We start from the raw sequence: 72,089 nt of genomic DNA on the forward strand, positions 1-72,089 counted from the left end.
GCCTGCAATTCTGATGACAGGGAAATGCTCCCTGATTAGACCCAACCCTGCTCTCTGGGAGCTGCTCCCTGACTCATTGTTCTCCAGCTTTTTGTCCCACTATGAGATGCCCTCCTTTTCCCATCACCCTCCTTTATTCTTTGTGAAGAAATGATCCTTGTTAGCAGCTGAATAACTTTCTCAGGATGCTTCCTACCCAGAAAGTCAAGAGCCCAGAGGCCTTTGTATAGCTTGACCCCTCTTTTAGTCCAGGCAGTTGGTGTTTTCGCTAGTAGTACTCTCTTGAAAACTTCTGAGCTTTCTGTAACTGTCTGGTTATGGTCCATTACATATTCAAAAGCCACACCCCTGTAACTGGTATCAGCATATAATTCTCTAGATTCTCCTATTTCTAATTTTGGATCTGACTTCTGTGCAACCACACCCTTAGGCTTTTGTCCACTTCAGAAGATCTCAGCACCACCTTAACTCTCTCAGAAGTCTTATCAAAATATCTGATAGTCACAATCTTGATTTGATGTTTGACACATGCTCACATCTCACTTCGAGACTTTGCTAACTGGGATGGCTGGAGCTAAGATGACAGGTTTTCTAATTTAGTAGTTCTGGCTCTCTATATTACCTTTAACTTCTGCTTGCAACCTAACCATCTTTTTTTTTTTTTTAAAGTTCAACCCTTTCTTGTACGTAGTATACTCCATGTAGCTAAAAGCCACCAGGTGGCGGTTTCTACATTTTGCCTGGAGATAACCTTGCCCAAACCCAAAAGTTAATTAGGTGTATTTTCTGTTTTCCAAGGTACCATAGGCAGCTGTTTTATCAAATGTTTCATAAAAGCTGTTCAATAAAGCAGTTTCCTCATCATTATTTCAGCCTCTGCTAACAGTTTTCTCAACTCCCTACTGAAGCCAATACCATATTTTCAGGGTTTTGTTGAACAGCTCCCCACTTCTATGTATTAACTTTTGCAGTAGTTATCTATTAATGAAATAATGCCACAAAACAACCACAGATTTTTTGTTGACTCAAAAAGGATATGTGTTCACCATAAAGTTATCAAGTATTTTGTACTCTCTCAACATTCGTATTAACTGTCAATCTCTTTCCCTACTCAATAACTGAAAATTGTTCATTGTTTTCAATATAAAATTAATAGCTTTCATAATTATTGATTACTGCAACATTTTACTTTGCAATAATAATTACAAATGTATACTTTGCCTAATGGAACTTGGTTACGTCTAGAAAGCTTACCTATATTTGAAAGTGAATACTCAGATGCTCATAATAAATGTAAGTGTGATAACAAATGATCAGTGGATTAACACTGATTAGATATGATGGTAGCCTACATACTCACATGAGAATTTCACGCACAATTTCGGTGACGCCACAAATGATGCTGAAGTACTTGATTATTCAGCCACCCAAAAGCCAAATAACTCAATTTGGCTGAACACTATACCAAGGCTAGAGCTGAATTCTGGTGAATCCCTAGTCCAATATCCAGATATTGGGAATATGTGCCTCCACATTCTTTTCACTGCTATGACATTACATCAAAAAATTTGATGACTCTGAACTAGAATAAGTCCAAGTCTAAAGATGAAATATTTTATCAACATCTCAAATTTTTCTCTCTCAATATATGTCCATCCACATGTTTGGTTTAGATAAATCACATACACACATATATTTGACAGATTCTGTGCATTGGCTTACCTCCATTCTACCTTGCTTCTAGTTGGAGAGGTTGGGAAACAAAACAAAAAACAAAACAAGACAAAAAACACATCCTAGGGGTTGCTTGTATTTAGTCTTCTGGCTGAAAATTAGGCTACACCCATTGTATGAAGTCTTGTGAGAGCTGTGAGTGAGGCAGAGGCCAGTTTTCCTATTTTGTTGTTGTTTCTGCTGGCCAGCAAGAACAAGGAATGGTGAGAATTTTCTTCTGTGTTCCGATGTCCACAATTCAATAATTTATTTACAAGTGACAAAACAAATGTGGTAAATAAGAAAACAAATAATTAAATCTAAGTTTGCAGACAGAAGACAAAACCTTGGGCCCTACAAGGCAGGTAATGGGATGAGACCGCTCAGGAACCTCACAGGACTATCTTCTCAGTAAAATGGTGAACTAATAAAAATAATCCAACCACAAAATAAACGATGACTGAATGGAGAAGGGGGGAGGGGGGAGGAGTATCCTCTGAGAATCCATGCCTACAGTGAGACCAGATCTAGGGTTTAATTTTCAAGATGAGAAATTAAAATGATCCAAACTTGTGATTGCCCAAAGTGCTGGCAGAAGCAAGTGCAATTATCTTCTGGAGGGGCACATCCATATCCAAACCTTACAGGAGTTCCATAGATAAAGCCCAGCAAATGTGAGCCCATACTCCAACATCACAGAATACATGAGAGAAAAAGCCAGCGTGAGTAAAATTGTCAGTAGAAATAATAAGACAAAGAATTAAAGTCTTCCACCAAAGAATTCAAACATTTGTATTGCCTAATACAGAATAAAAATGACTATGTTTAAAATAAATAAAATAAAGACAACACTAATAAACTGGGTTTAATACAGACTATAAGAAAAAGTTCAAGATGATTTTTAAGAAAAGGAAATAGAACTTCATACCATTCTAGGAACAGTACAGAACAGAAACAATCTAGGTATTTTAAGCAGAAAGGGATGGATTTAATACAGCTAATTAGGCACCTAGAACATTGTTGGAAGAGTGGGAAGGGCAGGTTCTAGGCCCTGAGGAATGTCTCCCAGAATACTATGGAGGCAACCTGCCAGGAGAGCAACTACCTCTAAGTCTATGTTAGAACATTTAAATGCAAGAACATATATTACAGCTGTAATTCAAATGGCAGAAATCATTACTTATACTTCCACAAATAGGTCTTGACATCCATGATCTGGTGACCAGGCACTGGAACAAGGAGTCTAGTCACCATCCCCATAACAATTCTATCTCCAGAAAACGGGAGAATAGACTAAGGAATGTTATTGCAAAGATGACTCATGCCTGCACAACCTCGACAGCAGAAAATAGCCAAAAGGGGCAGGAAGATAGATTCCATTTCACCTTCACCATGTAACTTTCATTGCACTTTCACCTTTCAAAAATTGTGGGAGTGTATCTAACTGGTAAAACCTAATTTTCCCCACAGGACTCATGCTACATTAGTGAGGTGATGCTAACATGACTTGCTAAAGATGAGTGGGTAAAAACTAATTGAGAATTATATCCCCAGATTCTCTCAAATCCAACAGAAGACTGGAGGTTTACTCTGCAGAGAAGAGCAAAACAGATGGACTCTGAATGGGACAATGCCAGGTACATTGGTTGACAACCTAGCAAGTGCACTAAAAACAGAATTAAATGACTTTATGTACATTGAATGCTGAAACTTCTAGTCCCCTTCCCCCAGTTTGTTCCTATAACACAGGTAGCCAGATAATCATAATCCAAGCAGGATAATTTAAGCATCATATTTGAGAAACATAACCAGCCTCAAAGGAAAGACCTAAAGATGCTGATATCAGGAGTGCTCCACAAAATGGCCCAGACAGATCATCCTTCATGGAATTTAAAGTTGACAAGTGCTACCAAGCTACCAGAGCTTCCAGATTTTTAGTCCCACACTCTTAAACAAATAAAAGCAATTTCAAGAGAAATTATGCAGTAGGGGAAATCTTTGGAAGTTCTATCAGTAACATCTTTGAAGAGATAAGAACATAATGTATCCAAGAAACAAGAACATGAATAGAAAAGAACATTTAGAGAACTAGAAATTACTCTTAAAAAATAAAATAGCAGAAATGAAAACTCTGCAAATGAGGCCCAACAATTGCCCTAGATTACTTCTGTGAAGTGAGTTTCCATGGTGCAGTACTGGATGGGGAAGTGAGAGAATCTAGCAGTCTCTGTGAATTAAGGAGACACAGCTAGGAGTCTGAAGACACCAGGATGACTAGAGTTGACAAGGCAAAGTACTGGACAGGAGAGAGCTGCACAGATAACTCTAGAAAATACCTCTCAAGTCTCCAGCTGAATACTGATTAGTATATGCATGTGAAGAAATTATCCAAGGCTTAGGGAAGAACCAGTGAAAGCAGCAGAGGGAGCTATCTTCTAAGACCACATAGGACCAGAAATATTTCATGTTATAACCAGCCAGAGTAGAAAACCTCACAAATCACAAGGCATATAATAGAGTCCTCAAAAGGATTTTGCCTCAGTAGTGGGGTAACATTGTCCCTAGATTAAAGGCTGCTCTGGTTGTACCTAATAAAGTAACTAATTAAAGTGGCCAAGAACCGAACTCATAAATATTTATGGAAAAACAGAAACATCTATTACTCAACAAGGCAAAATTCACAATGTCTGCAATACAATTTAAAAAACTGCGAAGCATGCAAAGAGTAGAAAAATATGGCTCATAATAAGGAGAAAAACAAATCAATAGAAATAGATGCAGAAATTACACAGATAACAGAATTAGTAGAAAAAGACCTTAGAACAATTATTAATATTCCATATGTTGAAGAGGGTAGAGGAAAAATTGAGCAATTAATTAGAGATATGGAAGATACAAAAATAACCCAAATCACATATCTAGAGAAATAAAATGTCTGATATAAAAACTACACTGATCAGAAATAAGATTAGAAACTATGGAAGAAAAAATTAGTGAACTTGAAGACAGAGCAATAAAAACCATCCAAAAGGAAACACAGAAAAAAAGACTGAAAAGAAATGAACACAGTATCAATGAGCTATGGAACAACTTCAAGCAGCCTAACACGTCTTATTCAAGTCCCCAAAGAAGAGAGTAGGGGACATAAAAAATATTTGAAGAAACAATGGTTAAAATTTTTCCAAATTTGATGAAAACTATAAACTAATAGATTCAAAAGCTTGACAAATCCCAAGCACAACAAACATGAATAAAACAATACTAAGGAATATCCCAAACAAATTTCTTAAAACTAGTAATAAGGAGAAAATCTTAGAGGCAAAGAGACCCCTGCACCCCTCCCCCCCAAAAAACATATTATTTAGAGAAAAAACAAACAAACAAACAAAAAAATCAGTAGACTTCATTTTGGAAAAAATGCAAACCAAAATACCAATATTTTTAAAGAAGAAAAAGAGAGAAAGAAAAAAATGTCTGTCAACTTAGAATTCTATACCCAGTAAAAAGATCTTTAAAAAATAAGGGTAGGGCTTCCCTGGTGGCATAGTGGTTAAGAATCCGCCTGCCAAAGCAGGGGACACAGGTTCAAGCCCTAGTCTGGGAAGATCCCACATGCCACAGAGCAACTAAGCCCATGGGCCACAACTACTAGGCCTGTGCTCTAGAGCCTGTGAGCCACAACTACTGAGCCCGTGCGCCTAGAGCCCATGCTCCGCAACAAGAGAAGTCACCGTAATGAGAAGCCCATGCACCGCAACAAAGAGTAGCCCCTGCTCACCTCAACTACAGAAAAGCCCGCATGCAGCAACAAAGACCTAGTGCAGCCAAAAAAAAATAACAATAGGGTAAAATTAAAAACACAAGAAAGACATAAGCCATGAGAAAGTTGAAAGAATTCATGCCCAGCAGAACTGTACTACAAAGAAAAATGTTAAAGATAATCCAACAGGCAGAAAGAAATGGTAACAGATGGAAATATGGATATAAACAAAGAAAGGAGGCATACAAGAAAGTGGCTATGTTTAACAGCTTTTTCCATTATTTTAAAATCTCCTCTTAAAAGTTGATTGTATAAAGCAGAAATAAAAATAAAAAATATATTGTGGGGTTATAAAATACACAGGAGTAAAGTGAATGGTAATAATATCACAAGGCCAGTTGGGGAGAAATGGAAGTATACTGTTGTAAGGCCCTGAAACATGAATTACTAGTTTATAGTTTGAAGGCTGACTGTGATAAGTTAGAGATGTATAATAGCAATCCTAGAGCAACCACTAAAATAGCAAAACAAAGGGTTATGGTTAATAAACTAATAAAAGAGATAAAACAAAGAATGATTTTTAAAAACGCTCAATGCCAAGAAAGGTGAAGAGAGAAAAAAGGGAACAAAGAACACATGGGGGAGGGAATAGAAAATAAATAGGAGATTGGTAGATTGAAACAAAACCATATCATTAATCATGTTAAATATAAATGGTCTAGAAACCTCATTTAAAAGGAAGATATATCAGATTGAATGAAAAAGCAAGACCCAACTATCTCTTTTGTACCATAAAAACACCCTCAATTTATATATAAAGACACAAATAGGTAGGATGCAAAAAGACACTAGCCTAGGGACTTCCCTGGTGGTGCAGTGGTTAAGAATCCACCTCCAAGGCAGGGGACATGGGTTCGAGCCCCTGGTCAGGGAACTAGATCCCACATGCATGCTGCAACTAAGAGTTCACATGCCACAACAAATACGCAACTATGGAGCCTGCGAGCCACAACAAAGGAGTCTGCTGGCTGCAACTAAGGGGCACATGTGCTGCAACTAAGAAACCAGTGAGCCGCAACTAAGGAGCCTGCCTGCTACAACTAACACCCAGTGCAACCAAAAAAAAAAAAAAAAAAGACACTACTCTAACATTAATCCAAGAAAAGCTATAATGGATATCATCAAGAAACTGGTATTCAGAGCAAAGAATTTATCAGGGATAAAGTTCATTTCAAAGTGATAAAGGGGTCAATTAATCAAAATGTAATAGTCTTGAATATTAATGAATCTTTGAAATACCAATACATGAAGCAAAAATTGATAAAACTTCAAGGAGAAAAGATAAGTCTACAATTTTAGCTGGAGATTTGAATAATCCTCTCAATATACAAAAAAAAAAAAAAAAGTAAGGATACGAAAGACTTGAGGGAGATTGGTTCAAGATGGCGGAGTAGAAGGACATGCTCTCACTCCCTGTTTCGAGAACACTGGAATCATAACTAACAGCTGAACAATCATCAACAGGAAGACACTGGAACTCACCAAAAAAGATACCCCACATGAAAAGAAAGACAAAGGAGAAGCCACAATGAGACGGTAGGAGGGCATTATCACAATAAAATCAAATCGCATAACTGCTGGGTGGGTGACTCACAAACTAGAAACACTTATACCACATAAGTCCACCACTGGAGTGAAGGTTCTGAGCCACACGTCAGGCTTCCCAAACTGTGGGTCTGGCAACGGGAGGAGGAATTCCTAGAGAATCAGACTTTGAAGGCTAGCGGGATTTGATTGCAGGACTTCGGCAAGACTGGAGGAAACAGAGACTCCACTCCTGGAGGGAACACACAGAGTAGTGTGTGCATTGGGACCCAGGGGAAGGAGCAGTGACCCCATAGGAGACTGAACCAGACCTACCTGCTAGTGTTGGAGGGTCTCCTGCAGAGGTGGGGGGCAGCTGTGGCTCACCAAGGGACAAGGACACTGGCAGCAGAAGTTCTGGGAAGTATTCCTTAGTGAGAGCCCTCCCAGAGTCTGCCACTGACCCCATCAAAGAGCACAGGTAGGCTCCAGTGTTGGGTCGCCTCAGGGCAAACCACCAACAGGGAGGGAAACCAGCCCCACCCATCAGCAGACAAGCAGATTAAAGTTTTACTGAGCTCTGCCCACCAGAGCAACAGCCAGCTCCACCCACCACCAGTCCCTCCCATCAGGAAACTTGCACAAGCCTCTTAGATAGCCTCATCCACCAGAGGGCAGACAGCAGAAGCAAGAAGAACTACAATTCTGCAGGCTGTGGAACAAAAACCACATTCACAGAAAGATAGACAAGATGAAAAGGCAGAGGGCTATGTACCAGATGAAGGAACAAGATAAAACCCCAGAAAAACAACTAAATGATGTGGAGATAGGCAATCTTCCAGAAAAAGAATTCAGAATAATGATAGTGAAGATGATCCAGGGCCTCAGAAAAAGAATGGAGGCAAAGACGAAGAAGATGTAAGAAATGTTTAACAAAGATCTGGAAGAATTAAAGAACAAACAAACAAAGAAGAACAATACAATAACTGAGATGAAAAATACACTAGAAGGAATCAATAACAGAATAACTGAGGCAGAAGAACAGATAAGTGACCTGGAAGACAGAATGGTGGAATTCACTGCTGTGGAACAGACTAAAGAAAAAAGAATGAAAAGAAATGAAGACAGCCTAAGAGACCACTGGGACAACATTAAACGCAACAACATTCACATTATAGGGGTCCCAGAAGGAGAAGAGAGAGAGAAAGGACCACAGAAAATATTTGAAGAGATTATAGTCGAAAACTTCCCTAACATGGGGAAGGAAATAGCCACCCAAGTCCAGGAAGTGCAGAGAGTCCCATACAAGATAAACCCAAGGAGAAACAGGCCGAGACACATAGTAATCACATTCGCAAAAATTAAAGACAAAGAAAAATTATTGAAAGCAGCAAGGGAAAAACGACAAATAACATACAAGGGAACTCCCATAAGGTTAACACCTGATTTCTCAGCAGACTCTACAAGCCAGAAGGGAGTGGCATGACATATTTAAAGTGATGGAAGGGAAGAACCTGCAACCAAGATTACTCTACCCAGCAAGGATCTCATTCAGATTCCATGGAGAAATCAAAAGCTTTACAGACAAGCAAAAGCTAAGAGAATTCAGCACCACCAAACCAGCTCTACAACAAATGCTAAAGCAACTTCTCTAAGTGGGAAACACTAGAGAAGGACCTACAAAAAACAAACCCAAAACAATTAAGAAAATCATCATAGGAACATACATATCGATAATTACCTTAAACGTGAATGGATTAAATGCTCCAACCAAAAGACAAAGGCTGGCTGAATGGATACAAAAACAACACCTTTATATATGCCGTCTACAAGAGACCCACATCAGACCTAGGGACACATACAGACTGAAAGTGTGGGGATGGAAAAAAGATATACCATGCAAATGGAAATCAAAAGAAAGCTGGAGTAGCAATACTCATATCAGATAAAATAGACTTTAAAATAAAGAATGTTGCAAGAGACAAGGAAAGGCACTACATAATGATCAAAGGATCAATCCAACAAGAAGATATAACAATTATAAATCTATATGCACCCAACATAGGAGCATCTCAATACATAAGGCAACTGCTAACAGCTCTAAGAGAGGAAAGTGACAGTAACACATTAATAGTGGGGGAATTTAAGACCTCACTTACACCAATGGACAGATACTCCAAACAAAATTCACAAGGAAACACAAGCTTTAACTAACACAATAGACCAGAGAGATTTAATTGATATTTATAGGACATTCCATCCAAAAACAGATTACACTTTCTTCTCAAGTGCGCATGGAACATTCTCCAGGATAGATCACATCTTGGGTCACAAATCAAGCCTCAGGAAATTTAAGAAAATTGAAATCATATCAAGCATCTTTTCTGACCACAATGCTATGAGATTAGAAATCAATTACAGGGAAAAAAACATAAAAAACACAAACACATGGAAGCTAAACAATACATTACTAAATAACCAAGAGATCACTGAAGAAATCAAAGAGGAAATCAAAAAATACCTAGAGACAAATGACAATGAAAACACAACGATCCAAAACCTGTGGGATGCAGCAAAAGCAGTTCTAAGAGAGAAGTTTATAGCTATACAAGCCTACCTCAAGAAACAAGAAAAATCTCAAATAAACAATCTAAACCTACAACTAAAGGAACTAGAGAAAGAAGAAAAAACAAAACCCAAAGTTAGCAGAAGGAAAGAAATCATAAAGATCAGAGCAGAAATAAATGAAATCGAAACAAAGAAAACAATAGCAAAGATCAATAAAAGTAAAAGCTGGTTCTTTGAGAAGATAAACAAAATTGATAAGCCATTAGCCAGACTCATCAAGAAAAAGAGGGAGAGGACTCAAATCAATAAAATTAGAAATGAAAAAGGAGAAGTTACAACAGACACCGCAGAAATACAAAGCATCCTAAGAGACTACTACAAGCAACTCTATGCCAATAAAATGGACAACCTGGAAGAAATGGACAAATTCTTAGAAAGGTATAAACTTCCAAGACTGGGCTTCCCTGGTGGCGCAGTGGTTGAGAATCTGCCTGCCAATGCAGGGGACACGGGTTTGAGCCCTGGTCTGGGAAGATCCCACATGCCGCAGAGCAACTAGGCCCGTGCGCCACAACTACTGAGCCTGCGTGTCTGGAGCCTGTGCTCCGCGACAAGAGAGGCCGCGACAGTAAGAGGCCCGCACACCACGATGAAGAGTGGCCCCCGCTTGCCACAACTAGAGAAAGCCCTCGCACAGAAACGAAGACCCAACACAGCCAAAAATAAATAAAAAAAATAAAAAATAAAAAAAAACTTCCAAGACTGAACCAGGAAGAAATAGAAAATATGAACACACCAATCACAAATAATGAAATTGAAATGGTGATTAAAAATCTTCCAAAAAACGAAAGTCCAGGACCAGATGGCTTCACAGGTGAATTCTATCAATCATTTAGAGAAGAGCTAACACCCATCCTTCTCAAACTCTTCTAAAAAACTGCAAGGAAGGAAAACTCCCAAACTCATTCTATGAGGCCACCATCACCCTGATACCAAAACCAGACAACGATACTACAAAAAAAGAAAATTACAGACCAATATCACTGATGAATATAGATGGAAAAATCCTCAACAAAATACTAGCAAACAGAATCCAGCAACACATTAAAAGGATCATTCACCATGATCAAGTGGGATTTAACCCAAAGATGCAAGGATTCTTCAATATACGCAAATCAATCAGTGTGATACACGATATTAACAAATTAAAGAAGAAAAACCATATGATCATCTGAATATATGCAGAAAAAGCTTTTGACAAAATTCAACACCCATTTATGATAAAAACTCTCCAGAAAGTGGGCATAGAGGGAACCTACCTCAACATAATAAAGGCCATATATGACAAACCCACAGCAAACATCATGCTCAATGGTGAAAAACTGAAAGGATTTCCTCTAAGATCAGGAACAAGACAAGGATGTCTACTCTCACCACTATTATTCAACATAGTTTTGGGAGTCCTAGCCATGGCAATCAGAGAAAAAGAAATAAAAGGAATACAAATTGGAAAAGAAAAAGTAAAACTGTCACTGTTTGCTGATGACTTGACACTATACATAGAGAATCCTAAAGATGCCACCAGAAAACTCCTAAAGCTAATCAATGAATTTGCTAAAGTTGCAAGATACAAAATTAATGCACAGAAATCTCTTGCATTCCTATACACTAATGATGAAAAATCTGAAAGAGAAATTAAGGAAACACTCCCGTTTACCACTGCAACAAAAAGAATAAAATACCTAGGAATAAACCTACCTAGGGAGACAAAAGACCTGTATGCACAAAACTATAAGATGCTGATGAAAGAAATTAAGATGATACCAACAGATGGAGAGATACACCATGTTCTTGGATTGGAAGAATCAATATTGTGAAAATGACTATACTATGCAAAGCAATCTACAGATTCAATGCAATCCCTATCAAATTACCAATGGCATTTTTACAAAACTAGAACAAAAAAATCTTAAAATTTGTATGGAGACACAAAAGACCCTGAATAGCCAAAGCAGTGTTGAGGGAAGAAAATGGAGCTGGAGGAATCAGACTCCCTGACTTCAGACTATATTACAAAGCTACAGTAATCAAGACAATATGGTACTGGCACAAAAACAGAAATATAGATCAATGGAACAGGACAGAAAGCCCAGAGATAAATCCACACACATATGGTCAACTAATCTATGACAAAAGAGGAAAGGATATACAATGGAAAAAAGACAGTGTCTTCAATAAGTGGTGCTGGGAAAACTGGACAGGTACATGTAAAAGAATTAAATTAGAACACTCCCTAACAACATACACAAATATAAACTCAAAATGGATTAGAGACCTAACTGTAAGACCGGACACTATAAAACTTTTAGAGGAAAACATAGGAAGAACACTCTTTGACAGAAATCACAGCAAGATCTTTTTTGATCCACCTCCTAGAGTAATGGAAATAAAAACAAAAATAAACAAATGGGACCTAGTGAAACTTCAAAGCTTTTGCATAGCAAAGGAAACCATAAACAAGACGAAAAGACAACCCTCAGAATGGGAGAAAATATTTGCAAATGAATTATCGGACAAAGGATTAATCTCCAAAATATAATATATAAACAGCTCATGCAGCTCAATAGTAAAAAAACAAACAACCCAATCCTAAAATGGGCAGAAGACCTAAATAGACATTTCTCCAAAGAAGACATACAGATGGCCAAGAAGCACATGAAAAGCTGCTCAACATCACTAATTATTAGAGAAATGCAAATCAAAACTGCAGCGAGGTATCATCTCACACCAATTAGAATGGGCATCATCAGAAAATCTACAAACAACAAATGCTGGAGAGGGTGTGGAGAAAAGGGAACCCTCTTGCACTCTTGGTAGGAATGTAAATTGATACAGCCACTATGGAGAACAGTATGGAGGTTTCTTAAAGAACTCAAAATATAATTACCATATGACCCAGCAATCCCACTACTGGGCATATACCCTGAGAAAACCATAATTCAAAAAGACACATGCACCCCAATGTTCATTGCAGCACTATTTACTATATCCAGGACACAGAAGAAACCTAAATGCCCATCAACAGATGAATGGATACAGAAGATATGGTACATATATACAATGGAATATTACTCGGCCATAAAAAGGAACGAAATTGGGTCATTTGTAGAGATGTGGATGCATCTAGAGACTGTCATACAGAGTGAAGTAAGTCAGAAAGAGAAAAACAAATATCATATATTAATGCATATATGTGGAACCTAGAAAAATAGTACAGATGATCCAGTTTCCAGGGCAGAAACAGAGACACAGATGTAGAGAACAAACGTATGGACACCAAGGGGGGAAAGAGGCGGGGGGTGGGGGTTGGTGGTGTGATGAATTGGGCGACTGGGATTGGCATGTATACACTGATGTGTATAAAATGGATAACTAATAAGGAAAAAAAAAAAAAAGATAGCTAGTGGGAAGCAGCCGCATAGCACAGGGCGATCAGCTTGGTTCTTTGTGTCCACCTAGAGGGGTGGGATAGGTAGGGTAGGAGGGAGATGCAAGAGGGAGGGAATATGGGGATATATGTATCTGTATAGCTGATTCACTTTGTTATAAAGCAGAAACTAACACATCATTGTAAAACAAATATACTCCAATAAAGATGTTAAAATAAATAAATGAATGAATGAATAAGTAAAAAAAAAAAAAAAAAAAGACTTGAACACTAACTAAATTAATTGGCATTTATACAACACTCCACCAACAGCAAAATACATATTCAAGTACACACAGAATATTTACTTAGTTACAGCACATTTGGGGCTAAAAAACATCTCAAAACTTATTTCAAAATGTTCTGCAGTAGAATAAAGAATTTTTCTGCTCTTCGTCCAGAGTTCCTGGCATGGAGCTCCTAAAACCTTTAGAATTTCCCAAATAGGAATGTCTTTGTTATTCATCATGGACACTGACAATGTATGCTAATGAGGTGATTCGTGGTGGGCCCCTAGATAGCTTATATCAACAAGATGACTTAGGATGGAGATAGCCCACATCAGAAAGACCAACCACTTGATTAGAATGTTGAGACTTTGAGCCAGCCTGACATCCAGGGAGGGTAGGACAGGGAAGCTGGAGATGGAGTTCAATCACATGGCCAATAATTTACTAAATCCTCCCCATGTAATGAAACTCCAAGAATAACTCTTGACTTCCTTAGATCTTAAAAGTTCTCATCACAAGGAAAAAAAAATTTTAACTATGTGTGGTGACAGATGTTAACTAGACTTATTATGGTGGTCATTTTGCAATATATACAAATACTGAATCAATATGTTTTACACATGAAACACGTTATATATCAATTACATCTCAATTAAAAAAAGGAAAAAAACCCCAAACTTCCTGATCCCTTGATATATTTTATTTCTTGACCTGGATAGTTACATAGTTTTTACTTATGATTACCCATTAACATGTCCATTCATTTATGTACTTTTCTGTACACATATTTCACAATAGAAATTTTAAAATATTGATATTAATCCAGATTCGAAGAAAGACATAAATCTGCAGATTCAGAAAGCACCCAAATCCCAAGCATGATAAAAATAAATATATATTTTGACATATAGTAAAAACTGCAGAGCTCCAAAGATAAAAGTAAATGTATTTTAAAACAACCCAAGAGAAGTCAATCCTAAACCCACAGTTTTGAAGACGTAATTTCAGAAAGTAAAAATAATTCTACGTTGAAGAAACATCTGCAATACAAGAAAAAAAGGTGAGCCCCCCCCCAAGATAAACATGTGAGCACACCCAAACATTAACTATATAAAATACTAACAATATCCAATTTGGAGGTTATATAAAGAACTAGAGGAATTTGATTAAAATTAATATATTTTAACATCTTTGTGTCGTTTGGAAAGAGGGTACAGATATATACAATTTTTAGATGTTAAGTATGTTAAATTTTTAAGGATAATCAAAAACTTAGAATGTTTAAATTTCAAATCAGTAGAAGGAAAATAGAAAATTCAACCAATCCAAAAGGAAGACAGGAAAGGGATAAGGATGGGAAAGAAGCATAGCATAGAAAAAGAAAAAAATAAAGCACAAAATAAGATGGAAAAAGTAAATCCAAACAGACTTGCACTTCTGCACTATGGTGGGACAGATACTCTTAAGTGTTCTCCCAATACAAAACACTAGCTTCTGAAGAAAACAAACGATTTAATTCATTGCTGGGTTGTGCTATATAAGAGAAATTTCCAGGTTCCATCCCTCTACACTCACACGGGGGAAAAAAATTGAGTTGAAACAAAAGCAGGAAAGGAGCAGGAAGTACCAGGCAAGAAACAAACTTGTCTGGGTGCTGAAAATAAGACAAAGACAAACTGCATTCAGTCAGGAACCTTGCCGGGGCTACAGTGGTGCCAATGGGTTTGGTACTGCCTCACTGGAAGCAAATGCAAAATCACATCTGAAGGGAAGCATACACAATTTAGGTCCTTTGTTTTCCCACAGATTTAGCTTAGTCACACACTAAAGAAAACAAGCCAAAATAGTACACAACAATATTTAGTACACAATGGTACACACAAAAATTTAGACTTATAAGACTTAAAATACTGAAATAATCAGAAATAGAATATGAAATATTTATGAAAATTTTAAAATTAGAAATGGACTTACAAGAGACTATAATGAATAAACAGGAAGATTAGAAAAAGAATAAAATAAAGAATATAATTATTGACATTAATACCATCATTAGTGTTTTTAAATCGATCAGACATTGCTGAAAAATGAATTACTAAATAAGACACAGAGCTGATGCAATTAACCAAAATGCAGCACAGATAAACAAGATGATGAAAAATATGAAAGATTAAAGGACATGATAGAGTAAGAAAGTCCATAATTTGTGCAATCAGAGTCCTAGAAGAATAGAGAAGCAATATTTGAAGAGTGGCTAAAAATTTAACAGAACTAAAATGAATTGAAAGATACAGAAAGCCAGCATACACCAAGAATAAATAAAAAGAAATTCACATCTCCAAACATTACAGTAAACCTGTAGAACACCAAAGAAAAAAGATTATTTTATTAAAAGTAGACAGAGATAAAAAGGTAACCTAAAAAGTCAGATGCTGAGGCACAAAGATGTTGAAAGACCAACTTAAGGCCACAGAATAAATAAATAGCAGAGCGGTGATATACCCCTTGCATTCTCACTTAAGAAAGTGTACTTTTTACTACTTTATTTTCTCTTTTTAAACTGTCCCAAACTGTTTACTTTACTTTTCTTAACCTTTTTTTTTTTTTTTTCTAACTTTCCAGTTGTCCAATGATTTCTGGCTGAAAAAATTACAAGGATTATTAGAAACTTTGTAAAAATGTATTATCTAAAAAAGTAATATACTCCTTCATGAATTTTAACTACCTTACCAGAATACTGCATGTAGAAAATTCTATAGTCTTTGATCCTAAGCACTAAATATTTGCATGGTAAATAATTTCTGACATTCTTGATCCAAGTTATTGTTTTTGATAACCCCAAACTCCCTGTTAAAAATCCTTGATAGTTAGGGAATTTTCAGATGTCAAGAAATCTAAAACTAATTAAAAGTCCTCACCAGGAAGAAAATATTTTTAAACAACTTTTATTCATGTTTGTACATTTTATTTTTATCATCCTTTCTTTCTTATATCTGGAAAGGATATAAACTTGAGAACAGACCTCCTCCAAACCAGTGCTGACCCACACTTTGTTGTCTTCTAGAAACATCCCCTATGTCTTGCAAATTATAAAATGTCCACAAGCTTATATCTGATTCTTAATCTGGAAGGCAAAAGGGGAACGCAACAACAATGGGAGAAATAGGATACCCATCAATTTAGTCACTGTGTATATTTGTTGTGGGTATGATATCCTTAATCTCATCTCCAAATCTTCATCTACAAAATTGTAGAGAAGATTAAAACACACCTAATCCATTGTTTTTAGACCCTACAGACTGGCCAGAGGAAATGGACTTCTTCCATTATCTGACATTCTTAAAGACCTATCACTTTGAATTTCTAGTGTCATCCTTCCCTTAATCAACTTGTATGGAGAGTTCCTTCTAGTTCTTTACAACAAATACACTCCCCAGCCCAATTCCCCGCTGGGCCTCTGCCACACAACTCATTCATTCAATACTTACTGAGCCCCCTCTGTATGCCAGGCATTGTGGTAGGTTCTAGGTATACAAAGAACCATTAATTGAATATACACTGCTTTGGTATTGTTTTTAAATCAACTTATCGAATGGTACATAGTACTTCAGTCAAAGACATATACATTTTTAGCAGGTTAGTTGGCAATAGAATTTCTTATAGCTATTTCCTAATGAGGTGAATTTCTTGAGCAACTCCATAATTCATAGAAAAAACCTGCTTTTTGGTACAGCATACCAATGATTTGGGCACCCTATTTTTTATATACAGTCATATATATCTTCCTCCCAATGTTTCCACAATGAATGGAAAATGTACTAATGCTGACCATGATATTCTTTTTATTGAAAAGCAATATAAAATAGCTTTAGAAATAAGAGGAAGGTAATATGTTACATTATTTCTGTTATGAATATTTTTATGCTTTGTGTCAGAATTTACTTCCCATAACTTTGTTTGCTTTATCTGGAACATTTTATGTTGTGTTTCTACATTATTGAAAGTATTAGTGTTTAATTTAGAAGAGCTTAATAAACTGTTAATCTGAGAACAATGGTCTTTCCCTTTTTTCTGAGCATGCTTATTTATGTACAGTGTGGAAATCTGATCCTGTTCTCTTCCAATCAGCCAACAGTTCTTTTTGTACCTCTTCTGGTAGTTCATAGAAAACTTCAGGATCAATGTCAGAAGGAAAAGTAACTTTCTCTTCGGTAGAATCTTGCTCTCTATTTTCTGTAAGTCCTTCATGAATAAAGACTGTTGCCATCGGTTGTTTATGGCTGTCTGTAGTGCAGGTTTTGGAGAAAAGTTGCTCACTCTGCAAATTTGGAAATGAATGGAAAACAGATACAGCAGGGTCTGTTTTTGAAAAGTGGAATCCTTGAGACTCTTTAGGTCCTTGACTCATTAGTTCATCTTTTAAGCTACTGTCTATATAATGTGAATAATCCTTTTGGTTAGACACATAAGAGGAACTACTGCTATTTAAGCCTGATGTTCCTGGTTCACAGGGAGATACAGAGGATATCTGTTTGGTATTGGATAAATGATCCCTAGGATTTAAGGAACCATCTTGCATTTGTTTTGTAGAAAAGAAAGATAATACTCCTCTAGAAGCATGTAATGGACAACTCAAACTTCCTTTCCCTTGAACTTTTTCTCTAGATTTTCCAGAAAGGATTTCTTCTTGAATATCTACTGGAAGTTGCTTAAAGACCTCTTGGTCAATACCCTCAGGAAGTGAGGAGAGTGGAAATTCGTTACTGTCTTTTTCTTTAGAAAAACTTGTAGTATCTGGTGGAGACTCCCCAGTTCTTGTACTTTCAATTCTTCCAGTTGGTAGAAAATCCCAATTTGTTTCCTTGTCTTTAGAAAAATCCTCCATATGAGTGTCTTTCATTTTCTAGAATACAAGGATAACAGAAAAATTTAGATAACTGATATCTTTTAAACATTCATGCTGCTGAAGTGTGATTGTAGCTATTATCCGACCAACATGTTTCTATCCTACTCCGTAACTTCAATCCTTTTGGCCAGTTCCAAACAACTAGAAATGATCAATCCACCACAATTAGTCACACAACTGTGTGGATCTTTACTCACTATTCCAGGAAGATGGCTTCCTTCCTAGATAGCACTGAGCCAGAAGGTAGGTATGTACTGGAAACCTGGAAAGGACCTAAACAATCATGTATTCAAACTTCCAATTCTGTGAATAAAAAGACTGGTGGCCTATAAAAATAAAATGATACCAAGGGTATCTAAAATATATGTATATGCACAGATAGCATCAAGGGCTGGTTTTCTAAAATTCCCTATTTTGAAGTGTAACATTTAACAGAAAGAAAAAAAATACTTCTATGGTAAAAACCCAGTATCATTATTAAGATGTAGCATTATTCTATATTTACATGAAATAAAAATTTTAAAACACCTTCTATTTTAATTTGCCTAATTTTCCCTCTAGTTCAAGCACCATAAAAATGTACAGATAGTCAAATATAATTCAGGAAACATCAACACATTAGTAACTTCCAAAAAGTAAAAGAAGAGATTTGGGTCATTGTTTTTATTGAGCACGAACTGTGAGCCAGACATGTACAAGGTACTTTCACTTATGTTTGCCTCTCTAATACTACTGTGAATGAAAAACCTTTAATTCTCATTCTACAGACTAATTAAAAAGTAAAAAGTAAACATCTTTTTAAATGTCAGTTAATAAACAGAATAAAAAGGGTCACTGAAAAAAAGTAATTTGAAGGGCACTAATTCAGTATTTCCATAACACTATTCTGTTCTCATTATAAGCTTAAATGTAAATGAAAATATTACTAAAATTATAATGACTGATTAAACAATAAAACTAAAGAAAATAATAAAAACATTTAAAATTAAGAGTTGGACTTCCCTGGTGGCACAGTGGTTAAGAATCTGCCTGCCAGTGCAGGGGACATGGGTTCGATCCCTGGTCCAGGAAGATCCCACTGCAGCGGAGCAACTAAGCCCATGTGCCACAACTACTGAGCCTGCACTCTAGAGCCCATGAGCCACAACTACTGAGCCCATGTGCCACAACTACTGAAGCCCACGCACCTAGAGTCCATGCTCTGCAACAAGAGGAGCCACTGCAATGAGAAGCCCACGCACCGCAACGAAGAGTAGCCCCCGCTTGCTACAACTAGAGAAAGTCCGCACGGAGCAATGAAGACCCAATGCAGCCAAAGATAAATAATAAATAAAATTTATAGATAAATAAATAAAATAAAATTAAGAGTTAATTGTAGGCATAAACAATTTAGTAAAAGATGATTATTTTTTAAAGCATTTGGTAAACAGAAGTTTGCATTTTCTTTTAGTCATGTGAAAATATGACTAGCCTCTGCCTCTCTATTGCCACACTCTTAATTTCTACAATTGTAAAATGAGGAGTCATATTCTATCAATATTGCTAACAGAATTTTATGTAATTTCAAAACCAAGAAAATTTAAATATTTGAACAGAGACATTTGGGGGGGGCTGTCGCTGGTAGCTTATGTATAAATTGACAACAAGATTAGATTTCCAGTATTTGAAAATATTTTCATATGAGCTAATCATCATATTCCTATATACTGTTATAAAATGTTTTAACAGTTCCAAAACAGAGAACCTCTATCAAGGTTTTCTCTTTTATCCAGCGACGTTTATGTTTTATTCTTAGATCACAGTACAATATACTTAAGGCTAGAAACCATAATATGAAAGGCACTATTACAAGTAAGTCATTCAAATCATATCACCCAAAAGAATCTCTAAATTATATCAGTTAAACACAAATTTATATCTCTAATTTAACCATACAAATCCAGTAACAGTGTACTTACAAAACTGTGCTTGCCAGAGCGTGAAGTTGTTGATAATGATGGTGTTAAATAATAATCAATAGTCCCTTTCTTAGCAGTATTTAGGGCTTTAAGGTTGCAGAAGCACACACTTAAAAGGGTAAGATGAAATGGCATCTTCACATTCACCATATTTCGAAAAAGTTTCATAAGTACATCAACCATTGGGGTCATCACATCATAATTTCCTAAATAAAATGTTTAAGAAGACAATATCTAAACACATTATATCATAATGAATATTAAGAGCTTAATCTAATTTATATTGCTTAGATTAAGAAGTTAAAATCCTAAATAGATATCATTGGGACATCTTGACATTATTTACTGAACTGGGACATCTCAACACTAACACCAACTGCCAAATGAGTTAAGGTTTTCAGAAGATTTGAAATATGGAACTTTTAGTTATGGGAGAATGATGAGGTCAGAAAATCTCCCCATAAAATTAAAATAAAACTGAACAAAATGGTCAAAAATAATCATTCTGAGATTCTGGAATGAACCAAAGGCAAATAAAGTGAGAAGCACTGATTTATGAAAAGCTGCTAAATTTAGGTAATAAAGTGGGGACAGCAGCCTTATTGGTTGGAGTTGCTTGTATCCCCATTTACACAGTACAGTTTGTATAGTAGTTTTACCAGGATGAGGCTGGCTGTGAAAGCCGGAAGCTTTGCTGCCAGAAAGGACTGACCTGATTTGAGGTAGAGGGCAAAAGCCCACACCCAGCAGTGTTGCCACAAAAATGAACTAACTTGGTAGGAAACAAAGGAAATCACATAGCTCTTGAGCCTGGGGTTGCAACTGTGGTTGGGATGAGTGAAAGATCAGTGGACCAGCCATAAATTTAACCCGGAGATCTGGAAATGAGAGAACCACAGAGGGACTAGATAAGCTCTCCTCACAACCCCAGCTGACTGAGAGCTGCACACACAGAGAAGAGCCAAGCTTTCCACATGTCTCTCACCAGAATGGCAACAAGCATACCAGGGGAGATGCAAGAGGGACTAGCCGAAGATAAAAGCCAAGGCAGACTTGAAAAAGGCCTAAATTTTGAAAGTGCTCTCCAACCCAAGCACTTGTTTGTTGACAGAAAATGAAAGCCTTCCAGGCTGTAGTATTTGAGCAAACCTTTGACCAATTATTGTCTAACCACCAAACTATGCAGACACAGGGTAACCTCCTAAGAAGACAAAATTAAAAATTTAAATTTAAATTTAAAAAAAGAAAAAAAGTTAAGCAGAGAGATCAGGGGCAACACATCACAGGGGAGGTAGATTTTGCAGCTTAAGTCCAGACAGGTTACAAAGAAAGAAAAGGAAAAAAAAGCCCACAGGGAAAAAAAATCCAAATCCAGAGTTTCTAGAATACATTACCTAGTCCAATTTTCAACAAAATATTACAATACATACAAAGAAAACAGGAATGTGATTCATACTCAGGCGGAAAAAGCAGTCAATAGAAACTGACTTTAAGTTCAATTTAGCAAAGACTTCAAAGTTGTTATTATAGATATTTTCAAAGAATTAAAGAAAATCATTTTAAGGAATTAAAGTAAGATATGATAACCACTACCAAAAAAGAGGGAGTCTCAATAAAGAAACAGAATCAAACATACAAACAAAACAAAACAAATGGAAATTCCAGAGTTATAAAGTATAGTAACCAAAACAACAACAACAAAATCACTAGATGTGTAACAACAGTTTTGAGGTGACAGATGAATCAGAGAACTTGAATACAGCTCAAAAGAAATGATCTAATCTGATAAAGAAGAAAAAAGCCTGAAGAAAAATGAATAGAATTGCACACACCTATAGGACATTATTATCAAGCATACCATCATATGTGCAATGAGAGTCCCAGAAGGAAAGAAAAAGAAGGAAAGAAAGAATATTTGAAGAAATAAGAGCCCCAAACTCCCCATATTTCATTTAAAAATTTAGTCTACAGAATTAAGAATCTCAATAAATCCCAAGTAGGATAAACACACACACACACACACACACACACACACACACACACACACACACCACTTAGATATACCATAGTCAAACTGCTGAAAAAGACAGAGAGGTAAATAACTCATCACATAAAGGAGAACAACAATACAACTGTGCCTGGTAACAATTTATTGCCTCTCAGCTACAAATCACCCTTCAGTAACTGCTGTGTGATAATGCATTGGACTCTAAAATTTTTTTTACATTGAACTCAACTGTTAAGTTTTGTCAGTAGAGAGAACTGGAGGACCATTAAAGGAGACAGGGTGTTTCTCTTCCTGGTTCCGATGTACTGTCATTTACCTTTTCTTGCTCCCGTAACATGGTCTGTGTGCAGTACATATGTGTGGAAATATCCAATAGTGCTCGCCAGACCACATGTGTGTGGAACGCTCAGTCCCTCAGCAACCTCCAGCCCCAGTCCAAGCCTAGTGACCATGTTACCATGGCACTAGCAACTCAAACACTGCACATACCAGGCCTGTGCCATAAACAGCACCCTGACTCTTCCTGCATACCCACCTAATAGGCTTGACTTGCGTATGCCACAGAGGGTTGTTTCCTCCAGCTCTTCCTATGCAGGCACCATACCCTCCACCTTTGCACTAGCAGGAGAATGAAGATTCCTTCAGCACAAACACCTACCAGTCTCAGCTTGCCCACATCCTGGAGGATTGTTAACAGAAGCCCTCCCAACATGGACACCTGCGTACCCCAGCTCGTGCGCTGCCCTGCCAGTGAGCAAACTCCCAACATCCCAACACCCCCTGTGCACCCACCAATCAGCCTCAGCTCATCTGCAGATCAGAGGGTGGTATTCTCTTTGCCCAATAACTATGGACCAGCTCTGGGCCAGGTAACTCAAAGGATTTCTCTACCATTCAGTGTTCTGCAACCATACCTTCTCCTTGAGGGGTAAGAGGACTCTCTTTTCCAAGTTTGCCCTTCCTTGGATACTTTTCCTTAGCCCTCAGGGACCTCTTAGAGTATCTTTATATCTTTATAGTCACTCCCCTATCATAATTTAGTAATTCTTTGAAACTTTCCCTGTTCAAATTTCTGTGTGGTTTTTCTCTCTTGATTGGAACTATTAACAGGAATCTCTCCTGATTAAACTATTAACAGCTGCCTCCTCATCAAAAATAATGAAAACCAGAAAGCAATGGAATACTATATTCAAAGTACAGAAAGAAACCAGTAAAGGATTATATATCCAGACAAACTGTCGTTCAAAAATGCTATTTTGGAGAAGTAGTCCATAAATTTTAGTTAAGCAGAATGGTTTGATAGTGTTGCTCAACTCTTCTTTTCAAATGCAAATGGAACATTCTCCAGGATAGACCATATGCTAGGCAACAAAATAAGGCACAATATATGTAAAAGGACTGAAGTTACTTTAAGTATGTTCTCTGATCAACTAAAATCAAAATGGAAATCAGCAACAAAAAGAAATTTGAAAAATAATCAAATATTTGGAAATTAAACAGCAAATTTCTAAATAAGTTTAAGGGTCAAGGAGGAAATCACAATGGATATTAGAACTATTTTAGCCATAATGAAAAAGAAACACAACAAAATTTATGGAATGCAGCTAAAGCACTGCTTAGAAGGAAATGTATAACTTTAAACTTGAATTACTAGAAAAGAAAGTAAGTATAAAATAAATAATGTAAGCTTCCATCTTAAGAAACCAGGAGTGGAAAGGCAAATTAAACCTAAAGCAAGCAGAAAGAAGGAAATAACAAAGATCAGAGCAGAAATAAATGAAATAGAAAGTAGAAAGACAATTGAGAAATCAATGACACCAAAAGTTGAATCTTGGAAAAGATTAACAAAACTGATAAACCTTTGCTAGAATGACCAAGGGAAAAAAAAGAATACACAAATTACCAAAATCAAGAATGAAAGAGAGGACATCACTATAGACCCTACAAAAATTAGGATTATAAGGGAATATTAACAACTTCATGACAACAAATTAGACAACTTGGATGAAATGCATACATTCCTAGAAGATACAAATGACCAAAACTGACTCAAAATGAACAGAAAATTAGAATAAACTTATAGCAAATAAAGAAATCAAATTCTTATCCATAAAAGAACAAAGCTAGAGAACTTATACTACCTAATTTCAAAACTTACAACAAAGTATCAAGGCAGGGTAGAACTGGTATAAGGATAAACATATAGATCAATGGAATAAGAAGGTCAAAAATAAACCCTTACATTTATGGTCAATTAGTTTTTGACAAAGGTGCTATGGCAATTCAAAGGGGAAAGAACATTCTTTTCAACAAATTCTGTGGAACAACTGGATACCCACAGGGAAAAGAAGGAACTAAGACTCTTACTTTACACAACACATAAAAATTAATTCAAAGTGGATCTAAGTATAAATCTTAAAACTATAAAATTTCTGAAAGAAAACGTAAGAGGAAATATCTATGACCTTTAGGTTAGGCCAGGATATTTTAGATGATATCAAAAGTATTATCCATATAAGAAGAAAAAACCAAAACAATGAAATACCATTACACAGTAATGAGAATGAGTATAATAAAAGAAAATGACAGTACTAAATGTCAATGAGAATATGAAAAAACTGGAACCCTCTATACTTTGTTGGTGAAAATCTACATTGTTATACTCACTTTGGAAAAAAATTTGTCAGTTTAGAGTTCAACTTTACCATACAACCCAGGAATTCCACTCCTTGTAATCTACCCAAGATGAACAAAAGCATATATTTGCCCAATGATTTGCACACAAATGTTCACAGCACCATTTTTTGTAACAGTCAAAAACTGGAAACAATCTAAATGCCCATAAAGAAGTTCTCTCATGCTATGTAATTAATTACCATAGTTTTGTTTTCTCTGGAGTTGGGAAGCATTCCTGAGTCTTTACTTTTAATATCTATTAAAAAACAACAAAGTTTTCTAGTGAAAATTTCATATAGAATAAAAGTATTTAATAGTTCACTAACTCCCTGTGAAGACTACCCATCTTTGGATCATATTTCTAACTCAAAGTTTGTTTTTTTAAGAGTTCGACCTGCCAATTAAATTATCAGAAAATTAGTCCATTACCTATCCCTAACTTCTGAATTATGTGGGATGGAATTGGGCACTGACGACTCTCACGGTTATAGTGCTTCTCAGATGAATACCGACGGATTATTAATCTTATTGTATGTGGCTTCCTTCCATCTTGGCAGACTCTAAAAATAAAGAGAAAGAGGAAGCAAGGAATTAGAAAAAGTATTATCTAAAGTTTTTTTAATGGTCCAATATACCTCATTTACCTAAATGTGCCAGATTTAGTAACTGTTAACAATTATAAATACAGTTGATAATTAGGCAGTAGGCAATAAAGGTCCCTGAATAGTTCAAGCAAACTTCACAAAGTCTACATAATAAAGCTCTGAAACTTAAATAAGGCTCTCAGGTCTCATGCAGAATTGAGTGCTATCAGAAAAAGAACAGAGATAAGATATAATAATAACAAGCCATTTTACAATCCAAATCCAAAACATAACTAAAAGCAACATATTAAAATCAGCAGGAAATTTAAGAAACAGAGAATCATTTACTGACAGAAGCAAATATATAAAAAATGACAATTTTTTTACACGCATAAAAAAAATAAGATTACAAAAAGAAAAAAAATTTTAATGAGATTATTTCTGTCAAAAAGCATTCCTCAAATAGATCCAAGGGAATCAGTAATATCACCGTTATATGGCATTAGAGAAATAATGTGAAAGATTAATTATACACTATATTTAGGAAGGTAAGTACTTGTCCATGCATCTTAAAAAGTGTTCCATACAAATAATCTTGGTTTTAGTGTTGAAAACAAAACTTTTAATGACATGGAAAATCCGCTTATAAAGCAGAAAATCTAATTACTAGAGAAAATAAATGTCATCAAAGAATAACATTTTCCTTTCTATATGCGTCACAAACATAAAATATAAGTATTATTAAACATACTCAAATTGATTTTGAATTAGAAAATTTGGATTTTTGTAGTAAACAATTTTTTTCTTATTGCTTTATCACAAAACTTCTTGATTGCTGCTTTAAGATAATATCTTAAATGGTTCCTGTAAACATGTTACTAGTTTAAATATCTTCCAGTTCTATTAAGTTAATATGCAACTCAAAGAGTGTAATTTGGTTCCTATAACTAATTAAGACATACTAGAAAAAGGTTATACTCTAAGCAATCTTAAGACCAGTGCCTAGAGCATGGATTAATGGACCAGTGCCTAGATGTATGATTTTATACCTCTTACATATCTATAGTATTAATCATCATATGCTTGAGAACATTCACACACACGCAATTATTTTTTTTGCCAGTTACTTAGATGGCATTATACAACTCAGTCACTGATATAAGGGGCTACTATGTAGAAAAGGGAATGCCAAGCAGAGACAAAGAGAAATGGTTAATAGTTATTTCACAGGTTTAGAGCATCTAGACTCATTTCTGGGTTGATGCTTCAAATAAGAGAACCTATAAAACGTATACTTCTTGTGGTTTCTCTATTTGAACAACTTTTTCCACTGACCAGGCATTTCACAGTAGTCTTATACTTAGCTGAAACAAAGCAGATAACCCAGTTTCACTAGCATACTCACAGGCTCAGCCTGAGTCATATCACTGCAGCTGGGTCATATAGCCAGCCAGCTGCATGCAGCAAACGATGAGCGGCACGGCCCTGCTCAAGACATGGGATTTCAATGCATGTGACAGCAAAGTTGAAGGAAATTTCACTTTATCAGTTTTCTGAGAGTTACAGCCATCCAAAAACTATCTTCTCTAGTCACATTAACCATCCTAGCATCATTACAGAAGCACACCTACCCAAAACTGTTAGACCCCTGACACCCCACTTTGAGAAATCAAAGAAATGGGAGGAAAAGAAATGGAGTATTGAGAAATAGATATATGATGGCAAAGAAGCATCAGAAAACTAAATGTCTTGTTCAGTTTATGCAATGCTATTTGTATACTCATAATCCCAACTGACAGTCTTCATGTATTTATAGGCCAGTAACCCTGCACATAACCACAATCACTCTCACTGCTCACACATAATCACATTAAGCTATTCCTTCATCTGACTCCATTTTCTTTCACATGGTCCGAGGCACAGGAGATAAAAGGGTTCTTCTGCTTTCTCCATCAATTTCCTATCCTCAATCATCACAAAGTTTATAGGTGCAGCGATTCTAGAGATACGCATAAAACTCCCTTAGGTTAATGATCAGCAGCTTAAGATCCACAGTAAACCACAATGTTACTAAAATTAAGACCAATGGAAGTACGTAAATTAAATTTAGTTACAAACATGTTACTTTATAATGATCTATCTTTGCATGTTTAGTTTCCAGTTAATTGGTAAGTTCCAAGATAGAACATCAAGTATTCTTTCCATGTACTAGACACAGAATCTATAAGATGATATGGCAAAATGGAAAAATCACCTGTTCAAAAGACTAGCAAGTAGTTCTTCAATCTTATTTTTAGCTTCAACTTCTGATGAACATTTAAATGAATCTTCCTCACTAAAGGACTACCAAAGAAGCACAAATAAGGATTAATATAAACCCAAATAAACATATCCAATTATCAGGGTATATGTCAAATAAATATTCAACACATTCTTTACTAACTTACTTCATGTACTTAGTTTGAGCCATTTAGTTCACTTTTACATTAAATCTTTTTATCTGCAAGTTATTGTACTCCACTAGAAAGTGCACTGGAAGTCAAGAAAATTACAAAGCTCTAGTACCAATGCCAAGCTTTACTGTACGATTACAGTGAGGCTCTTAATCTCCTAGGACTTGAATCTGAGTTTAACCTTGGGCAAGTTATTTAACCTTTCTAAAGTACAGTATCTTCATCTTAAAAAAATAATGGGAGGAAGAGGGAGTAAGGGAGGGGGAAAAGGTATGAACAAACAATAGTACTACCTACCGGGAAGATTCATTGTGAAGATTAAATGGGATAATGTATATATTATTATCCCTCAGGAAAAAAATTAATCAATGTTATCTGGGTGATTATACCTTTCTCCATCTCCTAAACCATTAGACTACTCTGAAAACAAGATTGTTAAAAATTATAATATTTTGCCTCCTGTATACAATATAGGCTATTAAAATTAAGTAGTATTCAATCAAAGTGGCTAACTTGAGACTTAAATACTAATTCTTAGATTCAATTTAAGAATATTTATTAATCTACTATAATAAATAGCCTTCTCATAGGAAAGGGATCATGTACTAACCTAAAACGCAAATTAAAATAGTAAGAACAAAGTAGTAAAACTAGGAATCTTTATCTCAAATAATGTGACAACCAGTATTCAATTAAAATAAACATCATCGTCACGTACCTGAGGTGGTCCTGAGGGTGTCACAGGAGAGTTATCCTCTCCAAAACTGAGCTTCTGGATACGCTGAGCAACTGAAATTCCTAATTCCTTTTCTAATATTTTGGATGAAACGGTTTGAAGATCACGCACACTACTGATACCCAGTGCTTCCAGACGTTTGCTAGTTTTATAGCCAATACCTAAGCAAAAAGAAATGCATACGGTGTTACAATAGTTTTTCTCTTTAAAATTAGCTAATTAAAATATTATAAAGATATCAACCACAAGTTTTGATACCATAATTGGTATTTTGTTAAGCTCAAACTTTATTAAAAATTAGGTTATTGTTCTGCTCAAGGCCTCTGAGTTATGAACCACCTCGAAAACCTAACAACCATAGTATAATATAATGAATAAGGAGACAACCAATAAATGCTGTCTTGATATTGATAAAATGAAATTTTTACCACCTGTTACATAACAATGTGGAAGTACTGAAGAATCATAGTTATTATTCATGTATAGAAAGACTGTCACTACAGCAATTAAAATTCATTACCATTTGCTAATTATTAGCTAACTTGATTTCTATACACAATACCACACATTTATATCTGGAGGTAGTAACCATCCCAAATACAACTTTGAGCCAGAAAGCGAACAAATCTTCTCATTAGCGAAACTCCTATGACAAAGTTCTTGCACCAAAACTCAGTCATACTTTAGCACAGGAAAAAAATTAATGCTGTGATAAAGGACCATACGTTTCCAGGTTATAACTTTCATGATCATATTCAAACTATACAAAAGTAGGTAGAACTAGGAAAATACTTTCATAAATATAGATTCCTAATATAGATTCCCTCCAGAAAACATCAGGTTTTTTGGTTTTCACCAAGAGCCAAGTACACAGGTTCTAAGAATTAATTACCCGTGGCTGTAATTTTTAAACTTAAAGAAATACAATAAAACCAATATATATTTTTCAAATATATTTGTCTTACCAGGCATTTCCTTTATGTGGTTCAAACTATGAATGAGATCTTGAGAACTTTCAGGTAGTAAGAGTGTTTGCTGATTTGGTTTAAAGATGCCAGACACTAATTTTGCCAATAGTTTATTAGAAGCCACTCCAGCACAGCCTGTGAGACCCAACTGATTATACATGGCTTCCCGCATCTCAGCTGCAATCTGAGATCCAATAAGTAGTCTGATGTGCAAGATGTCATGCAGGTTTATAGCTATAAAAACAGCCAATGTTGTTAAAAGTCACCATCACAAATTTTAATTTTCTTTTTAACAAATGAGTTTTAAAAAGATAAAGGGCTTAATCTATATCCAACCCCCTTCCCCACCACCATACTGCTACACACTTAACTAATCTCTCTTGTCCTTCACAGGAATTCTGTAAAGTAACTACCACAAGTGAATTCCAAGGCCTGTGATAGCAAATGCATACTGGGAGTGCTGAATGATTAACAGATTACGAAAACTGATCTCTCATAAAAAATTCCGACAGACATTAGTAGAACTTTTACTCATGTTTATCTGGAAGTAAGCATAGAAGTAAAAGTGTGACATTAATGATAAAGCTAACATTACAGCTTTAAAGATCTGAATCTAAACTTTACACACTAGTGGTATGTGCTATTAAAAACAATTTTGGATTTGTTTATAGTTTAAGAGATCTTTTATTAAAAGTATAGGGAAATTATATAGAAACAAATTTTCTTAGGTGTGAAAATGACATTAGAGTTATATGAGACAGTCCTTAATCTCAGGAGTATTTACATTTCAAATGTTATGATGTCTGTAATAGTGGCTCAACAACCTATCAACCAATCAATAAACAGCAAGATAAAGCAAATGTGGCAAAATGATAACAATGGGAGTATCTACAAGGAAGGGCATAATGACTGTTCTCATTGTATCATTCTGTCAACTTTTCTGTAGGTTTAAAAAAATTTTTTAACACAATCTTACGTGGAGGAGAAAGAAGAATTCATGAAGAATTAGATATTTTAGGATATAAGACCTAGCTCTCTGTAATATGTTCTAACAAATAGAATCTAAGTTTGCTTTAAAAATTACACAGAAACACATTTGGAACCTTCTTGCTACCCAGACCTTGTAAGTGACAAAAGAGCACAGGTACAAAAGACACATGAAAGCTTCATATCTTCTTCTAAGTCAGAATGGCAGCTCTACTTCTTTTCTTCTTTAATATCCGGGAGGTGGATAATGACTGGAGATTGATCCACCAGCTCTCAAAAAAGGGCGATAAGAGAAAGCACATGCTGGCTGAGACCTATGAGCAAGTATGTCAGGACAAGTCTTAGAGAAAAGCAGAGTAGCTTGCCTTCTACGTGGTATGATTTGGAAGTCACCAGCAGTCACAAGATGTTTGAAAACCTAATTAGATATTCAGTAGGGTTGATTGCAGCTTATTTGCAAATGCAAATACCCCTGGAAATACCATCAGTCATTCATACTTTAATACGCGAAGGAGAGGAACCATTCTGTTTTCTTGCTAAGAGTTGGCAAAGATTATTTGAACTGATTAAATATGAGCTTGCAGAAGATGGCAGGTAGGCCTGGACAAGCTTCCACAAGGGCTAACTTGGGAGGGTCTTTGTGCCTTGGGAGAATAGAAGTGAGCAAGCAAAGAGGCAGCAAAGGCAAATTGAGTCTACCTATAAAATTTTGCTTAAAAATGGTTTTAACAAAATCAAAAATTACTCTAAAAAGCCAACTCCTGTAACTTAAGGATGACCTAAAGAGTCATCCTCTTTAAAAACGATAACACAGGGACTTCCCTAGTGGCGCAGTGGTTAAGAATCCGCCTGCCAATGCAGGGAACACGGGTTCGATCCCCGGTCCGGGAAGATCCCACAGGCCACAGAGCAACTAAGCCCGTGCGCCACAACTACTGAGTCTGCACTCTAGAGCCCGCGAGCCACAACTACTGAGCCCGCGTGCCACAACTACTGAAGCCTGTGCACCTAGAGCCCGTGCTCCGCAACAAGAGAAGCCACTGCAATGAGAAGCCCACGCACCGCAACAAAGAGTAGCCCCACTCACCACAACTAGAGAAAGCCTGTGCACAGCAACGAAGATGCAACGTAGCCAAAAAATAAAAAAATAAAATAAAAACTGTAATACAGGACTGTGTCAGAGAAATGAAAAGTGCACAAAGCACTGAGCTACATGTCATCAAAATACCATTTTCTGCCTATTTAATATGGAATAGCAATACCTGATTTTAATCATCTTAGACTGTTGAAATATGGCTAATATATCCAACAAAAGCCAGAATACTTTCAGAAAGACATAATCGGCTCTCTGAACTGACTGAACATTAAGAAATGTAGATACTTTTAGTTACTAAATAGAATGAATAAGAACCCACTTACGCTGATTATCGTATACATGACCCAACACAGTCAGTGCTGAGGGTTCATCACTTTGAAGCTGCTCTAGTCTCTTCTCAACCATTTCTGTTAGATCCACAAAATTTTCATCAAACCCGAGTCTCTCAACAATTGGACTAAATTCTTCCAACAACTCTAAATTAAAATAACATTGGAACACAGATGTAACTGAAGTTATAACTAGAATAGATTTAACTCTTTTATGCTTAAAAAAATAACAAAATATGTTGTTAAAGGTTTTACATATATTCACAGTCCCATAATATCTTTAATAAAGTCCTCAGTTAACTGGGATTTTTTTTTTCTGTACCACATTCTGGGTAAAGGCAATATTTTCCAACAAAATAAGTCTAAAAATAACATTTCCTGGGCAGATACTCATAGCAATAAGTTTCTCAATCTCCTATACCTATAATTTCTCTATCTGCAGTGCATTAATTATCAATGCTTATAGCTAATTATGATCTTGAAGCAGTAGGTCAAAGAATAAATTACAGTCTGCTTAGAGAAGTAAAAACAAGTAATAATATATTCTAGCTATGTTTTTCGTAGGAATTTTTAAAAGGCAAAACAAAATAAAATTTTAAATTTCCAGTTAATACTAATCCACAGAGAAAAGTTACTTAATTTTCAAAATATACTACAATGCAATATTTTTTGATTAGTTACCCTCCAGCACATTCCTTAAGGGCAGAGATGGACCATGACTTACATGTATTTGAATGTCCAGCCTCTAGCACAATGCCTAGTCCATAACTCAAATGTTTACTAAATTGAGCTGAACCAAGATTTGAAATAAGTTCAAAAAGACTTATCGATTCTCATTTTTAGGATTAAAACTAATAATTTGAAATCATTAAGAAGAATTTTCACTTCTCTCTGAATCACCTATGATACCAGCTGGATGGCAGAAAACAAATTATTAGCCTCTTATTATATAAAAATGCATAGGTTCTTAAAGTCCTATAATATGAAAGCTCTGTTTTATTGACGCCAACACTGATAACAGCAGGAGAAAACAATTAATAAAGATAACAGTGTGATCTGGTGACCACCAAAAAGCACTTTCAACCTACCTAGAGAAAACCATATATCTACTCTGAGGAAAAACTGACAATGTGTCTGACCATATAAAAAGATTCTTTTGAATTTCCCTCATCAATTTCTGCTTTTCTTCCCCAAAAGTATATACCTGATATCCAGCAGTAACAGATAGAAAATAAAAGTTTATCAAAACAATACTATAGACAGCAACAGTCAGCTCTACCCACCACCAGAGCCTACCATCAAGCCTCTTAGATAGCCTCAACCACCAGAGGGCAGACAGCAGAAGCAAGAAAAACTACAATCCTGCAGCCTGTGGACCAAAAACCACAGTTACAGAAAGATAGACAAGATGAAAAGGCAGAGGGCTATGTACCAGATGAAGGAACAAGAAAAAACCCCAGAAAAACAACTAAATGAAGTGGAGACAGGCAACCTTCCAGAGAAAGAATTCAGAATAATGATAGTGAAGATGATCCAGGACCTCGGAATAAGAATGGAGGCAAAGATTGAGAAGATGCAAGAAATGATTAACAAAGACCTAGAAGAATTAAAGAACAAACAAACAGAGATGACCAATACAATAACTGAAATGAAAACTACACTAGAAGGAATCAATAGCAGAATAACTGAGGCAGAAGAACGGATAAGTGACCTGGAAGACAGAATGGTGGAATTCACTGCTGTGGAACATACTAAAGAAAAAAGAATTAAAAGAAATGAAGACAGCCTAAGAGACCTCTGGGACAACATTAAACGCAACAACATTCGCATTATAGGGGTCCCAGAAGGAGAAGAGAGAGAGAGAGGACCAGAGAAAATATTTGAAGAGATTATAGTCGAAAACTTCCCTAACATGGGAAAGGAAATAGCCACCCAAGTCCAGGAAGCGCAGAGAGTCCCATACAGAATAAACCCAAGGAGAAACACGCCGAGACACATAGTAATCAAAGTGGCAAAAATTAAAGACAAAGAAAAATTATTGAAAGCAGCAAGGGAAAAACGACAAATAACATACAAGGGAACTCCCATAAGGTTAACAGCTGATTTCTCAGCAGAAACTCTGCAAGCCAGAAGGGAGTGGCATGATATACTTAAAGTGATGAAAGGGAAGAACCTACAACCAAGATTACTCTACCCGGCAAGGATCTCATTTAGATTTGATGGAGAAATCAAAAGCTTTACAGACAAGCAAAAGCTAAGAGAATTCAGCACCACCAAACCAGCTCTACAACAAATGCTAAAGGAACTTCTCTAAGTGGGAAACACAAGAGAAGAAAAGGACCTACAAAAACAAACCCAAAACAATTAAGAAAATGGTCATAGGAACATACATGTCGATAATTACCTTAAACGTGAATGGATTAAACGCCCCAACCAAAAGACATAGACTGGCTGAATGGATACAAAAACAGGACCCATATATATGCTGTCTACAAGAGACCCACTTTAGACCTAGGGACACATACAGACTGAAAGTTAGGGGATGGAAAAAGATATTCCATGCAAATGGAAATCAAAAGAAAGCTGGAGTAGCTATACTCATATCAGATAAAATAGACTTTAAAATAAAGAATGTTACAAGAGACAAGGAAGGACACTACATAATGATCCAGGGATCAATCCAAGAAGAAGATATAACAATTATAAATATATATGCACCCAACATAGGAGCACCTCAATATATAAGGCAACTGCTAACAGCTATAAAAGAGGAAATCGACAGTAACACAATAATAGTGGGGGACTTTAACACTTCACTTACACCAATGGACAGATCATCCAAAATGAAAATAAATAAGGAAACAGAAGCTTTAAATGACACAATAGACCAGATAGATTTAATTGATATATATAGGACATTCCATCCAAAAACAGCAGATTACACGTTCTTCTCAAGTGCGCACGGAACATTCTCCAGGATAGATCACATCTTGGGTCACAAATTAAAAAAAAAAAAAAAAACAAAAAACAATACTATATAAAAAACAAAGAACAAGTTAAGTGCTAAGGAGAAAAGCAAGTTAAGTACAGAATCATGCACAAAGCTGGTGGATCGCTGAATATTGATTGATTGTATTGGTTCTATTACTAGGTCATAGGAATAAATCACTTATCCATTCCTGAAGTTAACCTCGTTTTTGCTGTCAACTTGTCAACTCCATAAACAAGAGGCATTTATTAAACATATGATTACAAAAGGCCAAAGAGAGGAGTTATAATTAGAGAAAAAACTAGACAAAAATGTAATACTGCAGAATAAAAATATGAAATAAACAATAAGGTTATACATCATAAATAGGTCTGAAATAAATTCAGTATAGGACTATTAGGCTATGTTCCTATTTCAACTCAGAAAATACCATGAGAAAAATTAACAAAATAACATTTTATCGATGCATAAATCATGCTTAGAATATTTATTGTTATTATATTAGTGCATTATTAATTCTTTCAAGATACTACTTTATAGGTTAAGAATTAGCATAAAAACTGAGATTTACTCATTGAATTTCCAGTGATATTTTCACTGTGAAGAGTTGCAGTGGCACAGAAATCATAAGAGAAAGACTGATAAGTCTGACACCATAATGTCAGCCAAAACACAAATTGGAAAAGTAAAAAAGATGAAACACAAATTGGAAATATATTTATAACACATGGCCATCAAAGGGTTAATTTCCTTAACTTCCCCAAACAATGACACAAACTAATCAGAAAAGACAGGAGCAATCTAAATAAAAACGGGCCCAAGTGAAAAGGCCATTCACAGAAAACATATATAAATGACCAAAAATACATGAAAAAATGCTCACACTTACTTATACAGAAATGCAAATCAAAACAATGATTTACTATTTTTTCTACCTATAGGCAAAATCTTTATGAATATCTAATACTGTCATACATACTAGCAATATGTTGGGACAACCTCAAGTGCAACATATAGCAGTATTCAAAATTTCTAATGCAAATTATCTTTGATCTAGCAATTAAACTTTAGGAACTTACTTTAAGGATATCTTCATGAAAGTATGTGAAAATTTCTGTATGAAAATGTCTACTGAAGCATATATTTGGAAGAGCAAAAAGTTGGTAACAGAGAAATAATCCCTCACTATCAGGGAAACCACATAATTTACAAGATATCTTTTGAATAAAAGGAGGTGCTATTAATAATTACGTAGGGACAATGGGCATAAAGTGGGACATACTGTCTTCGTGTCAGTAAAGGAATGGTTAAATAAGTTTGGGACAAAATACAACAGAATACTGTGCAGGCATTAAAAAGAATGAGGAAGAGCTATATGAATGAGATGAAATATCACCAAGAACAAAGGCAAGATGCACACTGTCTGTATTATATCATCTCTTCTATGTACAGTAAAAATTAACTTCTGAGTATTCAGATACACACACATAATTGTGCACATTGTCTATTCACACGTAGACATATATACACATGTGGCAGAAGGGGTTTGGGTCATTGTTTTACACATATGGAAAAACCTGATACTGGTTTTTGCATCTTGCCTTTTACTCAACAAGGCATATCTCTATGAGTCAAACAGTACAGCACAAAGCATTCTTTTTAATGGCCATATAATATTCTATAATAGAGAAGTCTTAGTTTATTTAGCCATTCTCATCCTGATGAGCAATTGTTTTCATTCCATATTTTTAGCAATTATGAACCATGCTACAAGAGACATTCTTGTACATATACATTATTTTAGTTCTATTAGATAAATCCCCAGCAGTGATATTATTGGGTTAAAGAACATAATAGGTATCTTTAATTTCAAAAAATGTTTCTAGATTGCTTTCTTGAAAAGGCTGTAATACTTTGTTTCTACTTTTTCTCACATTCTTATTTTTAGTACTAATGAATTTGAGCATTCTTTTTCCACATTGTTGAATTTGCTTTTTGTTAATTGCCTATTCATATCCTTTGTCCATTTTTCTTAAGTTTCTTTTTCTTCGTAAGAGGTCTTGGATATTATATTTAATGCTTTCATCTGAAAACTGCTACAAATAACCAAAGAACAAGTAAACAAAAACAATAGCAAACAAGATAAATAAAAAGCTGATCCTTATACATTTTAAAACTGTATATATTTGCCATATGCCAGTACAACACATGGTTTCATTTTTCCTGTAATTTACTAAAACACTAAGATTCAAACCCAAACCTTAGTAAGGGGGAGTTTATCTACACTGAAATATTTAATATATACATAAAATCAAAGAAAAAAATATACTCATCTTTGCTAATACTTCCTAACAAATTGGTTTTTAATTATGTTAATCAAACATTACAGAAGCCTCTCTCAACTACCATTAGTGCATTAGAGTACAGCATATTTCTTCATAGTTCATTTAAACTTGGCATTTAAATTTATAATTAAAAATATCTGGTTCTTTTTGGTTTATTGTCTCCCATTTTCTCACTTTAAAATTTTTTTTACATTTTCTCATATTTATGTAAACATCAGCATGACAGAGTTCAAATTCCTTCCAACTATACATTTTTGTCACCATTACTCATAATATATTAAGTCATTCTCATATAAATTTTTTTAAAATGGGAAAGCCCCAAAATAAAAGGAAACTGACTTATGCATTTTACATTTATTGAAAGATTCATGTAGTTAACAGGCATCCTATATAAAAATTAATGCTGAAAGTATATTGCCCATAATCTGTACCTGTAACCTTATATGATATCTCTCTGTAACGAGTCAAGTCTTCTCCGTTAACTAATACTAGTTGTGGACACTTTTCTTTTGCATCTCTGACATTCATAAGTTTCTTAACTCCAAGTTTCCTAGCTTCATAGTTGCAGGTAACCACCAAATATTTCTGCTGAACCCCTATAAGAAATAAGTATTTTATGAGAAAATTGAGCAGGATTAAAAATTAAAATTAAAATATATTTTACTTATTCCATATTATAATTGTAAGTTGTAATACCATCTGTTTTGATAAGAATAAAAAGCTCTCAGTTAAAAAATACAGCCTCCATTCATCAAAGTTCTATGAAGTACAATTTAACAAAAATTTCCACAAACCAGCAATTCTATGAAGTCTTCTGCAAAAAGATACAAATAAAATCCTCTGAGGATTTTTTTCAAACAATACAAAACCAAATTAAGTTATATTGAATTAACTCTATATAACTTTATATATAACTCTAGGCCATGTTTTATCAAAAAATAAAGCAGATGAAAATAACTGAGTACAATTAACTACCGGTTGCTGCTAGAAAACCTAACTTGTCTTCTGAGTAACTTTCCAATGAATATAAAGCAATGTTCTGTTACAAGTGCCAACCTACAGCAATTACTAGGGATCTCCCCCAATCAGTGTTCTAATTATTGAACTGTTCTTCATAGTAATCTGCAGAAAAGATTATAGACAGAGAGGTGGCATTATGAGCCCCCTCCTTATCAAAATGATTAAGTTATGATCATCTACAGACTGTTTAGAAATTCTAGTTTTCTGGTAGCTTAAAATTGCTAAAATTATTTGCTTTTCTCTTTACACAAGTTGACTACTTGTTTACCACTATTGAAGTAACGTTCATCTAAAATATGTAAAACACAAATATGTAGATGGGGAAAAAAAGGTTATGTCCATTCCCCTAATGTAAGACATTTTGTTTCTAAAATCTTGATACTATAAACAAGGCAAAGAAACATTATTTCATACATTTTTGATATATCAGATTATGCCCAAAAATAGAATCACTGGGTCAAAAGTAATAATTTATGATTCACCAGTGAACTATGTAAAAAATCAGATTAGTAACTTCCTTAACTAAAAAAGAAGTCTTTTAATGCAGGATTAATGGACTCACCATTATGTCACCAGCCCAAGTTAAGTAGTCATGTATTTGCTGAGTATAAATGAAAGACTATGATGCTTTCTCCTAGAAACTTTCAGCATTATATCCCTCAGTTCCTGGTAATCATTCATTCCTGCATCTTCATTACACAATACCTTTTTACTAATCATTACTTACAGAACATCTTGTTACCATGCTACTAGTTAGAAATGCCTTCAGAAGAAAATTGAGGTCTCCTAATCCTAACTCCTTAACAGACTTAATTTTAAAGATCCTAGACTGACCTTGGCATACCAAAAACTAGTCATCAGTCATCCCTCTGTTCCTTAGTAAATCAACTAGGCTGAGTTGAATTGGGGACTTAGCAAAACCAAAATAGACACCAGAGGGAAGCAGCAGGTGAACCAAAATTGCTCTTTATGATTTTACTAAAAGATAAATCCTTACTACATGCATAAAAGAAATCTTTAGAAATTTAAATTACTTTTCCAATTTAAGATATAATAAAAAAAGAAAGTTTTTTTTTTTAAAGCCAACATAATAGTAAGTAAATCCCCAATGTAAAATTTTTCTTTGCCTTTTATTTTAAAAGATACTTATGATTTTATGGAAAGCTTGTACTGTATGCCTTAACATTTTGGGTTCTGTGCAAAATCCAACTATTTTGTCGAATGTTACACAATTCAAGAGTTAATTTCAAAAGTGGGAGAATAAATGACAACTTCCATTAAAATTAATAAAAGAGATTGTTCTTGAGATAAGATGGTTGTAAAATTTCAAACATTGAGAAAAAGACTAAAAGTTTATCATGGTCTCTCTGTTCATCCGTTTGGTTAACTATTCTACTTGTGTCACATTCACCATTGATTAAACGAGGCTTATAAAGTTTACACCTGTAGTGAAGCAAAGATTACTATCTATAAAGCATCACAGAACTGCTTCCAACATTTATTAATATGGTTAATAAATCATAACATAATAAACACAATAAATAACGAATACTGTGATACAAAGAAAACAGTATCAAACTCCAGAATTACCTAAAGGTTTGCCCTTTAGCTCTGGATTTGAGATCATTTCTACTTGTGCGTAAAAGCAATCCAGATCCACGTGTACTATGACTCTAGAGGAAGAACCTCCTGCTGGCACCACTTGATCATGGACTGCGGCACGATATGCAAAGAAATATAAAAATACATTCAGGCTGCTTATCGTCTCCGAGCAACTGCCAGCCCCTTAAAACATGGCAACTGAGAAAGAAGAATGCAGAGTGATTTTTAAAGTTTTTTTCCTGGATTTATCACGTGTCAAAGCATCTAAAAATTACAAAGACATGAAAGAAGCTCCACCCACAGTAGAGTCTTCAGTCCTGTTTAGTTACTATTTCTTTGTATACTATATTTTTCTCAGGATAGTAATAAATTTAAGGAAAAAAATTTATCAATAATGGAAGATTGCAAGAGGTAATCCTAGGACTTGGAAGTTTATGGGAAAATTTAGAGTAAGTTGCAAGGGGCAGAAAAGTTTAAACACTGACCTTTCAACCAACTTAAAAAGTATTCTAAGTGGCATGTCCTTAAATTAAAAAAATAATCTGAAATACAAAGCAGCACAAGACAGAACCTATGGGTCCCAATGGACCACATTTAGCTCCCATATGAGATCAAGATTAGCTGGTTCAATGCTGAATACCCAATACCTAAAACAGAGCCTGGCATATAACAGACTACCAATAAATACTTGCTAAATTGAAAGACAGAGTAAATATTTCCTGGATTTTAAAAAGTAGTTCATGTCTTGAGGGAAGGGGCAGAGGGATAAGACAGAGGAGATTCCAGCTCTTAACACCAGTTAAAAACAAGGCAGGCTAAATGCAATGTGGTTTTCTGGTTTGGAGCCCGGAACAGAAAAAAATTAAGTGGAAAAAAACTGGCAAAATCTGAATAAAGCCTGTCCTTTCATTAATAGTATGCCAATGTTACTTTCTTAGTTTTGACAAACGTATCATGGTGATGTAAGATATTAAAGTTAGGAAAAGCTATCTGTGCATCTCTGTAAATCTAAAATCATTCCAAAATTTAAGTTTTTAAGAAGGGGGGCGGGGGTCTAGGAGGCAGGGAAGGAGAGCCTTGGCCCCAGGCCCGGGGGGTGGCGCGGTGCAAAGTAGGGTCCAGAGGCTGGAAGTGGGTCACCGGAGAGGCGGCCACTGCAGACGTGCCTCGTCCCCGGTTCCGAGCTGAGCCGTCCCTTCCCGTCTGGGCTGAGCCCGGGCCCCAACCTTTGCCAAACGGGCGACAAGTTCCCCGCTTCTGCAACCTTTAGGCGGCCGAGGACTCTTCCGCTTTCACTGGGCTGTTTGAGGGATTACAAATGCACCCTCGATTAACCAACGGACGCGCCCACCCTACTCCTACTGGGCAAAAAAATCCCTCTCGGGATCTTGGCCTCAAAACACCGGGCAGCGAAGGGCAGCTCTCTCAGCGGAGCCGGGAAGACGAAAGGACCCGAGCCGGGCGGGACGGTCGCACCCCAACGGCCGCCGCCACTGCCCCGGAAGTCCGCCCGCCCCGCGCTGCTCATTTACACCAAGGGAGGCCGCCGGGCTCCTCAGACCCCAGCGCACCCGGCGAGCTGCCGGCTGCCCCCGCCTCGGCCCGCTCCATGACCCGAGCCGCGTCCTCTTCCTCGTCGCGGTCGCCTTCCTCCACGGGCTCCACCCCCTGCTTCTGCGTCCCGCCCCAGCGGCCAACCGCAGGGCAGCTTCCGACCGCTTCCGCCCGGTCTCCAGGGAAGCCGCTCCGGGCTGGCGCCTGCGCGGTCTGCGCCGACCCGCGGGCTGCTCCGAAGGACGCGCCGGCTGGGAATCCTCCAGACCAGCGTGCGGGGGTTCCCTGCCGCCCAGCCGTGAATGAGAGATTGTCGTACCAAACAGCTCATTTTTTTCTTAAGGTCTTCGGGGTGAATCCCACACCACAAATTTTAACTGTTTATCTTTACTTGGAAGCCAGCCTGTTCTCCTGATCAACTGTTAGCAGAATTGCTAACCCTTAGACGCTGAATGATTTATGCTGATGGAGTTGGGGGAAAGGATGGAAATTATGGTGACAGCAAGGCGACCATGTAAACTAATATGATTAGCAAGTATGTTAAAGTTTGCATTTTGTTTGTTTGGTGTTTGATTCAAAGATACTGTGACAGATTGGACCCCTGAATTTTTAATCATTTAAACTGAATAGGATTTTGATACATGAGCTTTGGAGTCGGGTAAAGTTCTCAATCCAGACCCTCCAACTTGCTAACTGTGACTTTGGGCAGGTTAAATAACTGCTCTGGGCCTGTTTCTCCACTGTTTAAAAAAAAAAAAGGTCTTGAGTGTATTGGGATTAAATGAACGAATGAAAACTAACGTACGCTTTAATATTCCAATGAATATAAAACACCTGGGACATGGAAGGTTAGAAGGTGCTCAATAAATGTTCATTCTCTTTGCTTTCTGTTGAGATGCCTTTTGTGCCTCTGTGTGTGTGTGTTTCTTCCAACAGAGAAAATTTGGAAATTACTGTGCGTGTGTGTGTGAATGAATATATATATATATTCACACAATTATTTTGATTTTTTTACAGGATTCTTTCATAAATAGGTTGTGAAAACTTTGAGAAACCCATTAAAGGACATGCTGATGCATCCATAAAGATGGAATGAGAGGCAGAGCTGGGGCTCGGTGGTTTGGAGACCAGGTCTTCCTCTTTGGGTATTTTACACTTAGACATCTGGACCAGTTCCTTCAAAGTCTCCATTATGGGATCTAAGACACCAATTTAAAGCTATCCTGCCTTCTTTGCGATTGCTATTTGATAAGTCTAGATAAAGTACTTTTGAATTAAGTGCCTCTTTGGCTATCATCAAGGGTCCAATTACTTGTAGACAGCTAAGGTATTTTGTTTCAATTCCTCCATGTTGAGAATGATACAAACCAGGGAAGTACTATGGCAGATTAAAACAGTTCCTTTATAAGAGCCCTAGGGTCACTAACATTCAACAGCCTGACTAAAAGTGAACCAGCATTGAAAAACAACACACATAATAAAGCCCTCTTTAGTTGAATTTATTTCCCTGTCAATTGTCAAACTGAAGAGTGACTTTAAATTTAGTAGAAGAATAGACAAATGGAACCTTGCAACCATAGGGGAGCGAGCCAGGCTGGCTTTGTGAGTGTACAACCTATGAAATAACAGAGTTCCGCACTTAGAAGGGCCCCTCACTTGATTTAATGTTCTCCTGTTGCTGTCTTGAATTTCTTAATAATTTTTGAACAAGGGAGCCCTCATTTCCATGTTGCACTGGACCTCACAAATTATTAGCCAGTGCTGGGAACAGAGGAGGGAAGTGGCATAGAAAAGAACACTTACAAAACACCTGTATGTCAGGCACAGCCCTAAGAGCTTAAAACAGATTATGTCATTCAATATGCCTTAGACGGTAGGTATCATCATTCTTATTTTACCAAAGATGAAACAGGCCAGCAGAGACTAAGACGCTTACTCAAGATTATGAATCTAGTAATGGTAAATCTACTTTCCAGAGTTTTCCATAGAGAAGAATTCATTAAGAATGTTTCTTCCACAAGAAAAGGGAACCCTCCTACACTGTTGGTGGGAATGTAAATTGATACAGCCACTACGGAGAACAATATGGAGGTTCCTTAAAAAACTAAAAATGGAACTACCATATGACCCAGCAATCCCACTACTGGGCATATACCCTGAGAAAATCATAACTCAAAAAGTCATGTACCACAATATTCATTGCAGCACTATTTACAATAGCCAGGACATGGAAACAACCTAAGTGTCCATCGACAGATGAATGGATAAAGAAGATGTGGCACATATATACAATGGAATATTACTCAGCCATAAAAAGAAATGAAATTGAGTTACTTGTAGTCAGGTGGATGGACCTAGAGTCTGTCATACAGAGTGAAGTAAGTCAGAAAGAGAAAAACAAATACCGTATGCTAACACATATATATGGAATCTAAAAAAAAAAAGGTTCTGAAGAACCTAGGGGCAGGACAGGAATAAAGACAGAGACATAGAGAATGGACTTAAGGACACGGGGAGGGGGAAGGGTAAGCTGGGACGAAGTGAGAGAGTAGCATTGACATATATACACTACCAAATGTAAAATAGCTAGTGGGAAGCAGCCACATAGCACAGGGAGATGAGCTCAGTGCTTTGTGACCACCTAGAGGGGTGGAATAGGGAGGGTGGGAGGGAGACGCAAGAGGGAGGGGATGTGGGGATATAAGTATACGTATAGCTGATTCACTCTGTTACACAGCAATTAAAAGCAATTATACTCCAATAAAGATGTTAAAAAAAAAGAAAAAAAGAATGTTTCTTCCATGGAGGAAACCACTCCCTCTGCCCATTTTCCTTGGTGCTTCCTTGGCCCGTTTGTATTATCTCTCTTCCAACCCTACCCAACTTGCCATCTTCAGGTAGACATTGTAGTTTGCATTTTCTAGAATTTCATATAAAGGGAATCCTACAGTTACTCTTGTATGGCTGTTTCCACTACGTGCGTAAATATATTTTTAGTGTTATTCATGTATGTGCAAAAGCGTGGCATCCAGTAAGAATAAGCAAGGCCCTGCTATGTATTAGAGCTGCGTTGTTTATAAGCAAAGGGGCTTTTTATGTACTGACAATCACTGAGAAAGAGTTGTTTAAAGTGAGAAGTGAAGTTGCAACTAAGTAAATTGAAATTCAGTTTCATATCAATTCATTATCAGTAAAAGAATTTTGAATCATCTGCCTCATTAAAAAAAAAAAACACGACAACTTGGATATATTAGGAGGCATAAAAATAAAATTTATTTGAGCTAATATGTGTTGCTTTGTAGTGGGATGAATTAGGGAAAGTGTTTTTTTTTAATCTATAAATCCCATCCCCCAGTTTTAATTAATTGGCTCTAAATCTAGGATAATTTCAGGAAATAAATATTTTGAGCCTGCATCATAATTGCGTATTTAAGTGCCAAATGAGAAGAACAATTGCAAGGCAGAATAAACACTTAATTAAAGGAAATTATGGTTGAAACAATCTTCATGGGGGAGCATGGTTTTGCAGTGTAGGTAATGGATAAAGACACTGGGGGCATTCATGAGCTTCAGAAGTCAAGACGTTATGAACTTACATACCTGAAAAGTGACAAACAGGACTTCCCTGGTGGCGCAGTGGTTAAGAATCCACCTGCCAATGCAGGGGACACAGGTTCGAGCCCTGGTCTGGGAAGATTCCCACATGCCGTGGAGCAACTAAGCCCGTGCGCCACAACTACTGAGCCTGCGCTCTAGAGCCCACAAGCCACAACTACTGAGCGTGTGTGCCACAACTACTGAAGCCCATGTGCCTAGAGCCTGTGCTCCCCAACAAGAGGAGCCACCGTGATGAGAAGGCCACGCACTGCAACTAAGAGTAGCCCCTGCTCACCACAACTAGAGAAAGCCCGCCCGCAGCAACGAAGACCCAACACAACCAAAAATAAATAAATTAAAAAAAAAAAATGTGACAAGCATGACCGGCCATGTCAGGGAAGGCTGGGAAAGTTACCAGCATCTGCTTATCTCCTCCTAGACAAATTGGCCACATATTATTCAGCAGAAGAACTCTAGATGGTGTTCTTCAAGGGCTTTGAGATGAAGAGTGTGAGGGCGTTTATGGGTATCTGTATTTTATGTTGGTGGTGGCTAGGTAAATAGAGGTTGGCCATGGGATCAAAGGAACAATTTGTATTGGTGAGAACAGAGGCCCTGTTGTAGTCTTTCTGTAGTCTTTGATCTAGTACAGTGGTTCTCAGTTGCGGACAATGATTTTGTCCCCTAGAAGATATTTGGAAATATTTTGGAGACACTCTTGGTGTTCACATCTGGGGAGTTGCAGCTCTGATTACTGGCATCTATCGGGTAGAGGCCAGGGATATTGTTGAACATGCTACAATACACAGGACAGCCCTTTACAATAAAGAATTATCATTCTAAAGTGTCAGTTGGGCCAAGCTTGAGGAACTCTGGCCTCGTAGTGTTTATATCATCCTGCTCCCAACTCCCTCCTCCGCTTATGGTCCCCAGCTGTAAACTAATAATGTAGAATTGGTCTTTGGTTATGTGCGTTTAATTATAAATAGGACAGTTTTAGAGAAGGGAAGATATAAGAGAGGGAGACAAGTATTATTCAGTTGCTTTTCACCATGGGGATTTACATTCTGAGGCGAAAAAGCAAATGAATGCATTGGCTGGAAAAGAGATTTCAGAAAAATAGTCACACTTTTTATGAAGCTTGTGAGTTGTCCCCAGGGTGAAAGGCTAATGAGTCAGAAATAATTTACACGGCTTAGAAGCTGAAACCAGAAAGCACGGAAAGGCTTCAGGTGGTTGAAAGCAAACTAGAATTATTTTACGCAGTTGTACAATGTGCATGTCGTGCAGTATTTACTAAATAACGCTCATCCAAGGATCTCACACCCTTTGCATAAAATTTTCAATTGTCATGAAAAAACCCTCTTCTCTCTCTCTCTTTTTTTTTTTTTACACATTGCACACCAAAGCTGCAGTTTCAAGCTTTCTCAGTGTAACCTAAAAATATTTGCTGCATACCATGTGATTGTGGCTAAGAGAAGGTGTAAGAGGCTGGAGTTTTTCTAACAGTCAGCTTCTCTTTGCTTTGACCTTTCTTTGTGGTTCTATAGAATTCGATGAAAGGCCTGCATAGTCATTTTAGTAATGACCTTTAAAAAGTTGCTTGTCAGGGTGCGCTCAGTAGATATTGCCTTGTCATTTTGGATAGAGAGAGGTAGGGACCAATGGGATCACGATAAAAGTCATTTGGTCCCAGTTTGTAAATAAAGTCTGCAAACTTCCGTCATTGAGAAAAAGAGAACTACTTGATGCCATATAGAAAGTGCAAGCAGACTGACATTGATCAGATACACTGTGTTACATTTATAGACACCTAACTTTAATGGACCAATTTTTTAAATTGCAAAAGTGATTTGTGATTATTATGGAGAATTTGGAAAATATAGAAAGGAGGTAAAAAGAAAATGGTAGTCATCCATAATAATCCATAATCTGGTGCTCAGAGATAACCAAGCATTAATAGTCTTTTCATAAAGCACAACTTAAAAAGAAAGCTTTCGTTTTATTTCACAAATAAACTTCTGTTTCTCTTTCTTTACTAAACCACAAAAACCATTGCCTAAATAAATGACATAGGAAAATCTTTGTACACTTATTTGTTTTTGATGTTACTTGAAGGAAATGAATAAATATGTTTTCAACATCATTTTGGAAATATTAATAATTTCAACTTAATTAATAATATTCTCCATTTTCCTGGTTTGAGTATAATCCATACTCTTTATAAAGGAAAATTATATTTATAGGACTTATTTCTTAAAGTTGATTCAAAGACTTCATTAAAGTACCTATTAATCCTAAAAGTACTGCTTGTGTCTCTGGTTTAAAAAAATTTTTTTCCCCTTTCCCCTCCAAGAGTGTCTGCATCAGGGATGTGACTTGGTGAGAAGAGGGAAGAGGAAAAACTGAGTTTCTAAACGACCGCCTCTCCTGGGTTAGTGAAATGGCTGCAGAGCAGACACAGGATGATGTTGAACCTTCAGTCTCATTTGTGAAAACTTGTGCAATTTTTTTTTTTTCTGTGCTACACTACATACAAATCACCAAATTACAAATTAACCCTTTGTGATCCTTGGTGTAATGAGCAGTTTCTTTGGGGCTTTTTCTTTCTTTCCGGGAAGTGGGAGGGAAAGGAGCAAGGTATTACCTTGCTCTTCATTTGTATTTTGGTCCCAAAATGTAAACACAATTTTCTATGTTACTTTTTTGTGGTAACTACCAAGATGAATATTTTAATTAGATAAGTTATATGGAAAGGAAGGAAAATTCCACATCTAAATTAAAAAAAAATTTTTTTCTCATCCATTTTTTAAGATATTCTAGTAAGACAGAAAGGTATAAGGCATAATGTAAAAATCCCTCATAATCTCCACTGCACCGTGACGTGACCACTGTCAGCAGAGTTAACCACTGTTAACATATGTTGATACACTTCATCAGACTTTTTCTTATAATATTTAATATAGAGTAGACATAGTGATAACCACTTCTAATTCACATCAGTGGGATTGTATTATGCAGACTCTTCTGTACCATGCTTTTTCACTTAGTATCTCTTGAACATCATTTCTTTTCCATGCACAAAAATCTACTGTGTTCTTTTTTAACGGATGTTCTGTTTTACCAATTCCATACTTATGGACACTTCCTTCTGATTTTTTGCTGCAGTGAACATCCTTGTACGTATATCTTTGTGCTCTCCCTCAGGAATTTGATCCCACCCATCCCTAGGACAAATCTAACCTCCTAAAATTCTGTAAGAATGTTATCTTTATCTTTTTAAAATTAATAAAAACCACTTGAGAGAGCACCATGATACAGGGGACCTGTCAGTTCTACCTCCAAACATTCTCTGGAACCCCTTCAATTCTCTGCATCCAGGCTGACACAGAGCAGGCCACACACAGACATCTCCAGCTCAGCCTACAGCGCTGGCCTCAGAGCGTCTGGTCTTTACCGTCTGTGGGCCCTAGAATAATCTTTAAATAATGTAATATGTAATTTAAGTTTCCTGCTGAGAATCTTTGAAAGGCTTCCCACAACCTTTAGAGCAAAATTCAAACCCCTTCCTCACATGGTTCTCAAGACGGCACTGGGGCAGGCTTCATAGCAGTTTATCATTCTTCCTTCCTGCCCCTGCTTCTTCACATAGCAGTTTATGTTTTTCTCTTGTACTTGGGCCACCCCAGCCTCCCTTCTGTTCTGGGGGCATATGTTAGTCTGAAGTCAGCAAGCTGGAGACCCAGGAGAACTGATGATATGGTTCCAGTCTAAGCCCCAGGGCCCAAGAACCGGGAGAGCCAAGGGTGTAAATTCCAGTTCAAGTCCTCGTCTGAAAACAAGAGAAGACCAATGTCCCAGCTCTAACACAGTCAGACAGAGAGAGCAAATTCTCTCTTATTCAGCCTTTTGCTTCTGTTCAGGCCTTCAACAGATTGGATAAGGCTCATCCACATCTGCTTTACTCAGTCTACCCATTGGAATGTAAATCTCATGCAGACACATCCTCAAAGGCAGACTCAGAATAGTATTTAACCAAATACCCAGGCACCCTGTGGCCCAATCAAGTTGACACGTGACATGAAACGTCATAGGACAATTTCCTGCCTCCAGGCCATCCTATCATTTGAAAGGTTTTGTAGAATTGGCTTGTTCTCTTTCTCCAGTTCTCAATTCAAATGTCAACACCTCTGACTTTTCCAAACGGCACTCTCTCAGGTGACCTACCTCAGAATTACCACATTCTCTTGCGACATACTGAGTATCATTTATAACACTTATCCCGATGTGTAATTTTTTCATTTGCTGTTTACTTGTTTTTAACCTCTCTCTCCTACTAGGATATATTAGGTTAGGGGCCTAGCATGCCTTGTACTTTATTGGTATCTACCCAAAACATGTGTGCAATAAATGAATAGCATTATTTCAACATCAGTTGGATAATTTAGTAACATTAGATTTTAGAAGTCCTGTGTAGACAAATCTTCCTTGTAGAAGAATTCCAAATAATATATGGAGATAAGCCCCCCTCCAGGAGGTGGAGCTTATTCTTCTCCCTCTTGCAGGTGGGCAAGACAGTGACTTGCTTCCAAAGAATAGAAGATGGAAAGGGAGGGATAGTAAACTTACAGTGGAGACACCTGGCAGTCACTACTTAACCAAACTATCATGTGGATATCATACATCCCTGATAGGATGCATTCAGAAAGGCACGGCATCACTTCTGTGGAATTCTTGCCAAAAAATGTGTAACCTCAATGTAATCATAAGGAAACCTCAGACAAACCCAAACTGAGGGGTGTTTTACAGAACAGTTAACCAGTTTCTATCAGAAGTGTCAAGATCACTAAAGACAAGATAAAAGGAAGTGTCACCGGTTGGCAAAGACTAAGAAAACGTGACAACTAAATGCAATGTGGCCCCCTGGATTGGATTCCAGAACAGAAAGAGGATATTAATGAGAAAACTGGGGAAATCTAAATAAAATCTCAAGTTTAAGAAATGTGTCTATGCTGGTTTCTTAGTTTTAACCAAAGTACCATGGTAGTGTTAGATGTTAACAACAGCAGAAACTGGCGAGGGTTATGTAATAAGAACTCTCTTGATTATCTTTGCAATGTTTCTGTAAACAAAAATGTATTCTAGGGCTTCCCTGGTGGCGCAGTGGTTGAGAATCTGCCTGCCAATGCAGGGGACACGGGTTCGAGCCCTGGTCTGGGAAGATCCGACATGCCGCGGAGCAGCTGGGCCCGTGAGCCACAACTACTGAGCCTGCGTGTCTGGAGCCTGTGCTCCACAACAAGAGAGGCCGCGATAATGAGAGGCCCGCGCACCGCGATGAAGAGTGGCCCCCACTTGCTGCAACTAGAGAAAGCCCTCGCACAGAAATGAAGACCCAACACAGCCATAAATAAATAAATAAATAAAATGTTATATAAACAAATAATTTTTAAAAAATGTATTCTAAAATAAAAAGTTTACTTAAAAAAATAGGTAATCACAAACCAGACTCTAAACAAACCACAATATTTTTTCAAATCTTAGACATAAAAGAACAAAAAACTGAAAACAGAAAGTCCTCCAGACTCATCACACACATACACACACACACACATACACAAACTCTGTGAGGTGATAGATGTGTTAATTAACTTGGTTGTGGTAATCATTTTACAATGTGTGTGTTTATTAAATTATCACGTTTTACAACCTAAATATATACAGCTTTTATTTGCAATTATACCTCACTAAGGTTGAGGAAAAAAATCTTATATGTTGCTACTGATATTCAAAAGTGCAATGAAAAATCTATCTTTTTATTAGTTAATATATATATAGATCGATGACTACTATCCTTTGAATTCTGTTTACAAAATTTTTAAACCTCTGAGGTCTCAACCATTATTTTCCATTTCTGTTACCATACTTTAGATTCCCTAAAAGATGCTCTCATGCCCATTTAATGTTTATAATTGAAGGATATTTTTGCATATACTGGCACCAAACAGATAATTACTGCTGTTAAAATGATCACTGCTAAGTAAGTTTCTGCATGAGATGATTCTTACTTATCTATACATTTTATCTCATTTTTCTTTTAAATAAAGCCAGAAAGATTATTTTTTTAATAAATTTATTTATTTTATTTTTATTTAATTTTGGCTGCGTTGGGTCTTCGTTGCTGCGCGTGGTCTTTCTCTAGCTGCAGCCAGCAGGGGCTACTCTTCCTTGCGGTGCACGGGCTTTTCATTGCAGTGGCTTCTCTTGTTGCAGAGCACGGGCTCTAGGCGCACTCACGGGCTCCGTAGTTGTGGCTCGCGGGCTTAGTTGCTCCGCGGCATGTGGGATCTTCCCAGAACAGGGATCGAACCCATGTCCCCTGCATTGGCAGGTGGATTCTTTTCTTTTTTTTTTTTCTTTTCCAGCATTTATTGAAACTTCAAATGGTTAAAATTGTCAGATAAGTGACTCCACAATGATTAAGCAGCTGCGTGTGTGCTTCTTTCTTAACATGTATATTTCTCCATTTAAATGAGCACTTGGCATAAGTGCTTCTTAGGCTATGGCAGGTGGATTCTTAACCACTGTGCCACCAGGGAAGCCCCAGAAAGATTATTGAGAAATCAAGGGTAATGAGCACCTGAAGTCAAGATTGCTGAATCTCCAATCCATCTGAGGGGTTAGAAATGGAGACCCATCAACAGATTCTTCCACCAGTGCCTGAAATGGCTCCGACTCTAAAATAGTCACTATCCAAAAGCAAGAACAGTTTGTTACTTTTGTTGTCACTCAGGTAGTTATATTCATTCCAGTAAATGGCACCTGGTACATTCACTTGTGTAATAACAAACTGATAAATAATCCCCTGTAGAAAATATCCTGGTTTGGGATTTACACGAGATTTTTTAGCTAAGAAATCAATACCTACTTCAGACATTCTTAAAAATGACTTGATTTACTTTTCTTTATCTTCCTGGAGTCAGATGAAAGTCATGAAAGATAAGAAAAATGAGGAATCGTCACAGTTTGGAGGAGACTAAGAAAATGGAACAAATAAATGAAAGGTAGGAGCCTGGATCAGATTCTGGGACAGAAAAGTGACATTGGAGAAAATGTGGCAAAGTTCGAATAAGCTTTGTAGTTTGGTTAAGAGTTTTATACACGTTTATCTCCTGATTTTTTTTTTCCCGCACAAAGTGTAAAGGGTTTTTTTTTTTAAATTATGTGTAACATAGACAAAATTAAGTCAATAAGTTTTTAAGGAATTTCACATGTTCTGATTCTTTCCACTGCCAGTCACCTTAGTTCCTCCAAGCTCATAATCTGCAAGATAAAATAGCCCTTTCAAAGAAGAAGCTGTCATGTGAGTCAGCCCACAATTCTTTTAGTTGGGCTTCTTTGATCTCCAGTGGAATATGGACACACTTCAAAATTACCCACCTGTAATCTTTGGGATCCAATTTCCTCGAGCAATTTACTTTAGGACCCTAGAAGTTAAATATAGCAAGTACATTGCTATTTACTCCTTCATCTTTTCTAGTACTGAAAAGCCTTGTTATATCCAATTTTTACTCATGAGCCTAGCCAAAAAAAAAAAAATGTTGCAGTTCTCATTGTCACCACTGCAATAAAATTACAGTGATGGAAGCAAAACCTGTGTTCTCAATGTAGCCACATTAACAATTTATGGACACCATGAACAACAGTGTCCATTTTCAGTAGTATGAGGCTTTTATCTCCTGCTTTTGATAATTAGACTACGGTGATGAAAGTTGTTAACACAGAGAAACTGGGTGAAGGATAGACAATAACTTTCTGAACTATTTTTGTAACTTCTGTGTCTAAAATTATTTCAAAATAAGAGATTTTTAAACATTGCATTGGAAAGCTCCTCAGGAAGTTGTTACTTCAAAGAGAGACACAGTATTTCTCAATAGTTCCAATACAGCCAGTTTTCCCTCCAGCTTTGAAACAGAGAGCATTCTTTCTTCAGTTAGCAGCAGATAAAGTGCAGTTGCTGGCCTGCACTTTAGGAATATTTTGTACAGAAATGTATATGTCAAGTTCCTAGAGTTATACTTTGGACAGTGAAGTGTTCACGCTTTGAGAGGCATGAACCAATGGAAGCAAGACCAATGGAGAGAGTCACATTTCTCATCTTATATTTACACCAGAATATTTATGCTCATTGAGCAGAATATTGGGTTGAATTGCCTAGACAATTATAAATTGGGGGATTTTTCCCCCCTTTCCATGTTTTCTCTTTCATGTCAAGTGCATGTAGTTGAATTTGAATAAGTAAAATGTAGATATCATGTGACTTCACTGTAATCCAATGGAGGAAGTACATACGCAAGAACTTTGCTAAACCGGTGATGATGGAATTCATTCTCTGAGATTACTATAAAAGTGATAATCAGTAAAAAGAAGTCCTTTCAGCAGTTCAGCAATGATGCCCTGTTTTATTATTACCATTCGTTAATCACCTACCACATGCTTGCCCATTCATCTACCGCTAGTCTAATACATAACTCAGCAAGGAAATGTCCCTATTTTACAGATGAGGAAATGGAGGCTCAGAAAAGCTACTTAACTGGCCCAATCTAGGTTTGAAGTTCAAGTTGAGCATCTCCAAATGACTAATATTTATATGGGTTGAACGTCCCTGCAGCAAATTCCACCCTTAGTGAATTGTGTCATAGTGAGATTTCAGTATACAAGTCTTTTGACATATTTGAAATATCCTGTTAATTTTAAAAGGAAATGTGATATTTCATTTGAAAATTGGTCATATATAATTAGATTTTCTTAAAAATATAGAAATATATAAGAAAATTCAAGGTCTTCCAGTTATTAAGTTATTAGGTTCCATTAATAACAGAATGTATCAAGCTAATAAATTATATTTGTTAAGTACATTAACTTAACTATACCAAGATCCTAAAGTTCCTTTTAAGCACATACAGTATTGCAGTACATTAAGCGTGTTTTTTAAAAGCCAGAAAAAATATCAGTGATCTAAAAGAAGTAACTCAATGTTTACTTTAAAAAGTCTACTTTGGCCCTTCATTTCCTGTTCAGAACTATAGTGAAAAATTTATGGGTAATCTCCTTGGTGCAAAGTAAACTTTTCAAAGCAGAGGTAAATAACCAACCTTACTTTAATCGCATTGAGAGTTTCTACTAAAAAAGTTAATTATGGGGGCTTCCCTGGTGGCGCAGTGGTTGAGAGTCTGCCTGCCAATGCAGGGGACACGGGTTCGAGCCCTGGTCTGGGAGGATCCCACATGCCGCGGAGCGACTGGGCCCGTGAGCCACAACTGCTGAGCCTGAGCGTCTGGAGCCTGTGCTCCGCAACAAGAGAGGCCGCGACAGTGAGAGGCCCGCGCACCGCGATGAGGAGTGGCTCCCGCTCGCCGCAACTGGAGAAAGCCCTCACACAGAAACGAAGACCCAACACAGCCAAAAATAAACATAATAAATAAATAATAAATTAAAAAAAAAAGTTAATTATGTAGTTTGGACATGGGAAAAATTATTCTGATGAGCTTCTCTTCTAGAATACCTATTGTAACTGGATTGGTAGCGAAGATCATTTACCTGATAAAGAGGGAAAGAAAACTTTGTGGCTGTTGTTGTTTTCACCTTACAATTAAGAGTGGCATAATTAGATACTATACTTTAGCACCCTGTTATAAGATACAGGTTTAAACCTATCCCTTACGTCACGAAACTGACAAGTTTCATTCCGGTGCCCCAGCAGCCCTTCTCAGTGAAGTTGAAATGCATTAAAGGTTCCGAGCAGATAATGTTCTGCTCAAACTCTCGAATAAAGCTAGAACACCAAAGTTCCTCACTTCAGTTCCAAAACTACAGTATCACCCAGGTAATCATTGTTTCCTAAACTTTCCTGATCACAAGAATCAGCTAGGTACCTGTTTAAAATACCGTTTCCTAGGCACGCCATCTAGCAACTTCAATTTAATAGATTGGGGTGGGGCCTGAGGATCGGAAATTTAGACAAATGTTACAGGTGACCAGGCATACTTGAGACACAAACTTTTAAAAATAAAATAAAGCATTTGTTGCTCTTACTGGATGCTATTAGAGTACTGGAAGAACAGGAACTTTGCTATACGTCAAATTACAGTTTTTCTCACTTATGAATTTTTTAATCTCTCCTTCAACGTCTGCTTTTTAAAAAATAATAATAGCTATCTCTCAAATTTATTGTATTAAATATGAAGGATCTAGGCTTTTGCTACACAAACTGTGGTCTGGGGACCAGAAGCTAGTAGTCACCGAGAATTTGTTAAAAATGCAGAATCTCAGGCCCTGCCCCAGACCTGCTGAATCTGAATATGTTTGTTAAGAAGATGCCCTGGGTGATTCATACACACATTAAAGTTGGCCAAGCGCTGACCTCGTCACCTAGTAAGGGTTCAGGAAATGCTAGATTCTTTCCTTCTCATTATATTCGTTGTACCAATAATTCAACTCAGCTGGGGTTCAGTGATTGTCACCACCATTGCTTACTGTTGGTTTAAGCCCATCAGGTACACTTTCAGCTCTTACACAGTGGAAAGGCATTCAAAAATAAACAAGTGCATGGGCTGGACATCGGGCTACTGCAAAAGGTAACTGAGGATTTCAGTTTCAGGCCTCTACTCTCACACACTGCTGCACACGAAGCCTACAGCACATTTTCCAGTCTTTTCTAGGGATTATTTCAGAGCTTCTTACGTCTGCTTCACTGATAGTTTCTTACACAGCTTTCACCACTATTTAGCAATTTTTGGTAGCAGGAGAAGTCAACTGGTCATTGTTTGAATAAAAATTGAGGGAAGGTTTCATAAAAAGGATTGGGGGTTTCCTTTTTTTTCCCCTTTTACTTCCAGAGTTTATCTTTGAACTCTGCAGAGTCAGAAGAGGAGAATTAGGTACAACTTGTCTTACTGTATCAAGGACATTTTCAGTAATTGCCGGCAGTTAAGGTGTAGAGCACGTGTTAGTATATGACAAATGAAAATGAGGACTATATTTTAAACTTTGGGGGTGCAGTCAGGGAACAAGGGAAAAGGCTGGCTGCTGCAATGAATATTCTAGATGAAATGCTTTTATTAAAACAGCAAAAAAAAATTAGTTTAATGGTTAAAAATAAATGAATAGGATAATTCTCAGATTTATAGATATTCTGGCCACACACACAAAAAAGGCTTTTTCAATGCCTCACGTGTCTTAAAAAGTGTGCTCTCCGACAGAACGTATTGATATCTGGTATTTGTAAGTGTTCTGTCACTGATGTGTTCATTATAAAAATATTTTTTTGTACATTCTTGCAGAAAGTAGTAAGGTGGGTTCTCACCTATTATTACTAAATTCTTGGGGAAAGATCTGTATACTGAAAGACTGGAACACCCCATTGGCTATTCCTGGAATACCACCTGGTAGGTCTTTGAATTCACTGCCAATCCTTTGCACTATTGTGGAGGGCAAGCCTGTCTCTTCTTCCCCATTTCAATGAGACAGATTCAGCAGTGGAAATGAGACATGCCTTGAAACTAAGAAAGTAAAGAAGGGAGAACCATCTCTCACTAAACGCACTGGATCATCAAAGAATTCGGTCTTTAAGAAAAGGACCTACATTCACAAAAGAAACCATTCTTCATGCTATGGGTTGAATTCTTTTGCCCCAAATTTCATATGTTGAAGTCCAAACCCCCAGTACCTCAGATGTGGCCTTATTTGGAGAGTAGGTCTTTACAGAAGTGATCAAGTTAAAATGAGGTCACTAGAGTGGACCTTAGTCCAATATGACTGGTGTCCTTATAAGAAGAGGGAATTTGGGCACAGACACTTGTAGAAAAATACTAGGTGAAGAGACATAGGAGAAAACAGGCATCCACAAGTCAAGGAGAAAGGCCTAGAACAGATCCTTCCCTCACAGCAGGAACTAACCCTGCTGACACTTTGATTTTGGGCTTCCAACTTTAAGAACTGTGAGACATTACATTTCTATTGTGTAAGCCACCCAGTTTGTGATGCTTTGTTACAGCAACCCTGGCAAACCAATATACTTCATGAGTCATTGGGAAGAGAAAAGAGCAGTGGATTTGTGTCTATCAGATTAGGGCAACTAAATTGTCTATTATGCGTTTATAGTAATAAAAAAACAAGTCTACCAATCTGATGATTTTTTTTCCAATGCTAACCTTGGCTTTCTTTTAGCTTAATAGTAACAACTGTGTATACATTATAGTTATATTGCCACAGTTCAGGAACGCTTTCATTTTTATTATTCCATTGTCATTATCAAGTACTTTCTCCTTCATTAGCTCAGTTGATCTTCAGGGAAACCTTGAGCAAGACAGGAGTTTAGCATATCCCTCTCAAGAATGGGGCCACGTACCAGGACGTAAACATCGCTAATACCTTCCGTCTATAACCTTTGCCTATCTCCCGTATCCTTATGGAACTGGGTGGAGTTTTATTCCACCCACAGGAATAATTGTGTCAGAGAGCAACAGAAAGCAGAAAGTTTTCTGGTTCGATCTACACCCACACATTTTTTTTCTGAACTATTTGGGAGTAGGGTCCATACATCATTCCCTTTACCCCTTAGTTTTTCAGTGCGCATTTCCTAAATCCTATCACATTTTGGCATATGATTTTGCAGTCACAAACATTTTTTTATTGCAATCTAACCATCAAGTTTACATCCTTTCCTAGTCTTAGTTCATTCCAACATGATACATACTTGTGATTTTCGTGTGCCATTGTTTTTCAAATATTTTTAGTCTATGTGTTCTTCTACTTTACCTAGCTAAGTTGTGAGAATTTCCCAGTTCCTTGCGTTTCCTCATGACTTTGCTCCCCTACCACCTGTACCTTATCTCTACATTTCTGGTAAGGAGTGGCCATACTGAATCATAACGTTGCTCCACATTGCAGCCTCAAACTTACCCACCCAGAGCTCAGCTGTTATCTTTCAATCCCTCGTAATTACCCCATATTCATATCACAGTAAAGCACTGGTCATTTTGTTACTTTTATTTCTGTTACTTACTTTGAGTTTAGTGTGGTTTAAGTAGCTCAAGGGCATATCACCAGGAGAAGAAATTCATGCACACAATTAACGATTCCAAACAAACAGTCATGCTTTCTCTTGCATCTTTTTGTGGCCTACACAGGCATTTGCTGGAGTCGAAAGACCAGAGTTCTTGTTCCAGTTCTGCCATTTATCAGATAGGTAGTCTTTGCCAATCACCTAATTTCCCACAATCTTCGTTTCCACAGTTAAAATGTTACCCAACTTCTCTATCTGTTCTGCAAAGACCAGCCTTATCGAATTTAATGATTCTTTTGAGGATGAAATGACATGTACGTGAAAGGGCTTTATGAGAAATGCCACGGTATTTAAAAACAATATATATTCAAATATTCTGAACTGGAAAGGATCATAGAGACTAAAATGACTGGGTCATTTTACAGATGAGGAAATGAACGATCAGAAAGATTAAATAAGTTGTTCACAGTCATTGAGCTGTTTGGCAGAGCCAGGCTTCTTAATTCCTAAACCAGTGGTTTTTAATCTCAGCAAACTATCTTCCTAGACAGTCTACCTCTCAGGTTGCTCAAGCTTATGCTTTGAGGTTGTAAAGAACACAACCCCAAGTGCTAAAAAATTTTAAAGTGCTAATTGTGCAGAGTATTAAAAAAAATACAAGTTTAGAAAGAGAGGGACAATTTAAAGAAAATGCACAAGGATTATAGGTGACAGAATTTTATTTGACATTATTTGAAATATCTGTTAAGAAATCATTCTTGCTCACTGAGGTTTAGGCTTTGTAAAAGCATCAACAAATAGGATCTATGTAAATCTTGAACAGATTAGCCCTCAGTTCAAGGTCAATAAATGTCCAATATGAGCTGTCAATAATCCTCATTTGTCAACTGATTTTATTACAAGCATGCAAACACAGTATAACAGGTTAACAGCGGCATATTCTGCCTAAAGCTCAATTCAATATTGTTCTAAAAATTGAGACACAATTATTGAAGAGGCTACTAGCATACATTTTAGATAAAATAGGCAACAGATTCATTTGTTTATAGTGCTGAGTGTTGGAAGAATATCCTCCTGGACATTGGGTTGAATCTCTTCTGTGTCCGTTCAAACAGAATCCCACTAATAGAATTTTTACTAAGGTATAAAGGGAGACAAGGTTTGAAGCTCACAAACCTAAGAAGATTTTTGAACTGTTTTGATAGCAAAAGTCTTCACTGTGTACCCTATTTAAATCAAACTTTTTATTCCAGTGAAATATATGAAGAGTTATTCCTAGGTTTCAAGAGAAAAGGCTGCAGTCTGCAAAGTTCAGAGCAATTGTCTGAGGATGTTAGAGCTGAAAAAGGCCTCCAAAATTTCTGTCAGGGCTCGGGCTTCTAAAATCTCACATATCAGAGTTATTCTACTGTTCTCAGCGAAGGTTTGAATGCGAAGACCCAAGATTTTACACGTATTTTTACAGATAGTACATTTATAATAAGATTGAAAATCACTGAGTTCTCAAATAGCCTCATCCAGATTGTGCCTCTGACTCACTAATCATGGAAGTTTAAACCTGAGAAGGATAAAGTCAGTTGTAGGTTGTTATTGATCCGTTTTTTGAGATCTGAGGGAAATTTCAATAAATAATAGAATTTGAAAGCCCATGCTTTTCAACCAGGTCATTTAAGTTTTCGTTTTTTAATTTAATAACTCCCTCCCCTCCCCCAATATAAAAGCAGTATGGCAATCCTTTATCAATTATGGAGGTTAAACTCCTAAAAGTACTGTGGTTGGCAAAACCACTGTGGTTATGATCCTAAACACAAAAAATATACAGTGTGAGGAGAAAAATGCACGTCATAAAAATGTGATACGTGTTTTTAACTCAGTAAATAAAAGCAGAAGGCGTCTGCTTTAGAAAGAAACCAGATTTGTTGGCATTAAATATCTGCTCCAGTAAGTCACCCTTTCCTGAGTCGCCTTTATCCATTATTCAGGAAAAATTGCTGAGGTAGATACACAAGTTAACAGCATGTTATCAGACTATAGCTACTTAATGCTTTCGAATCATCCCTCTCTATCTTAAAATTTACTGTTTTTTTTTTTTTTCTTATGCTTTCCTTTGTTTTTTGCAAGTCTCAGCAAATGCTTGGGTAACACCCAGACTTTTTACAAGGTATCTCAATATTCAAGTATTAGGGGAGAGAGGAGGGAGTCTGGTTTTGAAGGCATGTCAGAGAGGGTGGGGCAAAAAACAGAGCTGGCCATGAACCTCTGAACTGGGCCATACTTCCATGAAGGGAATAGAATGGAACCACACATTCACATAAGTCAATGCAAGGTCTTTTTTTGAATCTCAAAGGCCATAGCTCAAATCCCCTCCAGATTCTGCTAACTCAAACACAGCCCCAAGGAGATGGAAGACATTTTGATTCAAAATTTTATTAGCAGTAAAACTAGGTTCGAAGTAAAAAACTTTTTTCTGAGGTCCCTCCCCTACCTCCCATATTGCCCTACCCACCATGAATTGAAGATAAACAACCAAATGTGAACAGCCGCGCTGATTTTTCCACCCAGGAACAGGGTAGGAAGCTGGTTCTGAGGGAACAGAGGCCTGTTAGGGCCTGCGGGAGGCTAAACACACCTGCCAACTTACTGATTAGAACCTGGAAGCACAGTGAGCCCACAGTGCCTCGGGGGAGGCGGTCCAGGAAGGATTCTAAAGGCTGAGCCCACCTGGCTTTAGGATTGTCAGGCTCTCCCCACTAATTAAATAAATAACTGTTCTTGCCTGGGGGAAGACAAAAGAGAGGATGAAGAAAGTAAAAGAGAGAAAGAAAGTAAATACACCGCCTCTGGGAGAGCAGAGCAGAAGTCCTCTTCATTATTAAAATGTTAAGAGCAAATCTTTAACAAACCACCCCCCATACACACATCTGCAATAGTGTGAAAAATAGATCACCGCTATTATTTTGGATGGGACTCCATCTTTTTTTTTTTTTTTTTTTTAAATTCTATTAGCCACTCTATATATTTATTTATTTATTTTTGGCTGTGTTGGGTCTTCGTTTCTGTGCGAGGGCTTTCTCTAGTTACGGCGAGCGGGGGCCACTCTTCATCGCGGTACGCGGGCCTCTCACTGTCGCGGCCTCTCTTGTTGCGGAGCACAAGCTCCAGATGCACAGGCTCAGTAGGTGTGGCTCACAGGCCTAGTTGCTCCGTGGCATGTGGGATCTTCCCAGACCAGGGCTCGAACCCATGTCCCCAGCATTGGCAGGCAGATTCTCAACCACTGCGCCACCAGGGAAGCCCGGGACTCCATCATTTTAATCTGTATTTTGTTTTATCAGGTAGTACAGATTTCAAAGTCTAAGTATGCCCACCACTCAGCTCAGAGACAGCTATTTAAGATTTAGAGTAAGGAGATACAACACCGTCTATACAGTCCAAAGAATCTACCCTGAGGATGGGAGAGAGCAACGAGAGCTTAATTGTTTTTCAATTTGCCTCTCTCGTTTTAAATAAATAATTCTAAGTCTAAGGGTAAATATGAGTTATTTAAAAAGTATCCCCTAGATTTCTACTGGCAATATCTCATTTACTAATTGATACAGTTAGAGAAAATTTTCTATTTAAGTTGACATTCTCTCCCTAGAAGGATAACCATAAAAACAAAAACACACACAAAAAAACTTTCTTCCATTCTACATCGATTGCAAGGAGGCTTTCAACAGCCCCTGCACTAATTCTAGTGCTCATGTCTCCAATACTAATATCTACCACAAGGTATGTGAAATAAAGAGGGCACCAAATTGTAACAAGCAGCACATGCCCTGGCAGGAAAGATATAACTATAGAGATAGGGGACACCTAACATACTAGGTGATCAGATTGAGCAGTCCAGAACAGATTCTTATTATACAGAGAGGAAAGAATAAGTCCCCTCAAGTTTGGTAGAGATCAAAGTGGTTAGCTTATCATTTTCTGAGCCAAAATGTTCAACATGAAGAAATGGATTATTTGAATGCCAAACCTTTCCCAGACACACTCATTAAAAACACATTGGACAACCCAGTAAGAAAATGGGCAAAAGCTTTGAACACTTCACACAAAAAGATCCTTAACATCATTAGTCATTGGGGAAATGTAACTTAAGACCACTACACACCCATTAGAAAGACTAATCTTCTAAAAACTGTACCAAGTGTGGATGAGGCTATAGAGCGGCTAGAAGTCTCATACATTTTTCATGGGAATGCAAACTGGTGCACTGACTTTGGAAAGCAATGTAGCAGTTTCCTAAAAAGTTAAACACAACACCTACCATATGCCAATTCCATTCCTAGCTATATGCCCTAGAGAAATTAAAACATATGCCCACATAAAGACCTGTACGTGAAAGTTCATATCAGGTTTATTTGTAATAGTCCAAAACTGGAAACAACCCAAATGTCCATCAATATTGAATGGATATCAGAATGGCCATCATCAAAAAATCTACCAAGAATAAATGCTGGGGAGGGTGTGGAGAAAAGGGCACCCTCTTGCACTGTTGGTGGGAATGTAAATTGATACAGCCACTATGGAGAACAGTATGGAGGTTCCTTAAAAAACTAAAAATAGAACTACCATATGACCCAGCAATCCCACTACTGGGCATTTACCCTGAGAAATCCATAATTCAAAAGAGTCATGTACCACAATGTTCATTGCAGCACCATTTACAATAGCTGAGACATTGAAGCAACCTAAGTGTCCAACAGCAGATGAATGGATAAAGAAGATGTGGCACATATATACAATGGAATATTACTCAGCCATAAAAAGAAACGAAATTGAGTTATTTGCAGTGAGGTGGATGGACCTAGAGTCTGTCATACAGAGTGAAGTAAGTCAGAAAGAGAAAAACAAATACTGTATGCTAACACATATATATGGAATCTAGAAAAATAAATGGTTCTGAAGAACCTAGGGGCAGGACAGGAATAAAGATGCAGACGTAGAGAATGGACTTGAGGACACGGGGAGCGGGAAGGGTAAGCTGGGATGAAGTGAGAGAGTGGCATGGACTTATGTATACTACCAAATGTAAAATAGATAGCTAGTGGGAAGCAGCCGCATAGCACAGGGAGATCAGCTCGGTGCTTTGTGACCACCTAGAGGGGTGGGATAGGGATGGTGGGAGGGAGACGCAAGAGGGAGGAGATATGGGGATGTATGTATATGTATAGCTGACTCACTTTGTTATAAAGCAGAAACTGACACACCATTGTAAAGCAATTATACTCCAATAAAGATGTTAAAAAAATATATATATATCCCCTAAAAAATAAAAAAATAAAATAAAATAAAAATTAAAAAAAGAAAAAAATATTGAATGGATAAACAAATGTGGTATATCCATACACTCAGCAATAAAAAGGAATGGACAGTTGATGTTCACCACAAGGAAGAATCTGAAAATGAGTTAGCTGAGTGAAAGAAGCCAGGCAAAAGGAGAAGACATAGTGGATGATACCATTTAATTTCAGAAAATGTTAATTAATCTGTGATAGCAGAAAGCAGAGTACTGGTTCTCTGGGGGAGGGGGTGGAGGCAGGGAAGGATTACAAAAAGGCAAAGGAAACTTTTTTTTTTTTTTTTTTTCAAAGGAAACTTTTGAAGCTGATGGAAGGATTCATTTTCTTGACTGTGGTGTGTGCATATGTTAAGATGGATCAAATTGTACTCTCCAGATGTGTGTGGTTTGGTACATTTCAATTGTACCTCAGTAAGATTCGGGGGGAAAACCCCTGAGAAACCTAACACTTTAGGACGTTTAGATTTAGCTCTTTCCTGACCCCAGTCCAGGAGAGGAAGTCTTTGTCTCATAGGAGGCACAGACCAAGGAATACACTGTGTTTGGAAAATTGTATCATGGATTTTAGGCAGCCTACAGTTAACTAAAACTACAGCTGACAGTTGAAAGAACTGACCTTGTCTGGTAAAATGCGTCTAGTCAGATCTTAGTGGTAGGAGACTTACTTATTCAGATTTAAGGCTTACTCAGCGACAAAAGAAAGGCTATTGCATATCTCTGTAGCAGAGAATGAATCAGGTTCAACAAACCTTAGCTAGAGGAGGTGATGTCAGTAGTCCTGTAATCAGACTGGGTGGATATACAAATGATCAAATTATATAAAAGCTCCATTAGTTCTATTCAAGAAAGAATTGAATTAAATTATTAACTTGATTAAGCTCCTGAATTTCCTAGATTCATTTGCTAGCTGAAGATCCAGACTTCCCAATACTACCTTGTTCAAACTCTTCTGTGGCTTTCAAATCTTTTTAAAGCAATAGACTCTTTAATCAAGCAAAACCTCACTCAGGACACCCACCTCAGTCACTGCCCCTGCTGTAGATAAAAGCAGAACCTTATGACCATAAGTCATGTTTATTTTATAAGATTACATTTTAAAATCCTTATCAACGAGTATAATGTAACTAGAGAATAAAACACAGGCTTGGATGATCGTTGTTGATTTATCTACCTCAGCATCCATTTCTATATCTTGTTGGGATTGTCGAGTTTTCAGAAATTCCAGATTCATACAGATAAAGAATTTCAAGTGGTATTTTGTTATCAGCGCTCCTGGAAAACTCTTCAATTAAACTGTTCCAGAAGCTTAAGAGGATGTTAATGAAGGTTTGCCCCTGAGTGGAATTCCCAATAATACCTAACAACTGATTACATTCCTTACCAAAAAAAAAAAAAAAAAAAAAAAAAAAAAGGCAGGCAAAAAGCACAAAAGATTTGCAGTAAGTGTTAAAATCACTTAACAGGAAAGGATCACACCCCAGGGGCTGTGCATTTACTCTCATTGCACAACTTCATGGTAAGCACCCATAAAGCAGATGTACCCGAGCCTCGCCTGATATTTCACAATGGTGCACACAGGCTGTAACAGTGTCTTTACTTGTACAGTTTTATGTGTTCAGACAGGCAAAAACTTAAATTAAGATTGAGAAAAGAAAAAGCTGAGTCAGAACCGAGTGACAAACTCAGTCGCCAGGGAAGCAGTGCAAGAGGCTCAAGCATCTAATCTGGATGGCAAAGGTGAAGAGGTTTTGCAAGGTGTAATTAACGTGCCTGATTAGTTTACACTGAGCTAATCAAAGGGAGATTATCCTTGTAGCCTGACCTTACCAGGTGAACCCTTTCAAAGAGGGTCCTGAGATCAGAAGCAGAAGCCAGAGACCCTTTTGTGGATCTTGAAGAAACAGGCCACTGTGAGTACTGTGGCTACAAGGAATGAATACTGCCAACAAGCACGTGGGCTTGAAAGAAGACTGGGCTTCGGATTGAGACCCTGGCCCTAGTCAACGCCTGGAATATTCTCAAAATCAGAGGACCCGGAAAACCATGCCCAGACTCCTGATCCGTGGAAACTGTGTGATAATAAATATGTGTTGTTTTAAAAGGTGAAATTTGTGGTAATTTATTATCCTGCAATAGAAAAATGAATACAGATGCTTTATTCCCAGGCAAATAAATACTGTGAGCACTTCAGGGCTGTCACTCAGTGTTAAAAATTCTTTAAGCTCAGAGATATAGCTGAGAGTGATTTCAGATTAGCTCAGAAAACCCAGCTCAGCTAAAGAGAAAACGCTATAAAGAATCACTCAAGATTATATTGTAAGAACCTGAGAAAGATAGTAAGCAACAGGCTAGGCTCTATGCAAACGTGAGTTAAGCTAACAACTTGAAATGGCCTCCAAGGTGTTAAAAGTTGATTTATAACATATTCTAGTGTGTTTTACCATGATTAAAACTTTTTTAGGCTATATACTAAAATACGTACAAATTACAAAAGTAAAAAATGTAACCTTACAGTGGAGGAGCTTGCTAGACACCACCATCAGGTGATCAAAGTTAACATGACCAGTAATGGGACAAATAGAAATCCTGTGTCTGCTGATAGGAGGTAATGAGAACACAGCATCGCTTCTGTGGTCTTCCTGCCAAAGTTGCACATTACCTGCATTTAATCACAAGGAAGCATCAGACAAACCCAAACTGAAGGACGTTCTACAAAATAACCAACCTGTAATCTCCAAAAGCTTCAAGGTCATGAAAATCAATGAAAGACTGAAGAATTGTTCCACAATTGAAGGAGACTAAAAAGACATGACAACCAAATGCACTGTTATGATTCTGGACAAGATTCTTTTGCTATAAAGAATATTGTTAGGACAACTGGCGGAACTTGAATGGGGTCTGAGGATCATGATATATATAAATGTTAATTTCGATTGATTGAATGGTTTTACTGCGATTGTTTTGGAGGAGAATGTCCTTGTTTGTAAGAATTACACATTAAAGTATTTGGGGTGATAAGACATCATGTTCGCAATCTAGTTACAAATGGTCAGGAAAAAGATGTTCTTTAAATTTTTTTGTAAGTTTGAGATTGCTTTAAAATAAAAGGTACACAAAAAACTACATACTTGGACTTTTAAGAAATGATGCGTTTGGGCAACCCCTAAAGTACTTCTCAGGGAGCACTGTTTTTAAAAGGCTTTGGTTTATTTTTTCCAAATATAACACGATGTTAAATAAAACTACCTCTCATCTATATGGTAACCATATACTTTTCTATTTATTTTAAAAACTGTATAATTTATCATTTTTCTGTTTTGTAGTTTCACTAGTTTAATTTTTTTTCCCTTTGTGATTAGGTCATGATTTGTATAATCATAGACTTTGAAAAATTTGCAGGAGATGTTTGCTAAAGTAAGTACACATTTCTCTTCTCATATTTTCAGGCATCCACTAATTCTCCATTTCTCTCCAAAATGTAATTTAGTTTGGGATTTTTTTCCCTTATGCATCCTCCAGTGCTACTTATTTTTTAGAATCAGTTAATTACAGTATTCTATAAGTTGTAGGGGCTAATAGCAAATCCACCATGGATGTTCAAATGTTATTTTAGTGTAAACAATAAAAAGTATACAACTGGAAAACCATTTCTTTCTGACTTAAGTTTAGATACTAAAAAAAATCAATTTATAACCCTATCTTCTTTTTATTGTTAACTAAGATTCTAAAAATATCTTTCTCATATATAATTACTGTAGACAAGTTACATGTTTAGAAAAGTTTGTAAACATTTCTGTGTTTCACATTTTTTAAAGAAAAATACTTCCCACTGAACTTTTTGACATTAATATTTTCATACATTTTTACTGTCATGAAACCCCTATATTGGAATAATTACTTCCTGATGAACAGATGGAGATGAATAAGGGAAGGGAATGAGGATATAACCCTCATCAAGAGAGCAAGCTTTGCTCTCTCTTGCTCCTGAGGCTGCTACTATATACTAATATTTGGCTCTGTAGTCAGTGACACTACAGAAACTCTTGAATTTCTAGACACATCCCACTTCTTCAACTAACACTTTTCTTCTCCTTACACCAAGCAATCCGACTTACAGAGGAACACTGTGAACAGTTCAGGTCTATCGTTCAGTGCTAAAAATTTCTTTAAGCTCAGAGTTAGAGCTGAGAGCAATCTCTGAAACTCAAATCAGCTAAAGAAGAAACGATATGAAGATTTATCAAAAATGATACACTAGAAACCTGAGAAAGAAATGTATGCTGCTTGCTGAAAATGTCAGTTTAAGGAGTGACAGCATAACGGACAACAATGATCCCTCGCCCTCTACATAAAAGCCATGCAGGGCTTTATGTAACACGTGCCACGTCTACAAAAATTAAAATTATATATAATCAAAGGTAAAGCTGTATTTCACCACAATATGTAATTCAAAGAGCCTAGGTTTTGAAACCAGATGGCTACACTCTAGCTTTATTATTTACCAGTCAGGTAAATTCTGATGGGTAATTTAACTGCTCTGTGCCTTAGTTTCCTCATGTGTAAATTGGAGATAATGTTATTTACTTTGCACGGTGTTGTGAAGATTAAATATAATGCACGGGAAGTATCCAGCACAAGGACTGGTGTGTAATAAACACCCAGGAAAAAATGGTAATTATCCTTCGTATTCGTGAGGTGGTGAGCGAAGGTACCAAAAGGAAGTCACATTACAATTTTTTAAATTGTTACATCTTACCAAAATCATACATGCACATAGTTCAAAAAGTTAAATAATACTAAGAAGTATATAAAGAAAATATGCAATACTCTGCCCCATCTCTCTAATCCTCTGTCCCATCCTCCAGAGGCAACACATTTCTGCTTTATTAGCTGCTTTCTCTAGTGTACATTCACCTTCTCAATATTTGGCTAAATCACTCAAATATTATTACTTATTACATAATATCACAATATTATGACCATGAGTATATTTCATTTCTTTTTTCCCCCTTAAGTTAATGATTACCTTTTTAAAAAATTTTCTTAGTGTTCTATGTAATTATCATTGATTTTCTTCCCTGCAGTCTCCAAGAGCTTTCTTTTTTTTAAATTAATTAATTTATTTATTTATTTTTGGCTGCATCGGGTCTTCATTGCTGCCCGTGGGGTTTTCTCTAGTTGTGGTGAGCGAGGGCTACTCTCCGTTGCAGTGCACGGGCTTCTCATTGCAGTGGCTTCTCTTGTTGTGGAGCATGGGCTCTAGGCACGCGGGCTTCAGTAGTTGTGGCACATGGGCTCAGTAGTTGTGGCTCGCGGGCTCTAGAGCGCAGGCTCAGAAGTTGTGGCGCACGGGCTTAGTTGCTCCGTGGCATGTGGAATCTTCCCAGACCAGGGCTCGAACCTGTGTCCCCTGCATTGGTAGGTGGATTCTTAACCACTTCGCCACCAGGGAAGTCCCTCCAAGAGCTTTCTGCTATAATTTTCTGCATAGGCATCAGCATAGATAAATGGTCCTCTTTTTTTTTCTAGAAATTTGCCTCGTATAACCTTTGTCCTTTTCGCCCAGATATTGCTCCCTGGGCCTACTGCACATCTCTTAGGAGCTCTTTTCCCCATCACCCTGGGCATTCCTTTGCCTCTCTCCAGTGTTATTGGAATCCCCCTTTCCTGGATCCCCCCATCTTCCTCAATCTTGTTTCACCCCCATGTTTTGGTAAAGAACATCTTTTAGCAGCCTCCTGAGAAAGACCCCTTAGAAGATTCACTTTTGAGACGTACCTTGAAGTTCTGAAATTGATTGTTGATGGAGTATAAAATTCTAGTTTAAAAATAACTTTTTTAAAAAAATTTAAGGCATCGTTTCTTTGCCTTGTAGCTTTAAGCGTTGTTGAGAAGTTCAGTGGTATTCTTACTACCAGCTCTTCGTATGTGAATTCTCCAGAGTTCAATGGCATTGTTATTGCCAATGCTTCGTATGTGAATTTTTTTCTCTCTGGAAGTTCAGGATCTCTCCTTTAACTGTGATGTTCTGAAATCGCATGATGCTATATCTAGGGGAGAATTTGTGTTTTTCTTCATTATGCTGGGGTCTCAGTGGGCCTATCAATCTGGAGACTCATGCCCTAAAATATTCCTTAAATTTTTTTTGATAATTTACTCCTCTTTGCTTTTTCTATTCTTTATTTCTGATACTTTTATTGGTCAGATATTGGAATTCCTAGGTTTTTTTCAATCTTTTTTCTGGGGGATTTTCTTAATTTTCTAATACTTCTATTGATTTGTAAATTTTGCCATCATAGTTACATTTCTAAGAGCTCTTTCTTATTCTCTGATTGTTCCTTTTTAATATCATCTTGTTCATCCTGAAACATCTTCTGAATATGTTAATCTCTGAGTATATTAATTAGAATTTTTTTTAAGTTTATTCAGTTCTTCTCATTGCCCTGTTTCTTCCAAAACTATTTTTTTCTACTGTTTTTTACAATGTTTTTCCATGTAAAGCTTTCCTCAAATGTCTGGGGATCCTAGAATGTCCATAATAGCGAGTAAAACATGAGAAAGTTGTTTGGAAGCTCTATGTACATGGACAGGAGAGATTTTAAGAATGTCTTCAACAAATAAAGAAATAGTACAATACACAGAAAGCAGGGCATTTATGTCCCAAGAAACAGACCTGGGGGTAAGTGCTGAAGAGTTAAATAACATCCTCTGAGAAAAATCCATCTTATATAAAGAGTGGAAGAAACAGGATAAGAGAAAACCAAGTAAAGGTGCTTAGGCCAGCTTGGTGAAGCATTTGAAATGTAATCAGTTGAAGGATTTGATCTGATTAAGATACAGTGAGAAGGTACCCTAAGAACCTAAGAATGGGGGTGGTCTGATCTAAATGATAGTGAAGGAAATATTTGGGTGTGAGTTAAGTACAGGCTGTTGTGCTGAGGAATCTCGCGATGATATAACGTTAGTTCAAGGAAAAGAAGTCTGTAGTCTGGGCATCGTGCTGCTTCTGTGGGGGTAACAATGACATTTGGCATGACCTACCTTGGGTTATGAAGACAAGGTCAACACCAAAGTACCAATGAGTGAAAGAAATATTAAAATTTGACATCCTATTATCTCTCTTATTTCTACAATCCAACGATCTCAGTAGGGGACATGCCAAAAGTTGTGCCTGCAACCACCCCACCCCCCTTATTCAGGTGTATCTTGAATGATTAAATAGCTTATACTCTAAAATAATGTTTCTCTGGCAAAGAAAGTTCACATTCTCATGATGGTCACAGGAGACTTACATTTCAAAATATGTTCAGAGATTATTCCCTTATCGGTTCCATGATAAAGCAAGGTTAGGCAAAAACTAGACCCGAATAAAATTATATTTTTTTCCAGTCACATTACTGACTTCTCCTGTGTTCCTCCCACCCCTGCAATATACAACCCAGTGAAATATCACAACTTGCTTCACTTTACCATAATATTATAGCAGTATCTTGTCCTTCTATGCTATTAGACCACTCAGATCTTATTATTAGTTATTATTCTAAGTCTAGGTTAAATCATTTGAATATTTTCCAAACTTCTTAGAAAAAAGAAGCTTTACCATATGATTTAAAAACATTTAAAGGGACACTTTTCAGTGCTCACAAATGATACTGCTACTAGAAGGGAATGTCTCTTTTCTACTCTTGTTTTTAAAGAGAGAGCTGCTTTTGCTTTGTTTTGTTTTTCCTAAACACGCCTGGTCTCTTGCCCCAATTCCCCGAAGAGATAAACAGTGAATCTGGGAAAAAGCAGAATCTTTGTCGCTCAGCCACTTTCTCTCTTCTCTTCCTCTCTGGCATTTTGATGCCTGTCCAGCCCATTTGTTCTTGATTATTCTTGGCCAGGTTATAAAGACTAAAATTAAAAACCAGGCCCCTGGGGGTGGAGGGAGAGCCCCTATATAGTCTAGTCCTAACCAGGCAGGTTAGTCTATTAAATTTTGGGGTTCAGTGTCAAGCCCATTCAGCTGTCACACTATGCTCTGTCCTCTGGTCAAGGTTTTCTCAGTGAGAAAGGAGTTATTTTAGACATTATCTTTCTTATTCCTTTTCTTATTTCTTTATTAGATTCACTACTCAAGAGTGATAGAGGGGTTCCAGGCTTTGGGCCCCTCAAGGCCTCACCAGAAGCCAATGAGTGTGATTCCCTTTTCACCTGGAAAACTGCTATCCGGTATCTATAGTAGGATGATCTTGCCATTGCTGCCTAAGCCATGTCGGCATCAGAGGGCAGGGTCAGCTCCTGTGGCTAAATCTGGTGAGTAGGTGACATTGCCAAGGGAGAGCATGTAGAATGAGAAGACAAGTCACCTAAAGAAGGAACTCGAAGAATACCGTTATCTAAGGAACTATTCAAGAAAGAAGCTATACCACAGGCAAGTGGAAAGTGATAGAATGAGAACAGAAGAGTATGATGTCTCATAAGTCAAGGAAGGAAAGAATTTCAAGAAGTAGGGGGTCACCAGAGACGAATATCAATTTCTCAGAA

The 72,089-nt window shown here is 37.0% G+C and overlaps 1 protein-coding gene and 1 long non-coding RNA gene across 10 annotated transcripts; one reads left to right on the forward strand and one right to left on the reverse strand.

Annotated features, from left to right (window-relative positions):
- Nucleotides 1–14,026: 14,026 nt before the first annotated feature.
- POLI (DNA polymerase iota) lies at nucleotides 14,027–41,731 on the reverse strand. 9 transcript variants are annotated; one of them, XM_082416569.1, is made up of 10 exons: nucleotides 41,532–41,731; nucleotides 39,988–40,110; nucleotides 37,809–37,973; nucleotides 32,038–32,190; nucleotides 29,629–29,865; nucleotides 28,646–28,824; nucleotides 27,729–27,817; nucleotides 25,320–25,450; nucleotides 20,207–20,412; nucleotides 14,027–18,245 (listed from the first exon to the last, which is right to left on the reverse strand). In XM_082416569.1, the coding sequence occupies exons 1-10, from the start codon at nucleotides 41,608–41,610 to the stop codon at nucleotides 17,424–17,426; spliced, it is 2,184 nt and encodes a 727-aa protein (XP_082272695.1). In that variant the 5' UTR covers nucleotides 41,611–41,731; the 3' UTR covers nucleotides 14,027–17,423. The 9 variants fall into 9 exon arrangements, with proteins under 9 accessions (XP_082272695.1, XP_082272689.1, XP_082272688.1 ...); XM_082416563.1 differs by having other exon boundaries at nucleotides 41,571–41,685; XM_082416562.1 differs by having other exon boundaries at nucleotides 41,476–41,634.
- Nucleotides 41,732–41,781: 50 nt separating this feature from the next.
- LOC309639449 lies at nucleotides 41,782–52,380 on the forward strand. Its single transcript, XR_014251655.1, has 2 exons — nucleotides 41,782–41,905; nucleotides 42,571–52,380. It is a non-coding gene; the product is annotated as an uncharacterized lncRNA (long non-coding RNA).
- The last annotated feature ends 19,709 nt before the right edge of the window (nucleotides 52,381–72,089 follow it).

Source organism: Balaenoptera physalus (assembly GCF_965194825.1).
Source record: "Balaenoptera physalus genome assembly, chromosome: 12".
NCBI classification, from domain to species: domain Eukaryota; kingdom Metazoa; phylum Chordata; class Mammalia; order Artiodactyla; family Balaenopteridae; genus Balaenoptera; species Balaenoptera physalus.

Excerpts from the sequence above, each read along its gene's own strand:
- POLI (XM_082416561.1), bottom strand. The coding sequence starts at position 40,593 with ATGTGGTCCATTGGGACCCATAGGTTCTGTCTTGTGCTGCTTTGTATT. Across the intron at positions 37,974-39,987 it reads GCTAAAGGGCAAACCTTTAG|GGGTTCAGCAGAAATATTTG; the intron begins GTAATTCTGGAG and ends TATTTCTTATAG. Across the intron at positions 29,866-32,037 it reads TCATGTATACGATAATCAGC|CTATAAACCTGCATGACATC; the intron begins GTAAGTGGGTTC and ends CTGTTTTTATAG.